General features: G+C 42.5%; 1 protein-coding gene across 1 annotated transcript; it reads left to right on the top strand.

The window, feature by feature from the left end:
• Positions 1 to 19134: 19134 nt before the first annotated feature.
• On the top strand, positions 19135 to 52498 carry LOC120066151 (protein Wnt-7b-like). Its single transcript, XM_039017311.1, has 4 exons — positions 19135 to 19789; positions 27333 to 27559; positions 44422 to 44693; positions 50360 to 52498. The coding sequence occupies exons 1-4, from the start codon at positions 19713 to 19715 to the stop codon at positions 50837 to 50839; spliced, it is 1056 nt and encodes a 351-aa protein (XP_038873239.1). The 5' UTR covers positions 19135 to 19712; the 3' UTR covers positions 50840 to 52498.
• The last annotated feature ends 19591 nt before the right edge of the window (positions 52499 to 72089 follow it).

Genomic DNA, 72089 nt, shown 5'->3' with positions numbered 1-72089 from the left:
CTTGTTAGGCATACAGCGTTCTCCCTGAATAAATGTTCAACCATTTTAGTCCATTTTAGATCTGCTCACCCTACTCTGTCTTCATCTATGGGAGGGTTAGGAACTTCTTCTTTACTTAGATTTCTTTGGCAACCTGATTTTCTCTTTCAAGCCATTACTCAACAAGCAGACTGACTGATCTCTCAATGCAACAGTGGAGGACATTCCATGGGTGATGAAGACAGCTTGATTGCAAAATATTTGACTATGGCAGTGGATGTGTGTGTTACTATGACATTACAGAAGCGTGCATTCACCAACATACAGTAATGGCCAGCTACTCAGTCATTTTAACAGAAATGGCAACAAAATACAGAGGTTAAATATCGAAACATATAGTGTACAACATATTGCTTTAAGACTTCACTGTATTGAACCACACAGACATGATGAGATATCTTATTTTAACATGCATAGAATGACAATGTGCATGAAAGGCAGGTCTGAATATCATGTAAGACTGCCAGGGTTAGACCGACCACCCGCTAGCTTCAATATATCCCTCAAATTATTAAATCACTTGGTTAGGAAATGATTCATCTGTCCAACAACACTCGGCGCCAGATCTGTGTACGTTCGGGAGCCATTACAGCCATGTTTTCAGTAAAACATTATGATCAAATAAATACTAGTTTGTTGCCCTGTTCAGTTCTGTTCTCTACTATATAAAAGAGAACCTCATTGTCCACAGACAGTCCTATTTGCCACTTCCTGTGAGCTTTGTGTCCATGTACATCACTGCCAACGACTCAGCGCTAGCTACAAATTCCACTGGATTCCAGTAAGTAACATTTGACAGCTTTCCTGGGCTTAACGGGAAATCACTCAATGGGACCCAAGATTATAACCTCTGTAAACCGCTGGTCAATGGAAAAGTCTTAATCCATTCATAGCCAACCACTCCCTGGTGCAACGTTGACTTCGCCAGATACGGAGGTGGCCGATTTGACCATAAAGCAAATAAATTCACTGAAGAAGAAATAAGTTCCCAGGGGAACAGTGTTTGGAGCCACTGCATGCTATTTCTAGCCTCTCTTCACAACAGTCACTTCAGCATTTACATGTGCGTCTGTATTTATTTATTTACAGCAACAGAGGCTAAATGAGGTATTATCTAAACGAACCGTTTCTTAGACAGTGTGTCACAAGGTAAGCTGTGTCTTGTATATCGCCATCTGGTTTAATAGGTCGCTGTGGGCCTCAGTATACTAACTATACTAACTATTGGGCTATAGGGCTTGTAAGTAAGCATTTTACTGTAACCTGTTGTATTCGGCGTATGTGACAAATCAAATTTGATTTGATTTGTTGCCTAGTTATGCTTACTATACTAATTATTGATCCCAGCTTGTTTTACGGTGTTAAAGAAAGGCCCCTGGATTCGGAATAAAGACTTGACTTATTACATTTAACTCCTAGTGGAGCAAAGGGCCTCAAGAGGGCCTCTGGAATAAAGTCATTGCAACTTATTCCACATAAACATATCACACTGTATAACAACATGGCTCCCCATTGAGTCTCTCTAGACGGGCCTCATGCATGCAGGACCTGACGGTGGCCTGTTTTACACTTGAGTGTGGCCTCTGAGTAATTGTTTAACTATAGACCAAACTGTCTTCTTAATTCTCAAAGAAAACGCATGTAGTGAACTCATGCACCAGAGCAAAATAAAACGAAATGGATGCCTTTCATGTCAAACAGCTCCAGTTTATAGCTGAGTTACGCGGTGACTAAAAATGTCATTGTCATCTCTGTGGCAGCTGAGGTAATGGCTTCAGCGTAGACTTGAAGATGGCTCCCTCTCTGAGTCCGCCTCCATCTGTTGTCACCTCGGCCACACACTGGAGAGAAACAAGATGGAGACAGCAGACTGAGCGACACAGATGAAAATAAGAAAAAAAATAGCCAAGGAGGAGGGGAGAGGAGAAAATAATCGTCACCGCAACCACAGACAAACTCCAACAACAGAACCCAAATGTGTCCTTTGACCTTCTTTCACCAAAACCCCCAGAATGCTTTCTGCTTGCAGTTCCACTAGACTTCAGCCTCTCGGTGGGGAATCTGGGTCGCCCATAGTGACTGTCACTCTTCTGTGCTGCAGAAACTGTCCGCTTTCCATCCTCAGTCTCACATGGCTGAGGAAAAGCCAGGGGGTGGACGGACGGACGGACGGACGGACAGACGGACAGACGGACGGACAGACGGACAGACGGACAGACGGAACTAAACGGTCTTGAGTTGAAATAACAGTCATTTCTGTGAGGACGTCAAGTTCAATGTGACGCTCCATTACTGAAACACAAGAAAGCAGCCTTTCATCAACTCACAAACACTGGGAAGAACTTGGGGTTCACCACGGGCCATCTACAAGACGGGGGTTGAAATAGGGTGTGTGTTGAGTACAAATGGTAGCTAGAAGACATTGAGAACTTTTTTAGTATTTTTTAAAGTCATGTCCTCAAACTTAACATCAAATCCTGTGAAAAAGGTTCAACATTCACTCTACTGTAGAGGTTGAAATCCTTCCCTGACTTGACTGGGATATCGTCAGGTTGCTGTTGCGAGGTCCCAGACAAACAAGCAGTCAGTGTGTAATATATCCCTCTAAACATTCCTTTGTGTGTGAAGCCCTGTGGAGGCAGAAGCACTCTCCTGGACTGCAGACAGACACAACAAAGGCACCTGTGTTTGACATACAGCACCATACCAAACCTGAGGCCAGAAAGAACACACACACTAGGTCACACTAGAACTAAAGAAGTCTAGGACATCCACCTCACTTATAATACTGTAGGTCAGAAGCACAATAGCACGACTCAGATACTGCAGTGTAAAATATTTAATATCAATATTATTACAGTCAATTACTAGCAGCACAGAAGGCTTTAATGAAACACAAATTTACAGCATATTACTGGAGCACCTGACAACAGCAACATGTTGTATTTAGAGAATTTACAGTGCATTACTGGAAACGCAGTAGATTGGATACCATTGCAGATTTACAGTGCAGGCAGCTAGAGGCAACGATGGGCAGTATTTCTGTGATATGCATTTGATAAAGGTATTTCAATAGTTTATATACTTATTTTGACATTTGTATTTCATTGGCCTTAACTGCAACTTAAGTATGTCATAACCATTTAATTTGAATACTATAATTCAAATATGTGTATTTTATAATATTGCAGCAAATTTATAAGTAGCCCAATTAACTACAACAACATTCTCAGTAACGGAAACATCATATTTTTGCTTGCTATGACTGTGATATGTTCTTGTTTATCTACCATAGTTGAATTCACTGAGTGTAAGTCCCTCTGGATAAGAGTGGCTGCTAAATTACCAAAATGTAAACGTAAACATGAACACTTGCCTAGCACACTGCTGGGTATTATTCTAATGACCACCCCCAAAGAAGCCAAATTTGATCAAAATACAAATAGTTTGAGGGCGGAGCTCATTAGAATTATACCCAGCAGTGTGCTTTGTAAGTGTTAATTTTTACATTTACATTTTGGTCATTTAGCAGACGCTCTTGTCCAGAGCGAGTTAAGCTAAGGTTGATTAAAGTAACACATATCACAGTCATAGCAAGTAAAACGTTCCCGTAACCGTTCTTCAAGGTGTTTTGTATTTGAGTCAGAGTCTTTACCCGACAAGGTCATGTTAGGATATATCAGTAATCCTGTTAGAGCGTTTGTGGCGAATCAGGTGCAACTTTTATGGTCGTAGGAGGGAGATTTCAAGATGTGTGAAGTGTGCAGGAGGGCATGGGATAGAGGATTGTGTCGTTTCAGTGAATAAAGTTGTGTGTGTCAACGGTAGGGGTGCACATTTTGCTGGGGATGGGAAGTGTCCGGTGCGAGAGAGGCAGGTTGAGGTGGCCAGAGTCAGAGTAGTGTAGAAGGTGTCGTATGCTGAGGCAGTGAAGAAAGTAGAGGACGAGTCAAGGGTGAAGGATTCTGAATAGTAGATATGTGCCAGCACAGAGGGACATGCCAATGAGTGGTATATGCTTCAGTAAGATTGGCTTCTTAGCAATCATAGGAATGGCTATCAACAGTACCGCAGAAATGGTTACGTAAATAACAGAAAATAGATGTTGTGGTGGCAGCTGCAGAGAAGTATTTGGGGGTACGAGATTTGACATCAGAAGAGTTACAGAGTGTGTTGAGTGGTAGTGTCCTGTCCTCTCAGGCCATTGGCGATGGGTTTTAATGAGTATTGGTAGGGTAATTAAAATGTATATATATTTTAACTTAATTATATTTTTGCATCCCAAAGTGTAACAGATCTATACCATAGTTCAGTTGGGGTCGATAATGCAACATATTGGAGGCTAACCGCAGTTAAAACTCACCGAAGAAGATGCCCATCCCTGGCAAGTGCCAAGTAAATGACTGTAATATTCACAGTAACTTGTCACCAGCTTCCTGTAATTTACTGTAATATCAGAACAACGATACAGTACAATACTGTAAAATTATCAAACTATACTGTTAGAAAGTAAATGTTCTTGATGTTACGTTTGCGGCATGTGTCAAAATCACTAAGAAGTTTACTTCGAAGCAGTGTGCCGATGCCTGTATCACTTTATCAGAAGCACGTGATGAATGACGTCTGAAGGTTACGCTGCACACGTGCTAGCGAGTGTGGGATGTCATCTATAATAATTTGGCTGCTCTAAATTATTTTGACCAGCAGGTGCCACTAGTGTACACTGTGTTGATCAAAGCCTTGCGTAATTAACCTATTTTCGACACAATTGGCTGTAAAGCGTCAATGCTTCAGGACGCTTCGTTTCCCCAGCACTAGGAAATGCTACTGTAATCATATTTTTATTTTACTGTAATTACATGGGATTGGTGCATGCAGGTTGGCTGTTGGTTATTTGTATATTAGAGCATATGTATGATTACTTTTGTTTTAACCACTTGCACTTCTAGAGGCCTGAACAAAGGCTTTCAAACTGGCTCTAATTACAGGGTAAAACACTCAACCAGTAACAGTTTAAGACTTGCTGCCACTAATCTGATCCCTATACACATTGAATTGTTAGGGCACTACTGCCACATACAGTTGAAGTCGGAAGTTTACATACACCTTAGCCAAATACATTTAAACTCCGTTTTTCACAATTCCCTGTCTAAGGTGAGTTAGGATCACCACTTTATTTTAAGAATGTGAAATGTCAGAATAACAGTAGAGAGAATGATTTATTTCAGCTTTTATTTCTTTCATCACATTCCCAGTGGGTCAGAAGTTTACATACACTCAATTAGAATTTGTTAGCAGTGCCTTTAAATTTTTTAACTTGGGTCAAATGTTTCTGGTAGCCTTCCACAAGCTTCCCACAATACGTTTGGTGAATTTTGGCCCATTCCCCCTGACAGAGCTGGTGTATCTGAGTCAAATTTGTGGGCCTCCTTGTTCGCACATGCTTTTTCAGTTCTGACCACACATTTTATTCAGGCTTGAGGTCAGGGCTTTGTGATGGCCACTCCAATACCTTGACTTTGTTGTCCTTAAGCCATTTTGCCACAACTTTGGAAGTATGCTTGGGGTCATTTTCCATTTGGAAGACCCATTTGCAACCAAGCTTTAACTTCCTGACTGATGTCTTGAGATGTTGCTTCAATATATCCACATAATTTTCCTGCCTCATGATGCCATATATTTTGTGAAGTGCACCAGTCCTTCCTACAGCAAAGCACCCCCACAACATGATGCTGCCACCCCCGTGCTTCACGGTTGGGATGGTGTTCTTCGGCTTGCAAGCCTCCCCCTTTCTCCTCCAAATGTAACGATGGTCATTATGGCCAAACAGTTCAATTTTTGTTTCATCAGACCAGAGGACATTTCTCCAAAAAGTACGGTCTTTGTCCCCATGTGCAGTTGCAAACCGTAGTCTGGCTTTTTTATGGCGGTTTTGGAGCAGTGGCTTCTTCCATGCTGAGCGGCCTTTGTGGTTATGTCGATGTAGGACTCATTTTACTGTGGACATAGATACTTTTGTACCTGTTTCCTCCAGCATCTTCACAATGTCCTTTGGTGTTGTTCAGGGATTGATTTGCACTTTTCGCACCAAAGTATGTTCATCTCTAGGAGACAGAACGCGTATCCTTCCCTGAGCGGTATGACGGCTGCATGGTCCCATGGTGTGTATACTTGCATGCTATTGTTTGTACAGATGAACGTGGTTCAGGCATTTGTAAATTTCTCCCAAGGATGAACCAGACTTGTGGAGGTCTACAATTTTTTTTATGAGGTCTTGGCTGATTTCTTTACATTTTCCCATTATGTCAAGCAAAGAGGCACTGAGTTTGAAGGTAGGCCTTGAAATACATCCACAGGTACACCTCCAATTGACTCAAATGATGTCAATTAGCCTATCAGAAGCTTCTAAAGCCATGACATCATTTTCTGGAATTTTCCAAGCTGTTTAAAAGCACAGTCAACTTAGTGTATGTACATTTCTGACCCACTGGAATTGTGATACAGTGAGTTATAAATTAAATAATCTGTCTGTAAACTAATGTTGGAAAAATTACTTGTGTCATGCACAAAGTAGATGTCCTAACCGACTTCCCAAAACTATAGTTCGTTAACAAGAAATGTGTGGAGTGGTTGAAAAATTAGTTTTAATGACTCCAACCTAAGTGTATGTAAACTGTTTCTGTTCAATTGGTACAGCATTCCCACGAACGGGTGCAACAAAAATATAGCCACTTAAAAGGCACTCCTCCAAACACACTATATGACCAAAGGTATGTGGACACCTGCTCGTCGAACATCTCATTCCAAATTCATGGGCATTAATATGGAGTTGTTCTCCCCTTTGCTGCTATAACAGCCTCCACTCTTCTGGGAAGGCTTTCCACTAGATGTTGGAACATTGCTGTGGTGACTCGCTTCCATTCAGCCACAAGAGCATTAGTGAGGTCGGGCACTGACATTGGGCTATTAGGCCTGGCTCATTCCAATTCATCCTAAAGATGTTCGATAGGGTTGAGGTCAGGGCTCTATGCAGGCCAGTCAAGTTCTTCCACACTGATCTCGACAAACCATTTCTGTATGGGCCTCGCTTTGTGCACCGGGGCATGCTGAAACAGTCAAGGGCCTCCCCCAAACTGTTGCCACAAAGTTGGAAGCACAGAATCATCTGGAATGTAATTGTATGCTGTAGCGTTAAGATTTCCCTTCACTGGATCTAAGGGACCTCGCCGAACCATGAAAAACAACCCCAGACCATTATTCCTCCTCCAAACTTTACATTCGAGCAGGTAGCGTTGTCCTGGCATGCGCCAAACCCAGATTCATCCATCAGACTGCCAGATGGTGAAGTGTGATTCATCACTCCAGAGAACATGTTTCCACTGCTCCAGAGTCCAATGGTGGTGAGCTTAACACCACTCCAGCCGACACTTGGCAGTGCACATGGTGATCTTAGGCTTGTGTGCAGCTGCTTGGCCATGGAAACCCATTTCATGAAGCTCCCGATGAACAGTTCTTGTGCTTCCAGAGGCAGTTAGGAACTCGGTAGTGTGTGTTACAACTGAGGACAGACCATTTTTACGCTGTTCTGTGAGCTTGTGTGGCCTACCACTTCACGGCTTAGCCTTTGTTACTCCTAGACGTTTCCACTTCACAATAACAGCACTTACAGTAGACCGGAGCTGCTCTAGCAGGGCAGAAATTTGATGAACTGACTTGTTGGAAAGGTGGCATCCTATGACGGTGCCACGTTGAAAGTAACTGAGCTCTTCAGTAAGGCCATTCTACTGCCAATGTTTGTCTATGGAGATTGCATGGCTGTGTGCTCGATTTTATACACCTGTCAGCAACAGGTGTGGCTGAAATAGCCAAATCAACTAATTTGAAGGGGTGTCCACATAGTTTTGTATATATAGTTTATGTTAATGAGCCAGTGATTTTTTCCACAATGCACCATCATTTACAGATTGGTGCAGTACATATACAGCAAAACAGCAATTAACTTGGTTAACTTGGTACAGCGCTCTCACTAACAGGTGCAACAAATATAACCTCTTGCGAGGCACGCCTCAAAATATGTTCATGAGATGGAATAACAAAACCATGCACCCACTAGCGTTCAAGAGGTTTTTGGCGCTGTCAAAATATGGTACGGCACTGTATTCTGTGGGGTGGTAGTGAATTACAGTCATTTACTGGCAAGACAGTAGCCAGTAAATTATTGTATAGTTACAAGAAAAGATTTTCAAATAAAAAAAATACAGTACTGTGTTCTGTGGGGTACAGCATTCTCACTAACGGGTGCAACAAATATAGCCTCTTACGAGGCACGTCTCCAAATATTTTAATGAGCCAGAGTTTTCCCCCCACCCACAGAAGTGTAGTGGAATGCCATTGAGCCCCCATAATACATTGCTCTTTACAGTACTGTACTGTAATATTGAATTACAGTAGATAACTGTAAATGTGTTGCTGTAAAATAACAGCAATTTGTCACAGTGTGTTGTGTAGACTGCTGTGACGTACAGCACAGTATATTCAAACTATGTGTTTAAGCATAGGAATAGCAGGTTTGTCTGCCCATGTGACCTGACCATGAACACTTTTGTTGGCTCTGTGTAGGCTATAACCTTTGCCCTTTAGCAATAGTATACTGTAGCATAAGAGCTGGCTTAATCATGACAAAAGGTTTTGAAGTAAACTTGTTAAACAAATTGTCGACTATGTATGTAATGTACTGCACATGACCTACCGTGCCCTTGAGCTTTGAGAATGGCATGGGCTTAGAAGTCAGTAAAAACTGTCTGTACTTTCTCAATCCTGCAGTAATACGTTAGTCCAATAGTAGGCTCCCTCTCTTGCTGCGATGCCAAGCCATCAATGGACGTGAGGAAATAACAGAGGACCTGCCGGCCGTGATATCAATACGCCGTGTTTGATGTTATGATTGTATAAATGAAAGTACCTTGTTGCAATGCCAAGAAAGAAAACCACAATCTTATAGCTAAACATATCAGCCCATACTATATTGGAATAAGATCCTTAAAAACACCCAAGTACAATGTTAAAGATAAACAGTGAGATTTAAATAAGGACAGGGTAGATGTTATAGTAAGAGAGTGAGACGGAGGGGAAAGAGAGCAAACCGAAACAAGCTGAAAAGTAATATCATTTATTTGACCTAGCACTGTACATATCTCTCTTCTGCAGAGCGCCCAAGTCATACTCAGCATGCTCATATGGTGTGAGAAAGTGCTTGGAATACCAACACATTGTCAATAGATGACACAGAACGTTGAGAGAACATATTCAGTACATTACTAGGATTCCGATTGATTTCTCAATGAACTGAGGCTCTTTATCAAGTAACTCTGCTCTTAGGCTATTTTTCTCTCGCTGCAATGTGTGTTAGCAACAAAAGCCAAGCTTTGAGTATGGTTGAATGAGCTGGGGATGGAAACATTGTCTGTTTGAACTGGACGCGGAGCAAACACAGACAGTACACGGGGCTATGGTGTGAGAGAGAGTGGAGAGGAGAATAGGTGACCTACTCACACAGCAAACACCCCCAGCTGTTCAGAGGGAGTGGAGCGGTGTGTGTGTGTGTGTGTGTGGGTGTGTGTGTGTGCGGGTGTGTGTGCGTGCTCTCGCTCGCGTGTGTGCGTGTGTGTGTCGAGAGGTCCATCCGTAACTGCGGTCAGGTACGATTGCAGGGCCGCACCCGAGTCAATGAAGTCTGTTAGTCTTTTTCAGGTATGTAAACTCATGCGGAATCCCATTCATTTGATGTACGCGTAACTATTGCCCAAGGAATGACAAAGAGTTCAAAGACAGTACTGTGACCTACCTGGCAATATCCGCTGAAATAAATCAATACCAACAAAGCAACACATTAATATTAGTTGGATGACATTAGGTTTGTTTCATTGACATTACTTTACTGGATAGCCTTAAGACTTGCAACGGTGACACAACTATGGAAATCAGCACAATCTATTAAATGTAGGTTATTATTGTCTATCTCTGTCATTCCGTCTACAGGTATTTGAAAATAAGACTAAAATGAATTATATAAGGCTGGGGGAGGGTAGGATTGGGGGGTTTAAGCAGGTTTTAAATGCTAATTTGTAGTGACTTCGAGAAAAGGATAGAGACAAATCTTAACTTACAAATGGGCAAATGTACAAGGATAAGCCTTGCAGAGGTGCACTTACTCTGGTAGTCCAATCAGTCTGAGGGCCATTCATACTGTACTGAATACCAGTGTGACTTAATGTGGATATTTTCAATTAAACAACCATTTTGAACTCTTTCTCTGCTACTGTATGATTCATTTCCTAGTATTTTTCTACTGCTGCTCTACATACTTTTTGGTTTGTAACGTAACGTGATATTTTCAACTTAGAATACAGTTATTATACTGTAATAATAACCCGCAACATACACAGTTAACTTAAAAAAAACCAAATGTTAAGTAGGTATTACAGCTCAAACTGAAAAGAATCAATCTCTGCTCTACACAATTATCAAAAATGTAACATCATCATGGCTGCCTCTCTCCTGCATGAAGCTTACACATGCAATACATACCTTCTCGACTTAAGATGCTATCATTTCACCAGAGATCATATATGATAACTCAGATGTTTTCACGCTATGACAGATCATCTATCTATGAACTCTATCAGCTTGGAGAACTGAGATGTATTCACGCTATGCCAGGACTAGCCAGCGTTAGCTAGTTAGATATATCCTGACACAGCTAAAAATTACTAAACTGTAAATGTAAAGCTAACAAGCTACTAGCCAGGAGAAAGCTTATGGTTGCTCATGTTCATTCTATATCAAAGTTTATTCACATCCATAAACTTTTTACTTAAACTGACTTTGTCGTTGCAAAAACAATTACTTTACCCGGTGCAGTGAGTAATGAAGGTGGTGCTGCACAGTGCTTTTTCTCTCATTCACACACTGCCACACTGCTTGTAGAGTGAGAACAGAGCAGTCAGTGGGGGTGGCGGAAGTGACACAAGTTCCAGCAACAGAGGCTTTTTCAAAATAAAAGTCCCTCGACAAATCTGGCGACTCATTTTTCTAAATTAAACTCTTGCCTATTATTATTATTATTATGTTTGTATAATTATACATTTTACCTGCTTCTAACATTGGGGGGTCATGTGTCTCCCCCCTGTCTCCCTAGGGCTCCTACGCCCTTGCCTCTGGACATAAATAAAATATGTATAATGCTCGTAAAATGTCATTGCATGACATTTTACTTCACTAAATTACATTTATTTGTCTGTTCTAAAACTTTCTCTCATATACAGTGAGTTATTAACATAGAACAGAGATGCATTGGTCGTATTTTCTCAACTGCACATAATACCTTGGCCCTTAAAGACATAAGCCATTTGTCTGTCAGATTTTATTGTGAATGTAAATTCTTCAGTTCCATTTGCAGACCAGCAAATTAATGCGGTTTCAGTTTTTTGGGTAAGTGCAATAATTTTTTGTTTTGTTTTTTGAATGATGAACTCACATATGACTACAGTTAGTGATTTCTGCCCGTGCCCGCTATTAGACGAACTGGACCCTGTCCATAGGCAGCATATGAAAACAGGAGTAACTAAAGCTGAATGCAGCCATTTGTCTACCGCACATCCCAAAACACAACACACATGCTCCTTTATGGACGTCCTCATTCCATCAGACAATCCCCGTACACAAATGTGGCGATGGCCTCTTGTCCATCTGATCTCAATTGAAACATCTGCATACAAATTGTTTCTCTAACTATTGCAGAGGCCCTGCGAGCAGGGATAGGAGACTTCTATCCCTCGAATGAATTGGAGTATTGATACATAATGACGGGATCTAAGGGGCTTTAATAAGAGAGGCACATTATGTCCGGATGCTGTGGGCACTCACATATTCAACATGGCTGGGAGACGATGATTAAGTGGAGGTCTGGTATGCTGCAGGGAGTGGGACTCATGCAGTACTACATATGGCCAAAGTGTTTGTTGAGTCTATTATCTCAGAGCTTTGGGGAGGACACGTCACACAATGGACTCCCAGATGGGATCATAAGTCATCAACTGACTGTTTTCCCCTGTAATCACTATGACTAGTAGGGGTAATGTGGGATGTGACTAGTCCATCACTAGAGAGTAGGTTGTCCAATCAAAGCACATCTTTTACCAAATTTCAGGGCTGCAGGTAGCCTAGTGGTTAGAGCGTTGGCCTAGTAACCAAAAAGTCGCAAGGTCAAATCCCTAAGGTGACAAGGTAAACAATCTTTGGTTCTACCCTTGAAGAAGACAGTTCCTAGGCCATCATTGAAACTAAGAATTTGTTCTCAACTAACTTGCCTAGTAAGATAATAAAAAATTGGCCAACGGGTAAAATAAAATGTTAATTGTGTAGATAAACCACTAAGAAAACCAATGGTCTGAACCTTATGTCTCTATCATAATTTGCTCAAAATGTATTGGAGTTTTACCCTGGTAGGACTGCCAGAATTAAGGTGACTAAATCAATGGAGGCCAAAGAAAAAAACTGGTCAAAAATTAAGAAAATTGCATAGCGCCAGCTGGGCTGAAACTTCTTAGGGATCGGCGTCCCGTCAACGGGACAGTTGTAAATCATGCAGTGCCGTGTGTCACGATCGCAGATTTTAGAGAAACAACAAATGTCGGTACATATAAGTGTCTTATATCAGCTGAAAGCTTACATTTTTGTTAATATAACTGCACTGTCCAATTTACAGTAGCTATTACTGCGAAAAAATGTCATGCTATTGTTTTAGGAGAGATCCTAACAACAAAACAATTTTTTCACCGCGATAGGTTTGATAAATTCTCCTCTGAAGGTGAAATGTGTACTTACATTCTGAAATATTGCTCTGATTTATCATCCAAAGGGTCCCAGAGATAACATGGAGTGTCATTTTGTTAGATAAAGTTATTTTTCATATCCTAAAAAGGTCCATATAGCATGCACGATCGATTTTGTATTTCCACTGGTTCAATTTGCAAAGAAAGGAATCTGTGAAAATCTAACCCTAAACATTGTTTCAACTACTCAAATCACGTTCGTATTTATTCCTCAGAGATCCTAGAATGTAACCAGACTTCACTATATCATTAGGAGTGTAGTATGTCCTATAGGACACCAAATTTGTTAAATCAAAGTCCAAGTATACAGATTTGACTATATTCTTGCAGAAAAAGACAATGTAAATGTAAATATCCCCTTCACGATTTGCTCAAATGTACCTGGGTGACTTCACACTAAATGTCATGTAGTTTGCTCATACTTCAAGTTATCCGTCGGAAACTTTTCACATACACTGCTGCCATCTTGTGGACACCATCGGAATTACAACACGAGTGATGGCTAGAACTGGGACCTTTCTCTTGCATTTCAAAGATGGTGGTAGAAAAAAACTGGTTGTTTTTTTCTTTGTATTTTCTTCTACCAGATCTATTGTGTTATAATCTCCTACATTCAACTCACATTTCCACAAACTTCAAAGTATTTCCGTTCAAATGGTACCAACAATATGCATATCCTTGCTTCAGGGCCTGAGCTACAGGCAGTTAGATTTGGGTATGTCATTTTTGGCAAAAATCGAAAAAAATCCATACTGGCTATAGGCTACAGGCTCACGTTCGCGTTGAACTCGCAATCTTTCTTATCGAAACCGCAGGACATAAAACAATAAAGAGGTAAGATGGATTTTGAGACATGACATAGTTTACTGTATGCTTTTCATATTATTTCTAAATTCCTGTTATTTTTCAAAGATTTCAAACAAAAAAGAAACGTATCTCTGTAAAAAATGTACGGAGCACTGATTGCATACCAAGCTTTTATTTTCAAAGTCTTTTACATTTAATTCAGCTCCTGTCATGCCAATTTAGCTTTTTGCGACCCACAGACTACAAAATGTTAAAAAATATATATACAGTACCAGTCAAAAGTTTGGACACACCTACTCATTCAAGGGTTTTTCTTCATTTTTACTATTTTCTACATTGTAGAATGATAGTGGAGACATCAAAACTATGAAATAACACATATGGAATAATTTAGGAACCAAAAAAGTGTTAAACAAATCAACATCTATTTTATATTTGAGATTCTTCAAAGTAGCCACCGATTGCCTTGATGACAGCTTTGCACACTCTTGGCATTCTCTCAACCAGCTTCAACTTTTGCTTTTCCAACAATCTTGAAGGAGTTCCCACATATGCTGAGCACTTTTTGGCTGCTTTTCCTTCACTCTGCGGTCCAACTCACCCCAAACCATCTCAATTGGGTTGAGGTCAGGTGATTGTGGAGGCCAGGTCATCTGATGCAGCACTCCATCACTCTTCTTCTTGATCAAATAGCCCTTACACAGCCTGCAGGTGTGTTGGGTCATTGTCCTGTTGAAAAACAAATGATAGTCCTACTAAGCTCAAACCAGTTGGGATGGCGTATCGCTGCAGAATGCTGTGAAAGCCATGCTGGTTAAGTGTGCATTGAATTGTAAATAAATCACAAACAGTGTCACCAGCAAATGACCCCCACACCATCACACCTCCTCCTCCATGCTTCACGGTGGGAACCACACATGGAGCAATCATCCGTTCAACTACTCTGCATCTCAGAAAGACATGGCGGTTGGAACCAAACATCTCAAATTTGGACTCATCAGACCAAAGGACAGATTTCCGCTGGTCTGAAGTCCATTGCTCGTGTTTCTTGGCCCAAGCAAGTCTCTTCTTATTATTGTTGTCCTTTAGTAGTGGTTTCTTTGCATCAATTCGACCATGAAGGCATGATTCACGTAGACTTCTCTGAGCAGTTGATGTTGAGATGTGTCTGTTACTTGAACTCTGTAAGGTGCAATCTGAGGTGCAGTTAATTGCCGATTTCTGAGGCTGGAAACTCTAATGAACTTATCCTCTGCAGCAGAGGTAATTCTGGGTCTTCCTTTGCAGGTGGTGGTCCTCTTGAGAGCCAGTTCCATCCTAGTACTTGATGGCTTTTGCGACTGCACAAACTATCAAAGTTCTTGAAATGTTCCGTATTGACTGACCTTCATATCTAAAATAATTATCTTTGCTTATTTGAGCTGTTTTTGCCATAAAGTGGACTTGGTCTTTACCAAATACTCTTGGCAGAGTGGGTGGACACCAGTGGAGGCTGCTGAGGGGAGGATGGCTCATAATAATGGCTGGAATGGAGTCAATGGAATGGTATCAACCACATGGAAACCACGTGTTTGATGTTTTTGAAATAATTCCTTTGACTCCATTCAAGCCATTACTATGAACCGTCCTCCCCTCAGCAGCCTCCACTGGTGGACATCCTATACAGAGTCACCACTCTACATACGAGGCCTTCAGTTAAATATTGGGACCATTTTGTTGTACTGAGATGAGAAATCTCTGGTCACTCACCTCAGAAGAGAAACTCTTGATGTGACCTGACCGGGAAGAACAAGCATTTTCTCCTAATCAGGTCATTTGTTCTCGAAAAACTTCTGAACCTACTCAACACACAGCGCACCATGACCAGGACAGAGTAGTAGCAGCCCATCCTAATATCATCTCAGACAGAGAGAGCTCCTCTCCAGCTTGAAACCGAACGCTTTTTTCCCCTCTAAGCCACCAGACCATTTTTGTGAATGTGCTATTGAAAAAAGGGCTTTGGCTTTGAGTCCCACACTGTCAGATCTGGGTAAATCGAACCGGGTCTCTCTGCACTGTCTCTGAGATCGTCTGATCAGAAAAACACACTTGAAAGGTTGGCAAGGGGCTCCGGTGAGAAGTGAGCCATATTTAAAATAGCAACATCTCCGATTAGCGTTTGAAGGTTTAACATGAGCAAAAACACCACTGACTTTAGATTTTTTTTATTAATCTTTATCCAAGCGCTCGATGTGGCATTCGGCTCTGGCAAGCAACGGTGAACCTCAGAAAACCTGCTTTCCATCGAGAGCGCATGATGGAGCATTTCAGCTTGCACTAATCAGCCAGTGGAGCTAGCCGGGCCGCATGTGGACACAGTCTGGCATATCTACACACGCCCAGTCAGGCCCCTTCCTCTCAGGACCCAAAATATAAGTGGGCATGTTGGGGAATTAATCAGGCCGCGCTCCACTCCACACCCCCATACGGGCATCCACAGCTGTGCCCGACCAGAAAAGGTGGAGTTCAATCACATCTGTCTGGTTTGGAGGAGTGGAGGACCTGTTGGGGCAGTTTTTGACATTTGACCTTAGAATTGTTAAAATACCTCACTGTGTGATGTACGAGGTGATGCTGTCTGCCAAGGTCATCCAGGTCACGCACTCTCTCGCCCATTCTGTCTCTGTCCCTTTCTAGCTCTGTCTCCCTCTCTTTCTCTCTCTTTCCCTCTCTCACCCATTCTGTCTCTGTCTCTTTCTAACCCTGTCTCCCTCTCTTTCTCTCTCTTTCCCTCTCTCTCCTCTCTCTGATGTGATCCATATCCTGGTCTCAGTCTCTTCTCTCTCAGGCAGACCATGGGCTGGGGCCCCCTTTCAGGGATAGGAAGCTCCCTTTCATCCAGACCTTCTCCGTGCCAAACGAAATCTTCCCTGGGCTAATTGAGGGAAGTGTTAAAATCTGGAGGCAGACAGAGTGTGGAGCTGATGGAGCCCGGGCCATCAGGGAGCAGCATAATAGCCAGTTGGTTCCCCCTCCTGCCTGTGTCTGCCTGGGGCCTTGTGTAGATGTGGCGGACCCAGCCCCAGACGCCGCTCCATGGTTTGGCATGCTGCTGCATTCATCCATTTCAGTGCATTGCTGCAGCCGCTTTCCAGCTGACAGGGCTCCCACACAAACATATGGATGCCTGGTGGGTTTTCTTATTTAGTTGTCGGTCAAGAGTACTTAATAATATTCAAGAAGACAGTACGACATATCATCTGACATCTGCCAAAATACAGACCAATATTTTTTTCACTTTCCTTCTACCCTCCTGCAGTTTAAAAGATCGTAAATTTAAAGAAGCAGATACAATTGTGCAATCTTCAAACTTGTTTTGCTTCACATTGGAAAGCAATGCTGGATAGAGGAGCAAACTGTAGAGATATCAGAACCTTTCACGGGACAGCCTTTGGAATTTAGAAACACAATATAAATGGGCCAAAACGGTCCATACAATTTAGTGTATTATATGTGCAACACAATGTTTGTGATTGGGTCAAATAGTGACTCTATCTACAGGTAAGAGGAAGTGGTCAAAAAGACTAAACAAAACCAAATAGGTCCAGGAGTTTTCCTGATTACGTAGTTGGGACCCAAGGTTTGGTGGTCAGGAAAAACTCCTGGCCCTACATATGACATGCACTGTAAATATGTAACTAATTTGAACATCATCAACATCTAAATGTTCTTGACTGTCTGCAACTGTCTTGACTGTCTTAATTAATTATCACATGAACTACAATCACATGAATATCACCACACTTTCCCTTTTAAACCACTCGGTGCATTGTGTTATGTGGCATATGACGTGGCTAGATTGATGAGTCCTCCCTGTCCCAAATGCTCTCTCTCTCTCTCTCTCTCTCTCTCTCTCTCTCTCTCTCTCTCTCTCTCTCTCTCTCTCTCTCTCTCTCTCTCTCTCTCTCTCTCTCTCTCTCTCTCTCTCTCTGTGTGTGTGTGTGTGTGTGTGTGTGTGTGTGTGTGTGTGTGTGTGTGTGTGTGTGTGTGTGTGTGTGTGTGTGTGTGTGTGTGTGTGTGTGTGTGTGTGTGTGTGTGTGTGTTTGTGTGTGTGTGTGTGTGTGTTTGTGTGTGTGTGTGTGTGTTTGAACGCACAAATGCACAATCGCTCCTTTGAACATTTTAATTAAACTAAACAGGACCATCCCTACCCAGCCTTTACCAAGAGTTACATTTGAAGAGAGAGAAATAAGTCCATATTTTACAGGAATACATCCAATACGTGTCTTTTTATGTCACCCTGGGTCTTTATGTTGACATTCATTATTTCAGAAATCCATCTGGAATTTGGATGGGCATGTTTTGAAGAAAAAGGCCTGGAAACCACAAAGCAGGGATGTCTTGAAACAAAGGTTTCTGTGGTTTGTCTGTTTCTTGTGGTCAACAACAACTCTCAGAACCAAAGAGATGGGTCTGATGTCTGTCATTTTAGTTTATGCTGTAATTATTATTCCAGTTTAGACGTTTTCATGCATATAGTTTTGTTCTAATATGGTATATGACTTACGGTTTATGTGTTGTTTTAATAAAGTGCGTTATAATCAAAAATCGTATAGAATCTTGAATAACGAATTACATTTCTTTGCAAGACCATTCAAATGCAGCAATAAAACCCATAAATTAACAGGACCATATTTAAACACATTTGCATATTGCATTTTTATGGTGATTTACACTTTCTAAAGATTTTACAAGTGCACATCATGTTAAAATATAAGTGCAGGAACTTAGCCAAACTGTCTGCATACAAAAGCACACTCACTCACATCATACAGGCCTCTATAGTAACACAGAAGACACCTCCCCCTACCAGTACGACATCAGTTGTCTCCTGTAGCCACCAGGGGGAGTATTATACACCAAAAGGGCACCACAGGGGACAGACACTCAAGAAGCATTAAGATTGTGCGCGTCCTGAAATGATGGTCCCTCTGTGCAAAGTCAACTGCCTATTTTTACATGTTGTTTTAAAACGCATTTGTCATAGTAAGAAATTCTGTCGCCTATTTGTTGAAAACGAGCCCTATGATTTGATGTAATAAATAATAAGAAATGTATTTCCTTAATGATCTTTAAATATTATCTATAGATTAATTCATAACAGGTGGCAAACAAGTAGAATTTATGATCGGTTAAGCTATACATATGAAATGCCACAGAATACTCTAGAATTCTACTCAAGGTTCATATTGTAAGCTGGTGCATGGACTAATCGCTAGCATTATTTGTCTACTTGATGAGAGTAGTCTAGTATCTCCTGTTGTGCAACACCCAAGGTTGCAACCTCAAATAGCCTATATAAGGAAGTTTCGGTGAGTTTCGCTGTATGTTACTGTAGCTGTACAACAACTGCACGTGTTCAGCTCAACCCAGAAGCCCGTCCCAATCCTTGCATATCCATACCAGCTCAAAGGAGGAGGCGTGGATAGGGCTTTTGTTACCTGCATTAGAATACCTGCAGCTACATGGAAAGAATTTAAGATGTCGTCAAAGGAGAGGAACTGCAACCGATGTGTTACGGCCTCAATACAGACGAGGGGAGGAAAAGGAGGACATTGCACCGGGTGTAAATGTACCTGGCGCACGCAAGAACAAGTGAGAATACATAACTTGTCCTACTTTGATACAAAGGACGAAATATAAGAATGGCTCACTCGAGAACTCATCTTACTCCTCGACCCATCGCTCTCTCATAAGTGTTTTGTTGTCGAACTCTTTAACAACCACGTTTTGGATCACCATCACTCTCTGACTCACCTGTTACCCGTTGACTATGGATTTTAAACGGATAAAGATTTCAAAGGAGTTTAGATTTGACATTTTGGAAAAGAGAAGTTATATCTGCATCTGGAAAGGTTAGATACTGTAGTGTTGCCAATGTGAACGCAAGAATGACCACTTCATTCTAGTGAATGGCCCGTCCCAGAAGCGGTTATGATCATGCACAGACCCCTCCGAAGGTGGAATTTGTACGTCTTCTTGTGCTTTGGCATCATCTACTTAAGGCTTGGGTAAGTGTAAATGTAAGACTTATATCAACTGCTTATATGTGTATGTTACTTTCTTGTCTGTATTATTATTGTGGTTTTAAATATAACCTGCAACATGCTGAGCCTCGTGGGTATTCTGAATGCCCATATACATGCAGTGTTCTTCTGCGGGCGGCAGACGCAACTGCCCTTTTGACTTCACTAACTTTTACAAACAATTTCTGACTTTTACAAACAATCTCAAAAACTCAGTGTGATGCTAGCCTAATCCATCCATGTCAGTGTTGAAATGAACCTCACACCCATAGCCATCAAGGACAACGGCTGGATGTGCGTAAAAGCTGTGCACATTTTTTGTTGTTGCGGTTGGCCAAATATTAGATTAATTCATATTCAGTCTCGGTTGTGGTTAATCTGATCAGAGTCTTGTTGGGTTGTCGCTCTATAGATCGTTTGACCCCTCAGCCGGGCTCTGGCTCACTGCTGTACACCTTCATTAACAGAGGCAGCCTGGCTGAGTTGTATTTCCACATTCCACAGCCCAGATGGAGTTTTTACTTGTTTTGCAATAGCTCATCTTGATGTATAAAAACAGAGGAATTATATATGCTGTGTGTGTGCAAAAAGAAAAACGGATAACATGAGTAATACACCTTTTTGGACTTTATTCTATTCCTACCCAGGGTATTGTTCATTTCTATTTGCATAAATACAAATGATATTACACAAACGGTTAGAGAATTTTGTTTACCTGTCTGTGTTGTAGGTCTGTATTGTCTGCAAGGTAGCCTGATGGTTTGGACTGAATTGATATGAGTAAAAAATATATACAACCAGTAAAAAAAAAATTATACACAACGTATATAACGTTAGGATATTTCAACAAGAGTCAAACCTTGGACAGCTCAAGGTCCTGTTTTCTTTACTCATACATTTTTCAGGCTAGTGTTCCTCATCATCCATAGCCAGTCATGGTTATCTAAACAAAAACAGCAGGTGTCATCTCCCAGCGCGTTCCATTGGTGGGAGCTCACCTTTCCTTCTCCTACACAAGCCTTAAGTGAAATAGGCCTAACGGGTAACCTCCACAGGTATTCATATCTTAACAGTTCAAATAGGGAGAAAAAAAATCACACCAAGTGAAGCGTGACGAGATATCTCAGGGTTTTATCAAGCCAAACCAGTTAGCTCATTCCCGCGCGTACTCCCCCCTTCTTTAGCCTGGGAAAATCTTTCATGATACCCTCTTCACACACAATGACTGGAGTCTACAGGTGACGAGTGACATGACTTTGTGCTGAAGCGATGGTGCAGACAGAGCTTTTCACTCACCGGGTTCAACACCAAGATCGCCCTGTAGATCCTGTGTTAAAACCGCAGGTTGATGTTTATTGTCATGAATCTTGTCCCAGAAGCGAAACTGAGCGATTTCTCCTTATATAGGCAAGCTGGAAAGTCAAAATTGTCGATATTGTAACTTAAATTAACTTTTTGGTCTTAATTTAAGGATAGGTTTAGACATTAGGTTTAGCAGTGTGGTTAAGGTTAAGGTTAGGTTGAACAACTGATTGTATGACTTTGTGGCTGTGCCAGCTAGTGACCACCCTGCAGTGCTGCCTCCAGAACAAGATGAAAAACGCTAACCTGCTTTAAAACCTGCAGTAGCCTGCTCTTTTATTGATAGGATAAAGTCATTAATAACACATCATACCAAGTGTTAATTTATATGTAGTTACGTATTAGGCTATTCACAACGTTTTTACTTTTTTAAAGCATTGGATAAAATGTGTGCAAGACCAAATGCTTTATGCACATTACGCACATACGTTTGTTTTGCCTGATAATGTGTTAGTGTGAAGCAGTAGGCCTGAAGATGAAACAGTCAGTGAGTGCGCCAGTGTTTGTTTACTTTTAGGCCTGATTTGATGAATGAAAGGCAGCCCTGTCCAGGGGAGCAGCGGATCACTGTCACCCTATTGTCCTGCTGTGGCGCAGAAGTGGGCGGATAGCAGTGTCTCTCTCTGCCCAATGGCAGCCACGACTCTCATGAGTGTGGAGAAAAGCACTTTTCTGCCATCCAAAATCCCTAAAACCATCATCATTCCGTCTCGGGAACCACACTCTGTAACAGCCTCTACCGCTGAGAGATGACAGAGCCAATCTCCGCGCCCGCTGCACACTCACGGCCCTGGGACTGGGAGCTAGGAGCTGCATAGCACCGCCACTCAAGCGAGCACCGCAGACGCATCGCACCAACCCGGGTCAGCTCTTTGATTTTTGAGCAAAGGGGAACTAAAACGCGCGACATCAAGGATTTAAAGAGGACTCTATCCCACTATTTTTCTCACTCCACCAGAAAGCGGCCATTTGTTCAATGTCATCATGATCATCTTCTCGTCGCGCAGTGTACTACTGTCAGTCTACTATCCACAGATCTTCCTCATACTTACGAGTGGGAGCTACCTGTAAGTTGACTCAATTAGTTGCTTACTGGTGTGATTTTGTGTTTGGAGACATACTAAGAATGCATTTCATTTTCGATTATATGTACTCTGCTTTAGAATTGTTATTGTTAAATCTTTCTCCGAAATATTACCGCAGGTTGTTGGTTACGGTAGCCCATGTTTATGATGGATGATGTTTGCTTCACAGTGCACATCCTAGTCTTATCCTAACGGTTTTAATATAAAATATAGCCTACAACATGCTTGATTAGAACTAGTCATTTAAGACAACTAGGCTATGCAACATGGAGATAGAAAACGATTTCGATATCTTATTTTTGTGCACTTGGGTGTGTATTTTACGCACCGACTTTGATGTATTATTTTGTATTTACCCACATTCGATGATGTTCTAGACGTTACCGTTTAAAATGACTAAAGGATACTCGAAATACATTCATTATTATTGCGTATGCTTCAGGTAGGTAGGGCATCCCTCCGGTCCACGTGGGAAACAACGGATGAAGTCGATGTTAATTACCTGACGTCTTATTTTATGGGCATGTAGTTCGATGAGGTGACATAATACAGTATTTCTTTTAAAGTTAGGACCCAAATCCTCTTTTACAACATTGTAATGACGGTTGGACACGGTTTCATTTGGCCACAGAGTGGCAGAGATGTTCAAGACAATTGAATGAAGAGTGAACATTATTTCATTATTTCCCCTTTATGAATAGCTTTTACGCATGCGGTGGATGATTACCTGTCACAATTTGTGGATAGGGATTATGCTTTATGCATTACATCACCATAGTATTATGCAGATTTACGAAGTTACAATTTAAAGCCACATCTGGAAAAGTAGCTGTAAAACATCGGTCTATGACACGCACATGATTGACACTGGTCATAATTGTATCATTGAATTAAAATAACGAGTTGCTCACGCAGGAGAACGTTTTATTTTTTCCTTAAAAATAATTACCGAACCATACGTTGTATCCATCCCCGTGCTGGAGACCCCAAACGTAATGTTAAAATAGATGTGGTTTATGGTTGCAGTTAAAAGTGGCTATGATCTATGTTTAGTAGCCTATTCGTTTGCACATTATAAACTACATATATCATTTTGTTTTCATAATTTAAACATGCTTTATTACAGTACAGTACCGCAAATGAAATAGGTTTTAGGGATGAGGATGGTTTTAAAGTGGAATAAGAAACACGGAGGAATGTGATCCCCATCCTCCATAGTGTTCCTTCCTCTCTCATTACATGTGCAGCTAAATGCGTGTTAATCTAACAGGGAAATTCGGTGAACTACATGGGTGGCAAATGACTCATCCTCAGACAGAGGTATTAGTCAGAACACGCCGTCATTCCATGAAGAAATATGCAAATGTTAGGTGAATCACACCTTTAAAGTTGTGATTATTGCATCACCTCACCAAATATGATCAGTATAAGGTTTTTAAAATGGGGGACTTTAGAAATACGTTTTCGATTTCCATATTAAACCCTAGTAACATCAAAGTGGAATAAGACATTTCGAATGAAAACAAGCTGCACTGTTAATTTGTTTAAATTGCCCACAAATTTGCTATAACCTACATATATAACACAAATACATACAAGGGTGTTAGACTGGACAGTCAAGATTTAAAAGCTTTTGACTACAGAAACATTTGTTTTGACTTAAAGTAAATATTATGAATTGATATCATATCTTTAGTTTAGACAAATCTTGTAGATTTGTTTCATTTTCACAGTTGCTATTTCAGCAAATTTGCCCAAGAAGCAATTCTGACAAATCTCACCAAATAAATCCACTTGAATCACCTGCATTGTGAGACAATTGTGGCTGAGATATTGCTCAGTGAGACATACCTGTGAGCTTAATTCTGTGTCACATCAAAGGCATTCGACTGATGGAATAGGTGTGTGTGTTTGTGTGTGTCGGTGTGTAGAACCATGCGTCCCTCCCCCTTTACAACACCCTGTCATCGAACCTGACGTCCTTATAATGTAAAGTTTGGGGGAAGGTTATTTCGCTTTGGTGGCCAGCGTGCACTATAATATACTGTGGGAATCCCTGGATTTGCTATTGTTAACATCGTTACATACTGTAGCCTATAGCATATGGAGAAGAATTGTTTGTAGCTATCATAGATGATATAGCTGTATTATATAAATGTGTGTATATAATGTGCATTATACTTGTATTAATATACAGCATGATTACCAATTTACATATTTTGCTTGTGATTTGTGTTTTCTCCCTTTGTATCTGTCTATTGGAGTGCTAGCTGTTCCCGGACTGACACTGTGCACACAGAGTCGCCACTAAGCAAACATAATCGCATTTGTGCACTTTGATGCTGCAGGGATTTAACAGCTTAACTGAGGAATGCTCTGTTTTTGCATTGTCTGATGCTTTTGCAAGCCCATGTTAGACAGTGATGCTGGGAATTGGCAGGTGAAAATGGCCAGGATATGATGATACAGGAGAGTAGTAGCAACATCATCATCAAGTCCTCATGACCATTTTAACAGACAGTGAGCTGCACAGTGACTTGTTGCTGCCCGAGAAGATACCGAGAGGTATTACGGTTATTGCTGTTGTTATGGGATATTTAGGATCTATGCACATGATGTAATCCAGAGCATCTGTGTACATTCCTAGAGCATCAGTTACAGTGCACCTGACCTCATGAATAGTAGCATCATACAGTATATGAACCACACATTTAAACCACAAGCTCCATGGGGGTTGTTTTACAATAGAGAAGGTTGGTGGAGCATTTTGATTGTTTTGTTCAGTAGACATCAAGGAACCAGAGGGTTTGAGAGGTATAAAGAGTTACTTTAGAGCTTTGTGCTTCACTAATTCTTTGCTTTATATCTCAATTTCAGTTTTGAACTGATATAAATGAAAAATATACTGTATTTTCAATTACACCTGAGAGCGTTCTAACGGCATTGACCAGACTTTAATTGATTATACACCTATTTCTCAATGCCTGGTAATGGTGATTATGTTATCTTTGCAAAGGTCAAAGCATTGGTGAGCCTAATTTATCATATCATTTTGGATATGGAAAGGGGAGAGGTCTATGCTGCTCATGGTGCAGCAGTTTTGAAGCAAGAAGGGATGTCTGAATCGTCTCCCGTGAACCATTGAAATCCTTTGCAGTTTCTTTTGAATTCCATGGACTCAAATATTAGCATTTCTAAGCATTTTAACAACTTTTGCAAGGATGGAAAGAACTGACACTTACTCACATTACATCCATAATACATTCTCCTCTAGTGCAGATGAAGTACCAAATAGTGTGAATAAGAAAAAGCTCTGTTTTGCCAAAGATACATGTCATGTTGCAGTTATAGTTTAATTTGAACATGTCATGTGGTTTTGCATTCAAGGTTTATTTTTTGTCTGGAGACAGCTAATCTAGTAAAAGGCATGAGCTTTAACCAGCACGAAAAACACATAGAAAATGTATGCACTCACTACTGTAAGTCGCTCTGAATAAGAGTGTCTGCTAAATGACTCAAATGTAAATGTAAGCTGACGCACAACCCAAATTGTTTTATAGAGGTGTTGACTAACGGAGAGTAAACTATTAAAAGAAAGAAAGATAGAAAGAAAGAAAGACAGCTAATCAACAGAAGAGGAACATGTTAGGTCAACATTCACTCTTTTTGTTCTTTGAGTCATAAGGGCAGTATGGTTTTGTTCCATAATCCTTTTGAAGGGTAATCCACAAATGCAGTCGACCTCTTTCTCTCCCTCTCTTCTCTCCCTCTCTTCTCTCTCTCCCCCTCTCTCTCCCTCTCCCCTCTCTCCTTCTCTTCCCTCTCTCTCTCCCTCTCTTCTCTCCCCCTCTCTCTGACCCCCCCCTTTCTCCGCCCTCTCTCTCCCTCTCTGTCATTTTTTTGCTGACACACAACTTGCCTGCATCAGCCTGCCCTGCTTGTGGTAAAGCCCTCGGAGGCCCTACGTCATACATCAAAGCTGGTGTTCGCCTTTATGCTCTTTTACTGCTCCTTGTCTACTGACATGTTTGAAAGGCATGTATCTGCAGGGTTTGGATGGCTATAAACACACTGATGGAGAAATAACCCCATTTGTTAAGCCGTCTGTTTTCTGGTACGTGACTGTTCCAAACCCATCCAACATGTGGCAGGAATCGGGATTATATTAACTCCCAAAGCGACGATCAGTAGTAGAAGCTCCTAGGTGTCTTGTCATGGGTTAAATGACTGCTTCATCTTTACGCTTGGAGGAACAACACTTCATAGGGCGTGCAGGAGGGCTGGTGTCGGAAACCTTGCGTACTTGCCAGGCATACCGTGGCATTGCTCTACAAATGTGGATAAATTAAAGAAGTCTCGCACAGGAAATATATTTATAGGCGGTGTGTTATGCCGCATGTGAGCTTTAAACTCATACATATCAAATGAAATAAGGATAGCATAGTTGTGTGACTTCTTGGTTGAGAAGTGAACCCTGCCTAAATTTGAGAAGCCCAGTTACAAATGGAAGGCACGGTTGTGCCGGCGTGCGGCTTGCCCACGCCTGGAAACAATTCTAACCACGTTACCTAACAATTAACGCAAAACCCCAACTCATTTCTCTACGATCACGAGCCAAACCAACGCGGAGAGGCATGGTCAGCAAGCAAATAAACACAATGTCATTTTCTGCTTTGGATCTGTTTTCCCATGCTGTGTAGTGTTATTATTCAGCTTCGCATCGGATAATGGTTTCAGATGCTCTCTTTGATTCACCTCTGATCCATGAAATTGTAATATTTTTAGCAAGACAGCACTGCGTGCCTACGGAATGCTCATCAAGGCTTTGGTTGAATTTAATCCTGGTCTGGAGAGGCATAAAGTCTATGTAATGTGACTCAAGTCTATCTGTCCTCCAGTACTGCTAACTGACTATGTTTGTGTGTGTGTGTGTGCGTGTGTGTGTGTGTGTGTGTGTGTGTGTGTGTGTGTGTGTGTGTGTGTGTGTGTGTGTGTGTGTGTGTGTGTGTGTGTGTGTGTGTGTGTGTGTGTGTGTGTGTGTGTGTGTGTGTGTGTGTGTATGTTTACCTCTCCATCCATAGGGCCCTGTCTTCCGTGGTGGCGTTGGGTGCCAACATCATCTGCAACAAGATCCCTGGGCTGGCCCCTCGCCAACGGGCCATCTGCCAGAGCCGCCCGGACGCCATCATCGTGGTGGGGGAGGGCGCTCAGCTGGGCATCAATGAGTGTCAGTACCAGTTTCGCTACGGCCGGTGGAATTGCTCCGCCCTGGGGGAGAGGACTGTCTTCGGACAGGAGCTGCGAGTAGGTTAGTCTGGGCACCTTGGGAGAGCTCGTTGTTTTCTGTACCGTGGACTGACGCTGTAATGTCCACAACTCTAAAAGGCATGTTTGCGGACATAGACCTACTGTGAATGTGTGGCGCAATACGTTTGCTACATTTGTGGGGAGGCATAAGGCTGACGTTTGAAGAGTTACTTCAAATCTTATTTGCAGGGAAGACTGGATGGCAATGGTAGTCATTGATCATTGCTTTCGGGCAAAGGATTGAAGCTGTGATGTAAAACAGGTTACATTTTGGATTGAGGATGTCACCATCTCCTCCAAATGGTAGCCTGAGAGTAGAACTCAATTCACTACCAAGCCCCGACCACCCAAGCCTCTTCACAAGCCAAACCCAAGCTGCGCACATCACAGAGTCAAACTTTAACCAACTGCACACAACGTCTTTGACTCTCTATTGTATAACAATACACGTTGGAAAACTCAAACTCAAGATGACTTCATATGTTACCGTTACAACAGATTCCAGTCCGATGTGTCCTCATTTCAATCACACCGTTACATTTCTGCAGCGTGGCTTGATTTCCTTTGACTTATGATTTGCGTTGAACTTCTGGTTAAAAGCATGCCATACATTGCTAGCTGCAGCAAAGTTATGGAAAGGTTACCAGAAGCACCAAAGTCTAATGGGGAAAAAGTATGGTTGAAAAATGATATAGCAAATGAGGAGACAACTAATGGTATTATTGTAGAGAACGTTGTTGAACAGAAATAGATGGACACATCTGTTGTTAATCTTAGGAAATTGGTTGTGTCCATTGCTTAGTTCATGTGTGTGTGTGTGTGTGTATGTGCATGTACAGACAGTCAGAACAAGCTACAAGCAGACAAACATTTACATTTACGGTGCTTTTGTTTGAAACGGAATTCCGTAGACCTCTTTTGTATGTTTTTTTTTACAGGGACTTTTATACATTTGTTTCATTTAGAAATGTTTGTCGCTGTTAAAGTGCGGTTCGACTATGCATTTAATCCAATAGCTCTGTTAACAATCACTGCTATTTAGGAGCGGCTGACTTAGCGCCAACCCCTCTAAAAGCGTTTCTCTTTGTTGTAAATCTGGCGCTTTTGTAATGGATCTCGTCTCATTTTCTTCTGCGTTCAGCATCTCTTTTGCACTCCTTTTTTTCATATTTTCTTTTTTGCCAAGTTTCAGGGAGACTTGAACTGAACAGTACCACATGTCACGCCTTGCTTTATCACTGAGAAATCGATCAGGTTACTGATACTGCATGTGAACTACGCTGCTTATGTTTTTAGAACATTTGTATGAATAATTCGAACTACTTGACTCATGAACCAGCCACATCTCTGGTCAAAGCCTTTAGTTAGTCGTGCGATTTAACTTTAGGCTGATGTCCTCCATCCTACACCCCCGGAGAGAGAGAGAGAGAGAGAGAGAGAACCTCTTCTCTAGAGGAGGCAGATGGCTGCTGCGATGGCCAATTACCCGTGAGATCAACCGCTCCAGTACTGTAGGCAGAAAGGTCAGTGGATGGATGTGACCATTTATTGAGTATTTATCTCAGGGTTTTATTGTCAATACGCCATAGATTGTTTTTGATACTAATTTGATTTGTGCAATTAGTGAATGATGAGAGTAGCCGTGTTCTTTAATTATGTTGTATGTATGACAGTAGTGTTGTTCAGCGTGGCATATGAAGTCATGGAATACACCTCCTCAATAGACAAATGTTACAGTCCGTCTCCTCCCGAATCTGCAAATTCCCACATAATCATAATCAACTGCAAGGAGAAAAATGCATATTCCACTCCCACTGAAGTTTTTCATTCAAATCCCCCAAATTATGAACACTAAACCTTTCCTATTCTCAATGATCCAGTCTTAGTTTTGGATCGGGGGAGATGCCGTTGTTTTCTGAAGAGTTAAAGATCAGGGAACCACAAGCCTAATGCTTTCTCTCTGCGCTGCTTGCACTTGGATGGAGTCGGTCAGTTTGGCCGGGTTCCGTGGTATTGCATTCGGTTTCCAAGAAAGTACACATTAATAGCTGGGTTATTGAGTAGGACAGAACCCCAAATATCTTGATTCAAGGAAAGATTCTGTTTAAAAAAAGGCCATTCATTTGATACTTATTTCTGTGTTATTATACTGTAAATATAGATATATACTGTATATATATACATCCTTTATCTGCTGATGCTAACACAGCCTTCCTTGACACTGGCAGCTCTGTTAGTTCGATGGGACTTTAAAGGATGGATGGAAACATGGATGGAACAATACTCATTACGGTCACGTCCTTCAACAGTTCCTCTGTTGTGCAAAGAGTCGTTGGCTCTCCTGTTATGTTCTAACTGACACACTGGAGAACAAGGCCATAAACACTGAATGCTGGGTAGTAAAATATGTTTGTGTTTCCTCCTCTGGACACAGAAGCTATAGCAATCTCACTCACTCACGTTGTAATGTGCCTTAGCAGAATGATATTGGCACTGCTCTGTACCTTGAGCCCATAAAATATGGAGTGAATTATCCCGTGCTAACAGAAGTGGGTGTTATTGAATGGTATATTACCCTCTATTAACAGTAAATAATACAACTGAAGTCAGATCCATCATCAAGGCAGGGAGGGGCTATGGATAGTCAAAGCAGATTGTTGCAGTAGGGCTGGTCGGAGACGTGGAAAAGGCCAGGATAAATGGCAAGAGAGTGATACTCAGAAGTAAGGTTTTAATACAGTGCTGAATAAAAGTGATGTATGGTGGGTTGATTACAACCATAATTTTAACCCTAGTTTTTCATTGTGGGAAGTCAACACCTTATCAGTTTTAACACTGCTGTCTACTTTGGCCTGTTGCTCACTGGTCAGTTAGGATGAAAAATGCCGTCTTCAATTGGAAATAGTTGATGTTATCTCATGTGATATATGGTAGATTGTGGAGAGCATCTACACCAGAGATATCCTGAGCCCCCGAGCCTGAGCACCTTCAGCTTTAACAGCTTTCACAGCCTGAACAGAAGAGCAGAGCACTTGACGTTAGCGATTATAGTATGAAAACAGACACCTTTCAACGGCTACACTCAGCATCAAAGGCAGACGTAGGGCCAGTCGTATAACTGTCCTGCTCTGGTTACTTTCTGTTTAACTTTCCAACCAGTTTGTCACCATAGTGATTCATGCTTTTCATCTCAAAGAGGTTCTTGTTGTGCTCAGCGGTGAAATATTGCAAAAGTTCAATTACTCTGGCCCCTGGCTCATTGCACAAGAATGGAGAATGGATGCAGGACAGGGGCAGGTGAACCTCTCAGTGCACGACATAGGAATGCTGCTTTTATTTCATACCAACACTAAAAGCCCGGGCTGGGCTGGGGAATCCACTTGTTAGAATCTATTAGAGACTGGAGAACTCAATCTACATCCTACATTTAATGACAAAGCAATGCAGTAGTAGTCCCTTCGTTTTTTTGACCAAGTTGCTTTTCACACACAAACATCTATTCAATCATCAGAGAGGAGAAGCTGTCAGACTAGCAGGCTGTTCTGCTCTATGGGCTACATTGCATTGCCTCCTGCTCTCGCTGCACCTTTTCTTAGAAGCAGCAGCCTGAAGGCAGCCGACAGACAGACAGGCAGGCAGTGAGTTGAGTTATAGCGCTGAGCCTGACTCCATGAGTACAACTCTGGAGAGAGGCACTCCAAGGCACGACCAGCTAGGAGTCAAACGGACGGCATGAAAAATGCCTAGCAGTTCCAACCGGTTGGTTAGCAAGCGAACGAGAGGTCTGGGGGCTTTTAAAAGAGGAAAAAACTTAACTGGGGTGGAATGTGGGAGATGGTGGGGGGTATCAGGGAGGGGATGGGGGTGGTTCCGTCTCTATTTCCCCTCGCCTGGGCGCATACAATACAGTATCGTCTCCCCAATGAAGCGCTCTCTCACTCCCACACATCCCCCGGGGGGGTGGGGTGAGGGTTGTAGAGGGGGAGTGCTACTGCTGCCCAGCGGCCGGGCGGCTGGGGTAGGCCCGAGCCAAACAGACGTCTATACAGATAAAAGATGTGGAAGTCAGCAGGTTCATTGGAAGCCACTTGAGAGGAAAGGGTTAGGACAGGCACATACTTGATCAGGAGCTGAAGATGCAAACTACTACTCCCTTAAACAGACCAGCTCCCCCGGATCAGACATCAGACAGGGAGGGGGAAGGGTCACAGTCAACAGATCACCTCGCTCCATAAGTCAGACTGATTAGAGTGGGTTTTTATCTCTGTTTAGAAGTGGGCTGAACAGAGGAAAGGTGAATAATGTTCAAGTTTTGACTTAAACAGGTGACTCACAAGCAAAATGGTATATATTTTTGCCACTGGTCAGATGCAGAAGATTCTTCTCAATTTTCTACGTGTTTATTTAAAGGAATACTGTGCCTGTGCACAGAACATGCATTTTCTGCAAATGTTATGCTAATATCAGCCCGCAGCATAAATTGATCAAATCAGTGATGAGTTGGTTGGGTTTGTCTCTCGTTCCACAATGGAGGTTGTTTTCATGAAAATCAGGATTTTCTACAAGTTGCTCATGCATCTGTACATTGACAACTCTTGGAAGGAGTGCTATCAGCTATCATCAGTTTAAAGGAATCCACTGTTATACTGTGATGTACTATATGAGATTGAGCTGTCATAGGCTAGCTAAGCTCACAGAGGCTGAAATAAATGTCTTTATTGGCAATTCAGTCCAAATGAATTCCTTGCCATGTAATGTCTCCCAATTATGTCACATTTTTTCCTGTGGTCCTTTTAATGAGATAAGATGCTATCATTGAAGTAGCAATACATTTCAGGTGTAGATTTGTTATTCTTGGTCATTTGCGATTTTAGTGTCAACAAGGAAAGTATAGCTTTGTCTAATGAACTGTAATAGAGCTGAAGGTCACAATTGCGGGGCAACTAAATACTCCACGCCAATTATAAATGAATTGGTAAGATTTCCTTCCTTTTCTCAGAATCACTTCGTAATTTGTGGTGAAACTGTATCGTAAAAGAATGCAAACACAGACAGTATCTCCATAGAATCTGATCCTAATTATGAGTGACTATCCTCCCAAACCTAACAATGTATTTAAATGCACTGCTATGATCAAAACATACACATATGGTTTAATTTATGCATGTGTTGCATGATTTCATCCAATTTGACTAAATTAAAGGAAAGGCAATTTGGAATATTCATTATGACCAGCTGAAGTTTTCTACAACCACAAATGTTTTCATTTAAATGGAAAAGTCAAATACAAATCTGAAAAGAAACATATTCCCTTCAAATATGAACTTTTGGGAACCCCCCTCAAGGCATTCTAAATGTAAAAGATCATAGAGAGCCGGTCAGAAAATGTCAGCCTTTGCAAAGTAAACACTATAAATGAGTCATTGAATCCCAGGAAGGAGTGACTGTACATTATCATATGATAGTGGTCATCTATTTTTTACGTTTATTGGCTTGTCTTCTCTCCCCATATTTTACATCCAACAGACTGGTGGGGAGTGAAATGTAGTAATTAAATTCTTGCTAGAATAATGATTTGATGCCCCATCTGATTGCAAAAGTCTCTGCTGACACACAGCTCGTAACCTAACACATTCCATTCCACAGCCAAGTGTTTAACCAACCCATCCTTGTTTAATGTAGAGAGGAAAAACACATTTTTTAAGACTGTAAGAGCAACGTAAGTGGATGCTTTGACACCGATGAACTCTCCCAAAATATCATTCATCACTTTAGTAGTATACAACTACAGAGGCCATTCCTTTTAACTTCACTATTTATAATAATATATGCCATTTTGCAGACACTTTCATCCAAAGCAACTTACAGTAATGTGTGCATGCATTTTACCTATTTGTGGCCCCGGGAATCGAACCCACAACCCTGGCAGCGAAAGCGCTATGCTGCACTAACTGAGCAATACTGGACCACTCTCCTCTTCCTGTTGGGTATATTACTCTCAAGCAAATTATTGCAATCAAAGCTGATATGCTATCAGACTTTCTACAGCGTTATCATGGAAAGATGAGAACGCTGTAGAACTTGATTTAATGTGCAACATAACGCCCGTACAGCGCTCAGTAAATGGAATCAACCATAGCCAAGTAACTCATATCATGTGGATAACCCTATGCAGATGATGCGTGCATTGTGCTATGCGAGACTGGTAGCGAATAAAATACCTATGTTTGGAGCCATCATCATGTGGGTCGGCCTAATCCGCTGGCCGCTCCTCCTCGTCAAGCCACTGAGGCCAGGGGAAACAGAATGGGACGAGGAACTTGACATGATGGAAACATGTAGAATGTGTATCACCATCTGTAGGCTTTATCAGGGTCATTGGAGTTGATCATTGGAGTTGATCATTAGAGTTTATCACATTGGAGTTGATCATTGGAGTTGGTCATTGGAGTTGATCATTGGAGTTGATCATTAGAGTTGATCACATTAGAGTTGATCATTGGAGCTGATCATTAGACTTGATCATTGGAGTTGATCATTGGAGCTGATCATTGGAGTTGATCAATGGAGTTGATCATTGGAGTTGATCATTAGAGTTGATCACATTGGAGTTGATCATTGGAGTTGATCATTAGAATTGATCATTAGAGTTGATCACATTAGAGTTGATCATTAGAGTTGATCATTGGAGTTGATCATTGGAGTTGATCATTGGAGTTGATCACATTAGAGTTTATCACATTAGAGTTGATCATTGGAGTTGATCATTAGAGTTTATCACATTAGAGTTGGTCATTGGAGTTGATCATTAGAGTTTTTCACATTAGAGTTGATCATTGGAGTTGATCATTGTAGTTGATCATTAGAGTTGATCATTAGAGTTGATCATTAGAGTTGATCATTGGAGTTGATCATTAATAGTTGATCATTGGATTTGATCATTAGAGTTGATCATTAGAGTTAATCATTAGAGTTGATCAGGTACTGTGCTGTTATGTGGTGAGTCTGGTTGTGTTCCACTACAGTGTGGGCTGTATCTGTAGCCTTTATCAGGTACAGTAGTCTGGCTGTGGTTTGACCTACAGAGAGTGGGTTGTTAGTCCCCAAGGCATGGCAAAGGTTGGTATGTGTAGCATCATCTGTAGGCTTTATCAGGGTCATCAGGATCTCTTCCTTAGACACTGGGCAGTGTTTTCCATAATGTGTTTGTTGCCTAGGCAGGCCTCACCTCCTACGTCGGGGAACCAGTTGTGTCTGGTCCCCACGGCTGCTCTCTCTCTCCACCTACCCCTCTCCCCCTCTCTCTCAGACAGCATGGGGGTCCCCTCTCACCTACAGAGTATACTGTCTGCTGACAGGAGCTGGGTGTCCTGGCCTGCCCTACCCCTCGGCCCCCCGGGGGCCTGATGCCATGGGCCGGGGTGGGTGGATAACCCGGGTGGTGTTATCGTCCGCTGGGATCTGTGTCCGTCTGTGTCCGCCTGGCCGCCAGACGCGGGGGAACAGGATGTGAGAGGATCAACTGTAATCTCAAAGCGCGCTTTGTTCCACACAATCCCAGCACTAACAGTATCCACTACACGCAAGTCGGCAGAGCACATTTACATGTGCCAACAATCACAGCACTATTGAACATTAAAGAAAGTTGATTGAGAGACAGATACAGAGAGGTTTTGGAGGTGGAAATGTTCAAGAGGCTTTAACCCCTTATCGAGGTGACACTATGAAAGTGGGAGACTTTGCATGTTGTTAATGTCGGGACGATCAGATATCCTCTGAGACTCAAGTGAGTGGTTGAGTTACAGTTTAACCAGTACGTTGGATATCTAGGCAGCGTACTACTTGACAGTTGACACACAAACAAGATGCCAATCATTCAAATTGACTAGAACTTCTAACAATGACATCAAATGAACTACTTTCTGAGTTGCTCAATTAGATGAGGTCTTGACCTGTCCCGACTCATTACAGGATTTTCCGTTCAAGTTAGTTTGATGGATTTTGGCAAGTTTTTTTTTGGCAGAGTCATCATTGTGTCAGAATCTTTATCTTCACCTCGGGGAAGATAGATGGGAGAAGTTCGGGCACATGAACAGTGATCCAACTGTGGGTCTTAGAGAGGCAGATTGGTTGGCTTCCCAGTATTTAAAACCATTACGCCCCGAATGCCCTCATATTGTTTTTCAGTTCTAACTAACACTTAACTCGTTCTCTCTTCGTCATCGTCCTATGGACCAGAACTTAAGACTTATTCCGCCTGCCTGAGTGTGTGACTCCCACAGCATTACAGTATATATACGCGCTTTGCAATGTGAGTGTATTCAGTATGTACTTCTGGTAAAACAATATTATTTTATTGTACAGGAACATGGCTGCACTAATTCCTCTAGCTGCAAACCTCAAGGACCACAACTTTGTCTATAATTTGCTCAGAGCATATGTTCATAGCAACGGTACATAAAGCGGAACGAAAAACAGTAGTGCAGAGTGCATTAGTCAGCTCGGGGAGAGAGAGATAGAGAAAGAGAGAGAGAGAGCAAAAGTGAGAGAGAGAAGGAAAGAAAGAAAGAGAGAAATTGGTTGGTATACAAAGCAAGGGTTTTCCTCTACTGGGGCCCTGGAGAGAGAGGGTAAGTAACAGCACTAGGGCACTGCAAACTCACTGGGTGCGGACTGTGTGTTGTTGTTTTGGGATGTGTGGAGTACATACATGTATGGCATAAACTTCTTGGGTTATCATTAGAAACACTGATTTAGTATTAGTATTTAGTCGCCTTTCCTTTTTTCGGGATAAGGCTCAACCCTTTTCCTAGTGGCACTCTGACTCTCTGAAACCGCAATGCCTTTTCATGCCTGTGTGGTTGCAGTTGAATTGCAAACACAAGCAAACACATACCACACTGCCTAACTGCAACACCTTGTGGCTACCAGCAGGTGCCACCTTTTTTCTTTGTTCCAAGTCAATGATTACATGTGTGCTGTACATTATGGGCTCTCAGTCTGTGCTTTAACAGATTACTTCAAACTAGAACTATAGAACTATAGAACTGTCCTCCTCAACTGTAATGCTTCCATGCTGTAAGCAAGACACTCTTCCTCTCTCCTCCTCCACCTCCTCCTCCTCTCTGAGTGCATTTAGAGACAGGGGCCTTCCTCTCCGGCAGCCAAGGCCTCCCCCCTCTCTTTTACAGGCGCTTGGCTTGTGTGTAGAGGCCACTGGTCTGCACTGCTGAGCTTAGCTTAGTGTGTATGTGAGTGTGTGTGTGTGTGTGTGTGTGTGTGTGTGTGTGTGTGTGCGTGCGTGCGTGCGTGCGTGCGTGCGTGCGTGCGTGCGTGCGTGCGTGCGTGCAAGGGTATATCGATGTATCCGTATCTGTATGTGTGTGCGTGAGTGTGTGTGTTCTGCCTCTGCTTTGCTTGGGTTCCCACCCTGATTCCATCCGGGGCCCACTCCCCTCTCCCCAGCTCCTCCTCCTCTCTCTTTATCCCTGTGCCCCGCCCCAGAGCAGTGATTAAGTCATTCGTGTGCTCTGTGACTCACTGGGACAGCTCTCTGTCTGACCCACTGAGGTATAAAGAACTGGAGACCGCGTCCAAGGTGTCCGACCGTTGTTGTCAACGTAATCTACTCACGTTCACATATGCCGATTCATGGACCGTCTATGTCCAGGTTGCATCCGGTTTACGCAGTCCAACTTTACATGTGCATACAGGGGCTGCGGTCAAAACGTGAATTAGACAGCCCTCGGACCTCAACCCTCAGCCCTTGAATGACGTTTGCCATCGTCACAACCGAGTGTACCTTAAATGTCCCTTGCCCAAGCGAGGGAGAGTGATGATCGGTGGAAATCTTGTTGAGCCTAAAAACAACCAATCTGAAGCTATTGATGTACCTAGCAAGCTAACATAGCTAGCTAGCACTCCTGTCAGGTAGCTGGCTAGCTAGTTTTATGGTCTTTTATTCCAGTAAATTTCAGAATTCCAAAAATATGTTTACGAAGTCACTTTGAGCATCATATTACCATTTGCCACCGCTAAAATCAATGTCATCTATATATTTTTGTCTCACGTGCCGAAAATGCAGCGTGTTGATTCAATTTGACACTTTGCGGCCAATGGAGTTTGACATGTGACTACAGTTTGCTTTGAATTGTTGGTCTTATCAACCCCAGAAGTGATTAAAGTTGTTCACTCTCGCCCTCGAGCTAATTTGAGGGTCGAGGGAGAAACTTTTGTGAATTGGACCGCCACATAAGATGTCAATCAGTCTGCATCCAGTTTCGACCGGGATTCTCCTGAGGGAAAGTGGCTAGCGCGAGGGCTGAGGTGGTAAAAATAACACGATTGGACCGCAACCAGGGAGGGGCGCGACGACGTCATCACGTCATCCAAAAACATGGCAGACATTGGATGAATATAAAATGTTAATGATGGGGGAAAAAATCAGCCTCAGCGACAATTATTTGAATAATTCAATGGATGTTTTGTGCACAAAGGTAATGACTAAAGTGTCTTATTAGGAATTTTCCAGTCTGACTTCTCTATGTGGCCACATATAGAAATTCTTTCTGAACCAGGGACTCAGTTAAACTGCAGTACAAGACTGAAGGAGCAGTCGAAACCATGCTTCTATACCGGAACCCTGGCCCCTTGGTCTGATCCTCTGTCCCCCATCACGTACACAGCTCCAAACAAACACAGGCTCTAAAGAGGAAGCACATTGCCAGTCCATAGCACAGTGATGGTTAGTTGTAGTGTTTCCAGGCAGCACAGTGTCCAGGCCAGGAGCTCGCCAGAGGGCCAGGGGCTGGCAGTAACCTCAGTACTTGTGAACCAACCGTGGTTTCTACGGCGACTGTCCCCAATGTGTCCTTTCTGTGTCCCTTTGTGTCCTATTTTCCTCCCTTGTCAACAACATCAACAAAGGCCAAATGCTTACTTACGAGCCCTTAACCAACAATGCAGTTTAAAAAAATACTGATAAGAATTAGAAATACAAGTAAGAAGTAATTAAAGAGCAGCAGTAAAATAACAATAGCGAGACAATATACAGGGGGGTACTTGTACAGAGTCAATGTGCGGGGGCACCGGTTAGTTGAGGTAATATGTACATGTAGGTAGAGTTATTAAAGTGACTATGCATAGATGATAACAACAGAGAGTAGCAGCGGTGTAAAAGGGTGAGGAGGGGGGGGGGGGGGGGGGGGGGGGGGGGGGGGGGGCAATGCGATTTAGGTGTTCAGGAGTCTTATGGCTTGGGGGTAGAAGCTGTTTAGAAGCCTCTTGGACCTAGACTTGGTGCTTCGGGTACCGCTTGCCGTGCGGTAGCAGAGAGAACAGTCTATGACCAGGGTGGCTGGAGTCTTTGACAATTTTCAGGACCTTCCTCTGACACCGCCTGGTATAGAGGTCCTGGATGGCAGGAAGTTTGGCCCCAGTGATGTACTGGGCCGTTCGCACTACCTCTGTAGTGCCTTGCGGTCGGAGGCCGAGCAGTTGCCATACCAGGCAGTGATGCAACCAGTCAGAATGCTCTCGATGGCGCAGCTGTAGAACCTTTTGAGGATCTGAGGACCCATGGCAAATCTTTTCAGTCTCCTCAGGAGGAATAGGTTTTGTCGTGCCCGCTTCACTACTGTCAAGGAACTTGAAGCTCTCAACCTGCTCCACTACAGCCCCGTCGATGAGAATGGAGGCGTGCTCAGTCCTCTTTTTCCTGTAGTCCACAATCATCTCCTTTGTCACGAGGAGAGCTTTGCTAGTGTGGCCTAGCACTGTCTGTACTGTCTGTACTCTCTCAGGCTTATAACTCCATTGCTGTGTCATGTGAAATTTGTTTTGTGGTGCACTCGCCTCCGTTTTAAACACAGATTGATGTAAAAGTGTCCGGCTACCACATCCAGAAATGTTTGGGTCCATTTGGTACGGCAAGACATGACAAACACGCAGAGGCCAGGCAGTGGTCAGCTTATGTGAAGGCCACACTCTCACACCCACTCCATACAAGGTTTATTCCTCCATACAGGGTGTAGCGAGCCATCCTGTATGGCCCCGGGATGTTGACTGGTACCTGCTCTCAGGGAAAAGCTTGTGCCTTCCTTCCCTTCCTTAGTTTCCATCTTGGACACTGTCACAGACACTTGCCACTAAACTCCATTAAACATCTGGTTTAATATTCCCCTATTCTTCTCCCCAGACTGTTCCAAGTTCATTGAGGTTTTTCTGGTCAGTCCAATTTTCCACTGGCAGCAGAGAAGGCTATCCCAGGGTGGTTCTTCCTGGAATCCTGTCAGGACTCTGGGGCCTGCTGCCTCTTTAGCCTTTTTCTCTTTCATAAACCACATTCCTGTTCATCAAGCGGTGTCTCCGTGTACACAACTCCCATTCATACTGTACATCTCTTTGAGCATCACGTCCAGCACACCAACACAGCCTTGAACATCTGGCTTATCAATACAAAATAAATCACCTCACGGATCAATGATGAAACTTCATCACCAACACTACTCCATCAAACCTTACACTCACTGATACTCAGAGACTCAAACACAGAAATGGGGCATCTCAAGGTTGCAGCATCAAACATCAAACATCTCCTCCATGGAAGCAGTATCAACACATGTTATTCTGCTAGCTAGTCCAAGCATCAAGCAACTCCCTAGGGTCTTGGGTCTGCAAACATTCCTTGCACAGTTGTAAACAGTCTGATTCAAGAATACCAGTTGTGTGAATTAAAATGTGAATAAAGACATGCAAGCATGATGTTGACGTCATTGTGTGATGGATAATGCTGATTCCCACAAACGGAACTCCCGAATATGTGCATAGGATCACTGCAGCAGAATAAAGTGGGTGCTGCTTTCTTACCATTTTCTCTCGTTACTAGACTAAGCACTCTTAGCGTTGGCTGGCAGTTCCGTGCAGGGCCATAACTACATATGAGGACACCGAGGTCTGGGACCTCAGTAATTTAAAAAAATATATATAGAAAAAACAATATTTTGTACACATCTAAATATTGCTCCCGGCGTCGATCAAAGCTCAGAACATTTATACTCATGATCAACTGACTTCTGATTGTGCCTGCCTCTTTGCGAATGAGTGAGACACGAAACAAACTACCCCAACTACCCCAAATGTCTCCGGGCTCAAGTAGGCAACTAGAGACGCAGCTGACAATGTGTTTACGAGATGCTGGACAAAAGGCCATTTTAAAACCGACCCACGACTCCTGTGTACAGACATCCCCCAAACAAACAAAAACTGACTCTCGGAGAATGAGTGGCCAACTGGTAAATAGTCGCTTATATGTCAGTCAGTCAGGTGGCTAGCTGCCTTAGAGACTTCTATTGTAGTAACATTTATTAAGGGCTCTGGCTAGTATTACTTAGCCAGCTAGAAGGAAGAACTAAGAAGCTAACATTAACCAGGAGCACAAAAAAATGGCTACTAAGTTCTCATAATAACTTTGCTTTACAGAGAGTAGATTACTGAGACAGACAGTGATGTGGCACTCATTGGTGAGGCTGAGGCAGACTGCAATGCATGCAGGAGGAAGCAGAGGAAACAGAGAGAGAGAGAGGAAGCAAGCAGAGAGAGAGGTTTGTATAGTGGTTCCTAAACTGGGGGTCAGTCCCCATGTGGGGTCCCCTGAGAAAATCTGTCAAACAGGTTAGTAACTTTAAAAAATATATATATGTTTCAATATGAACATCTCGACATGGCCTAGGCCTACATTAAAATGCAATCAAAATGCAAAAAATACAGTTCAAAAGTTGTCATTACCTTTTCGTTTATATCGGTGGTTGTTCATCTTATCTCGATCACCCACTGCAGTTTATAGTTCATCCGTTACCCACTTTTTTTTTACCACTACATCACTGATATTAATACAGAATCGTAAGTAATATTGTAATAATTCATGTTAAAGTGATAAAACGATCATCTGTGTGCTCCGTTGATGTCTGTTTGTGCGGAGCTTGATTAGTGTGGCCTAGGAATACACATGTGAACACTATGCAATCTATGTAAAGATTTGATGATTTTATGCAATTCATCATTACAACCGACTGAACTGTTACTGATGCTACGTGTCAGTGTGAATCATTTCTCATATTTCCCCTCTTTCAGGGTTATAACATTACAATTGTATAGGTAATAGGCTATGTGTTTGTAGATCGACTGAGGTGAATGAACCTACAGCAGCCAAGGTGATAATGGCTGGGTAGATTTTGCTTGTTTTTCCTGTTTTCCAAATAGCATTTTAAAGTTGTTTTATTGTATAGAAATACAGTAAATGAGCTTCAACATTCAAAAAAAATTATCCTGGGACCTCACTAAAACTCAAACCCTGGTTCCGGCCCTGGTTCCAGAGCCAACAGGGGGTGTCAACCAATACCAGCCCACCCAATCATCATCATTTTCCCCCATGAGCAGTTTTAGTGCAGGCAGAATGGGCCCAGAAACAGGCCTGCATCTATGGCACAGGGAACCACCCTTCCTACCCTGGAAACTCCAGTATCCATTCTGTTTTTACCATTACACTGCCCCGCCGTGTGTGTGTTCGGTGTGTGTGTATATTTTGAGTATGTGTGTCTTTGTGTGTGTCTGTGTACATGTGATGTTATGTGTGCGATTCTGTGTGTGTTTCCGTGTGTGTGACTGTGTGCGTGAGGTGGGGATAGCTCAGCAACAAGATCTCACGGTTTTACCAGTTTTAATTCAGATTCTGATGTTTAACCATGTTTCTCCAAACGTCAAATTTTGAAGTTCCGCCAAACGTCAAATTTCGAAGTGTTTTTTACACCCCAGATTGCTCCTCCTACTCCACATCATTCCAAATTCCAAAGGTTAAGGGTTAAAGTTTTTGGATAGGGTTAAAACATAAAGTTTAGGCATTCATTTCGAATGGTTAAGGGTTAAGGTTTGCGATATGGTTAATACCCCAAAATGCAAAACGAGTGTCTACCACTCTGATTGAACACACATATTCACAAATTGGGGTTGGGAACATTGTGGTGATTTTCAGGTGGACATGTAACAACACCCTGAGTGCATCGGACACAAACCAAAACATCTATACAAATGTAACAGCACATCGAAATAGACAAACACGTTTGTGGAATTTATTTCCCCACAAGTTCATCTGACTCTGGGGAAATAGATAAAAGGTCCTCATTGCCATAATCCCGAAGTATCCCTTTAAACCCAAACCCACTTGATGGTAATAGTGCTCACTGTTGCCCCTAGTGGCCAGTTTTGAAGGCGATCCCCGACGTCCACAGGACATGCACAGACATCCAATTTCGAAGTCAATCTGAGCTTTAAGTAACCACAAGCTGGCAGGTCACATCTCTGTTGGTAACCAGGAAGGCTGGTGGTTGTGAGTCATTCCTCATACAGTACATACGGCAGGCAGTGGGCAGGCAGTGGGCAGGCAGTGGGCAGGCAGTGGGCAGGCAGGCCAGGGCATTAGCAATAGCAGCAGTCATGGCCGGGGCTAGCTCCAGCACGGACTAGCAGCCTCCACTGGCTGTGACCACAGTGTTTGGGGCTGTAAAATAAGGACAATTAAGCAGTGATTTTACGTCTATTTTTTTTCTGTAATTTGGCTAAATACATTGCAATATGGAGTGGCCACACATTGCTGAACGTCAAGATATTTTCCCCTTCCCTCATGCTGGTAGCTTGGTACAGTAGGCCATGTGGACCAGACAGCAGAAAGTATACCGGTCCGATCATAAAATCTCCTTGATATCTGAAATACTTGATTAATAGTATTCACATGAGACGGAACAAACATCAGAGTAAGAAGAAAACACAACCATGAGTTCTACAGCGTGCTTGCTGTGACGTTACAGGCAAAGTATGTTACGTAAAAGAAACAGGAACATCCATGTAAAAAAAGAAAAGATCCCCCACTCCCCCTCATAAATGCTTAGAGGCCCACTAAAACCCACTGGTTAGTCACCAGTAGCGTTTGTTCTCCCTCCACCCTCTCTCTTTGAAGCGCAGAGCCTCTCTACTCTCTCTCACATTAAGGACGGCTCAGGGGACACCTGGGTCACTCACAGTGACAGCACAGCGCCCACGGACCCTTTTAGAGCACAGCAGTCTTTTAAAGGCTGAGCACTGCCTACTGACCATAGGACAGCACTAGTGGATGCATACTTGAAAAGGGATGGTAGAACAAAACATCTGTGTTGACGGCCCTGAACAATAAATCTCATTTGAGACTACATATGTCACACGGCATCACTTTTGCCTGTTGATTGTCCTCTGACCTTACGCGTACATGGCCTTAGCCTTTACCAGCAATACTGAAGTCCTAACCACTGCAGACTGTACTGTAGACAGAGAGAACACCAGAGAGGGAAACCTTTGCTGCCAGGCTACTACAGACAGAGAGAGAGAGAGAGAGAGATAGCCAAGAAAAGAAAAGGAAAGTAAGTGCACTAAGCAGCCAGGCAGACCTGCAGACCACAGCTGTAGTAATGTGGGCAGCAATACAAGGTGCTCGAGGAGAGGAATTCAGCACTTTGGACAGCACCTAGCTACAGTACTCTCCTCTCTCCACTCTGCCTGGAATCACAGCACCGCATACTTGGAGGCTGTGCTTAAGGACTTTGTGGTCTGCGCTGTGACCATGTTACTAAGGTGCAGGAGGGGAAGGAGGGAGGGACGCAGGGGAGGTCTTGCCTGGAGGGTTATGCCGGATTTCCGTGTCTAGATCAAGTGTGAATAGAATAAAAACGGGAGCAACGAGGTCACAGTACACACCAGCTTCTATAGTGTTCAGTTGTCATCGTTGTAGTTCTACAACTATTTAACGACCTTACTCTCTCTCCCGTCTCCTCTTCTCAGGTAGCCGGGAGGCTGCGTTCACGTACGCTATCACGGCCGCTGGCGTAGCCCACGCCATCACGGCGGCGTGTAGCCAGGGCAACCTGAGCCAGTGTGGCTGCGACCGGGAGAAGCAGGGTTACTATAATCAGGAGGAGGGCTGGAAGTGGGGAGGCTGCTCGGCAGACATCAAGTATGGCGTGGAGTTCTCCAGGAGGTTCGTAGACGCCCGCGAGATCAAGAAGACCACGCGCCGGCTGATGAACCTCCACAACAATGAGGCAGGGAGAAAGGTAAACACCCACATAGAAGAAATGCATCTTTGTCTTTTTAGTTTGGTGTCTGTGCGCATGCATCCATGTGTAAACACCCTAGGCCTGAGAAAGAGTGGAAACCTACAGACTGGTGGCGGGAACCCCTGATTGGGTGACGTGCTGATTGACAAGTCCCAGTTAGCCTCTCAGCAGCTTGTTTTGCTTTAGCTCAATTACTGTTTTTTTCCCCCTACTATAATGGGGTGTATTTTTCTCTAGGAGTGATCTGGCACACTTGGGCCATGTTTGTTTGCTATTAGTCATCCCAGAACACAGAACAACATGAACCATAACAGAGAGAGGGCGGGAGGGAGGGTAGAGAGAGAGACAGAGAGGCATAGTGAACAACAGAGAAAAATGAAGAGAGAGATGTAGAAAGAAGGAGTGAGAGAGCGCAAAAATGACAGAAAGATGACAGAGGGAGAGAGAGAGAGAGCGAAAGAAAGAGTGAGAGAGCCTGACTGTCTGCCTGTGCTTCTCTGGCATTCTGGTGACAAATGGATCTAATTAATAAGTTCAGGGTTTTATCGTGTGCTCGCTGCTCGCTGGGGAAGCAGAGCGCGGCCGGCCGCCAGCTGCCAGATGGAGTTCTGCCATGGCCCTCCATCCAGCCCTTTCATGGAATTATGAAGTGTAAAGTCAGGAACAGGATATTATTGCAGTTCTCTCAGCCGTACCAAAAACACAGCACTGCTATTTCACTGCACCCATTCTGTTTCTGAAAGCACAGCGACAATGGTGGAGTTAACGCAGGCAGACTGATATGAGGGGATCGCGGTCAGGTGACCTGTCTGCGTCTGAGTTAGGCCTGGCAGAGGTTTGGTATGGATGATGCGATTCAATCAAACACACGCTGTGGAAACTGGAGTTGTGGGGGGAAAATGACTTTTTCTAGTGCTGTCTGTTGATTAACGAGACAAGAGGGAAACTCAACTAAACATATTTCCAGTTTGAATGGCTGCATTTTCACAGCACAGGAATAATGTCCTTTTCTTTACAGTGTTTGGGGTTTGATTGAAGCTGGCCCTAGACCATTTAACGAAATACTCTGGTGTCTAACAAGTTTGAGAGTCTACTACTCTACCACTACAAAGATCTCTCTGCATCTAGAACATTCCGACACAAACACTGTAGGCTCCAGTTCTGTAAATCCCAAATAAATACAGACAAACCCATGGAATTATTTAGTCTCTCTGTAAGTTTGACCAGAGATTTCTTTTGCGGAAATCTGGTCATATCTGACTAATTGGTAGCAGACAAGAGGTTTGATGGACACAGTGTAAAGTAAATGTTTCCAACCATTCAGTCAGTCTGTTTCACACAGACAATCATTGTGGGTTGTGCCGCTGTACTTTTTTGGAAATCCTCATTCTGAATCACCATGTGTGATGAGATTGTTGGTTGACCCTCAAATCTTTAACCTTCTCCCCACTCTTTCAATCAAATATCTGCTAATGAGGGATTTCAAATCACATACAGTGTCAATGTAAGAGTCTAACGGCGTGTATTAATCGATAACTCAGCGTACAAAGTGTCTGATAGAAGTGTCTGTAAGTGTCTGATAGAAATGATGACTACTGCTGGCAAGGCATCGTGCCAGGAAAAAAAACTGCTCTGGAAAAATGCCCTGCCAACAAAACGGAACATCTTATACAACAAATACATGCTTGGTTCTTACAAGTAGAAGCGCCCAATTAGGTTGAAAGAGTCATGTTAAGACTACTACAGAAGTGTTAATGTATTCCATGTCTCGTACAAGAGCCACAGTCTCTTATTTCTCAATTACTTTATCCTCTCTATTCTCTACAAAATACAGTTTGTACTGTAGTGGTAGAACGCAGTACTACAGTAAGTTACTAGAAGCCTGTTGTAGAACAAGGATTGTCTCATTCCTGACACTAAACTGCTGTGGACACCACACAATATTTCCCAGATGCCCTAGGATTAGGCATTTAGTAGGAGTTCTCTACTACACTGTGTGCCACATGTTGGAGCTGAAGATGAGCTTGGTGAGGGCGTGGGGTAGGGGAAATGAACCAGTGCTAGTGCATTTCAAAAACGATTCAGTTTCTAAGAGATATGTCTGCTATCTGAACATGTAAGAGTGTTTTGATTCAAGATAAGAGACTTTGAAGTGTTGGTTTTGGAGGATCTGTTTTATTGCGACATCGAGTACTTCATGCATCGAGCTTGTTCATTTAAACACCATGTTTCTTTACTTAATAAACCAAACCATGATCCCAGTGTACACCGTGATCCAGATGCAAACAGTTAATGGTCATCTGTCGAGGATGTCTGCCCAACGTATCTGCAACAAATAAAATAGCCGAATGATCTACATTTAACTCAAGTGTAATGGTGTATGGTTATTTGAGATTTAGATGTATTTTCCTCTGCTTTTGATGTGGTCTTCAGGAAGGTAGGGATAATTACATGGTAGAATATTACCAGAAATGGCATTTTTCCTCGCTCTACGGCCCGCGAGGGGGTCTTATCCCCAGGGGGTGGTTTGAGTTAATAAAATATATTGAAAAAATATATATTGTTTTGAAAAAAAAATTGGTGGTGGAAAACAAACTCAATATATTTTAAAATAACTAAAACCAACTCAAAATTGTGTAGTAATGATAATGGACCTACATTCATACAGTTTCTGGACTGTGTCCAGTTCAGCAATAATCACCTAAATGAAAGCTAGACAGTCAGGGACCATAGAACATTTAAAAAACGATAGATATAGAACAATTTCTTCAGATTTTGATGGCGAGGGAATATAACACATTTTCAGTGCGGCCCTCCAGACCTTGTTGAAGACTGAATACGGCCCCCGGGGCCAAATTGTTTTGACAATCCTGCTCTACGCTTAGCCAGGATGCGAATGTTTGACCCTTAGACGTAAGTGGATGTGGCACAATGCACAGAACAAACAACAAGTGTGAATTCAGATAAAACAAAACTCCCCATTCTATAACACAATATTAAGTAAAATACTTCAAAACAAATGTGTTTGGAATTCCACAGATCTGTCATTGAGAACGGACATCCGTTTCCACTTCCAAACAAAGAGTGCATTTACCAACCATCTGCTGCCAACTCTTGGTTATTCATTAATAGACCCAATATTGAACTCAAATAAATATGTCCTCTTCACTCAGATTGTCTCTTGGTCTTTCTCTAAAGGATGTATATGTAACACTGACGAGAAAACAAACTAGGAAAGCACTGGTGTGAACTGTGAAGCTGACGTTATATCAGAGAAATACCAGCTTCCATAGAAACATGCCGTCCAAACAGTGCTGCAAATACAACATAGACAACAGTTGTCTTTTTCGCCCATGCAACAGTGTGGTATGTTCCCAGACTTTTATTTAAAGAATATTAAGTAAACTCTTATAAGGAGAGATGTTTAAACTTGATGGTTTCAAGTATTCAAGTATGATTATTATCTGAGTATGTCCTTTTAAAAATGTCAAGGACGTTTTTAAAGCATTTTGATTCATAAGTATCATGACATTTCTCATACTTTTACCAAGCCCAATGGAGGATTGTTGGACAGAATCCTGTCACATTTTCACCTTGCATTAGACGACTGTGTTTGGGAGGTCAGTACAGTGGCTTGCGAAAGTATTCACCCTATTTTTTTCCTATTTTGTTGCCTTACAACCTGGAATTAAAATAGATTTTGGGGGGATTTGTATAATTTGATTTACATAACATGCCTACCACTTTGAAGATGCAAAATATTTTTTCTTGTGAAACAAACAAGAAATAAGACAAAAAAAACTGAAAACTTCACCTATTCACCCCCCCCAAAATCAATACTTTGTAGAGCCACCTTTCTCAGTAATTACAGCTGCAAGTCTCTTGGTGTATGTCTCTATAAGCTTGGCACATCTAGCCACTGGGATTTTTTCAGATTAAAGGCAAAATTGCTCCAGCTCCTTCAAGTTGGATGGGTTCCGCTGATGTACAGCAATCTTTAAGTCATACCACAGATTCTCAATTGGATTGAGGTCTGGGCTTTGACTAGACCATTGCAAGACATTTAAATGTTTCCCCACTCGAGTGTTACTTTAGCAGTATGCTTAGGGTCATTGTCCTGCTGGAAGGTGAACCTCCATCCCAGTCTCAAATCTTTGGAAGACTGAAAAAGGTTTCCCTCAAGGATTTCCCTGTATTTAGCGCCATCCATAATTTCTTTAATTCTGACCAGTTTCCCAGTCCCTGCCGATGGAAAAACATCCCCACAGCATTATGCTGCCACCACCATGCTTCACTGTGGGGATGGTGTTCTCGGGGTGATGAGAGGTGTTGGGTTTGCGCCAGACATAGCGTTTTCCTTGATGGCCAAAAAGCTCAATTTTAGTCTCATCTGACCAGAGTACCACCTTCCATATGTTTGGGGAGTCTCCCACATGCCTTTTGGCGAACACCAAACGTGTTTGCTTATTTTTTATCTTTAAGCAATGGCTTTTTTTCTGGACACTCTTCTATGAAACCCAGCTCTGTGGAATGTACAGCTTAAAGTGGTCCTATGGACAGATATTAAAATCTCCACTGTGGAGCTTTGCAGCTCCTTCAGGGTTATCTTTGGTCTCTTTGTTGCCTCTCTGATTAATGCCCTCCTTTCCTGGTCCATGAGTTTTGGTGGGCAGCCCTCTCTTGGCAGGTTTGTTGTGGTGACATGTTCTTTCAATGATTAATAATGGATTTAATGGTGTTCTGTGGGATGTTCAAAGTTCCTGATCTTTTTTTATAACCCAACCCTGATCTGTACTTCTCCACAACTTTGTCCCTGACCTGTTTGGAGAGCTGCTTGGTCTTCATGGTGCCGCTTGCTTGGTGGTGCCCTTTGCTTAATGGTGTTGCAGACTCTGGGGCCTTTCAGAATAGGTATATATATATATATATATATATATATATATATATATATATATATATATATATATATATATATATATACTGAGATCATGTGACACTTAGATTGCAGACAGGTAGACTTTATTTAACTAATTATGTGACTTCCGAATGTAATTGGTTGCACCAGATCTTATTTAGGGGCTTCATAGCAAAGGGGTGAATACATTTGCACGCACCATTGTTCATTTTTTTATTTTTGGGGAATTATTTTAAACAAGTTTCTTTTTTTCTCACCAATTTGGACTATTTTGTGTATGTTCATTACAGGAAATCCAAATAGAAATCCATTTAAATGACAGGTTGTAATGCAACAAAATAAGAAAAATCCCAAGGGGGTGAATACTTTTGCAAGGCACTGTAGTTATTGCCAAACACACTAAAATAGTATCTATTTGTTGTCTCAAGAGGTAATTAATTAGAAGTTTTGATAAAGGTGCGGTGGTTCAACAACATTTGAGAACAGCTTGGTCTTTTATTACAGACTCCGATCTTAATATGATATTATACCAAGGGCCATCTTTTCTCACTGACCTTCTGTTGACTGTTTTTCCATCATTCATTTAGCAGAAGAGCTAGGAACCTCTTCACCCTGGCCTTGGTTTCTGTTTCCACCCTAGTCAGATCATTCCAGTATTTTAAAGCTGGGCCTGCCACAGGAATGCAATGTAATGTCATGTAACGCCATGTAACCTCTTACGACACTCTCTTCCTGTGTGTCCATGCAGGTCCTGGAAGAGCGGATGAAGTTGGAGTGTAAGTGTCACGGCGTGTCGGGCTCCTGCACTACCAAGACCTGCTGGACGACCCTGCCCAAGTTCCGAGAGATCGGCTATATCCTGAAGGACAAGTACAACGAGGCGGTTCATGTGGAAGTGGTCCGGGCCAGCCGACTACGCCAGCCCACCTTCCTCAAGGTGAAGAAGACCCAGGGCTTCCGCAAGCCCATGGAGACCGACCTCGTCTACATCGAGAGGTCGCCCAACTACTGCGAGGAGGATGCGGCCACGGGGAGCGTGGGTACCCAGGGGAGGCTGTGTAACCGCACCTCGCCACACACGGACGGCTGCGACCTCATGTGCTGCGGCCGGGGCTACAACACGCACCAGTACACCAAAGTGTGGCAGTGCAACTGTAAGTTCCAGTGGTGCTGCTTTGTCAAGTGCAACACGTGCAGCGAGAGGACGGAGGTGTTTACCTGCAAATAAAGGGGTTTGGCATAACGGACCTACAGTACGGTACTATGACGGGGAGGGGCGTAGCAGGACTAGTTGGATGAGGAGGAACACCCCCAGAGGAAAGATAAATGGACATGTCTTGGAACAGGAACAATGAAAGATTTTACAATAAAAAAGGAATGGAATTTTTCATGTCAGCTCTTCATGGCATTGTTTTGCACAGCAGAATCAAAATTTGCTTTTTAAGAAAGTAAAGGCTAAATATCAATAGGTAATAATACTACCCCAAATCTTTGACTGACTGAGACAAAATAATGTGTGCTCATGTAGTGATGTATTCAAAGTGACTCTAAAAGTTGGGACTACAGGAAACAAATTGTGCCTGGACGGGAACTGTGCATTGCACTCTGGGATTTGTAGTTCTGTTTTTCCCAGAATGGCTTCTAAATGGAACAGAAAGAGACTGGAGATGTGGTAGAAAATGACAGTAACTGTTGAGGGATGAGACTCTGGGAAAGAGTCATCTAAAAGTCTTCTAGTAAGAACTCTTTGGAGTTTTCTTTTGTTTTTCCACAGAGGGAGAGAGCAGAGGTGAATATTTTATCCCCCAAACAGAAGGTGTTTTCTTTTTGGAGCTGTGTAGACATGAAGAACGCTGTGTTAGCGTGGTGCCTTGGGGCGCACCGAAAGCTGAGTCTCTATAGTAAGCCCTCTGCTGCCAACTGGAACAGAGTATGTCCGTTTTCCAGTCACACTGGAACTGTCTGTTTGAACACTGAAAATAAATGGTTTATTTATGTTATAGTATCTTAAAACAAAGCACTAACGGGTAGAAATGTCTTTTTTGTACTAAGTGTAAAAAATACTTTTTAGAAAACTCTGACTGAAGATTATGCGTGTCTTTTAGAAAATGGTACCCATCCCACTATCAATCCCCCTTTTTTCTAAAATGGTTTCATTGCTATTGGTGTGTTGACTACAACAACAACAAAATCAACATTAAAGTGTGTTTTACAATTAGAATCAATCACATTGGTTCTATTTTGCTGTAGCATAGCTTTTGTTTGCAGTCATTTATGAACCAGATGGTAGGCCTACATCATGTCTGGGTTATTTCGCATTTTCAGGCAAAGACAGTAGAAAGAGCACCCCTTTCTTAACCGCAAAGATCCTTCCTCAATTCATTTAACGTGATATTGACATGTTTCTGCATGTGTTGTCGAGAGACGCCTCAAATGAAAATCATATTAACTCCAATTTGACTGAGTTTTGAAATGTATTGCAAAGAAAAACAAGACTGAGAATCAAAGTGAGTGAAGTCTGCTGGTCTCGAGAGGAAATGCAAGGCGTCAGCCAATGGCTTCATTCATTCACTGCATACAAAGCTGTGATCTCATTCTCATCTGTATTCATTGGTTGCGGTTATGCTATACAAAAGTGTCCGGTTACGTAGAGTTTCAGTGACGTAAAACATCAGAACACATCATTTTGGCACTTTATCATAATCGATCATGATGCTCATCATCTATTTTTTCGTGCTTAAGCTTCATATGTTGATATGAGACGATTTGTTTTTCTGCTGATTTGAGATCATGATGACGCAAGGTTTACTTCTCAGACAGGCCAGTTTCTTTCTTGTTTAATTTTCTTGGATTTTCATGAGATAGACAGATCTGTCGTTGTGTGCACAGTGAATAATAAACGTTACAATTTAGGTAAAAGGTGCTGTTTTATTGTAGTATCGATGTAAATCTAGTGCTTTCATCGTTTTCAATGATGGTATCAATGTAGGTGCTACACAAATACAATAGTAGTTTAATTAACCGGATAGTCTGCTGACTAAAGCAAACTATTTAATGCCGTCTAGACCTGAAAGTTTATCAAATGAGTATGTGTTCTAATATTGATTAAAACCACTCCAGCCTGTTACTATTTCAAGATACAGTATAAACTCACAAACAAGGGGATAAACGTGTGAAAATTATCCGATTTATTTCTCAGATAGTTTCTCATCGCTACACCCACATATTAGAAAGACTAATCCTGAAGTTACTGATTAACATAATTGGGGTCAATTGTTTACTTTGCCATGTTTGAGTTCTCTACAATATCCAGAGAGTTATCTCAATTTTTTTATGGCAGAAGACCATATATTGTTTGGCCCAAATGCATGTTGATTCACATAATATTGCCTGTCAGTGCTCATCTCAGTTGCCCATGACAACTGTTCCACCAAATATCCAAAGGGCTTATTATTTGGGCTCTGACTCTCTGCAATGGAACACATTCTTAATATGTCTGGCCATTGTATGTAGAGATTTTAAGCCGCCATTGTCTATATAAAAAAATGTCCCTTATTCAGAAGTTCCAACCACCGCGAATATGGCTATTGGCGTTGCGAAGGAAGCATAAATCATTAAATATCATAAATAAATAAATCAACCAGCTTGCTGACTTTGACAGTATTTTGTACACAGCACATGTTCATAATAATCTGTGGTTCGTCTGTCTTGATTATGGTACGCACAAAACAAAAGTAAATGATCTCTCGCGGCCCATCGCTGAGTCAGTCATGCGTGCAGCGAGTGGGAGAGCAAGTGGAAGAGAGAGTCTTTGGGTTTCCTAAAGCTTCATAGGGAGTTCTTGTGTTGCCTTTTCTGGGTAATTGGGGTTGTCTGGCTTGGATTGTCAGAGCAGCCTGTAAAGCCACATCTTCTCACTCTATCATTGAATAATCGGTCTAACTCAGTCACCATTTGTTGCACATGTTCTTGACTGTATGCCTGCTGTAGTCAATATATCACAATTTGATATGAGATACTATTAAATCAAAATCAAATAAAATGTTATTGGTCACATACACATATTTAGCAGATGTTATTGCGGGTGTAGTGAAATGCCTATTATTGATAGTGTTGGGGAAGCTACTCTGAAAATATAGTTTACCAATCTACCAATTACTTCACACTGGAAGAAGTTAAGCTACCCTAAAATAAACATATCGTTTACTTCACTAAAGTTACTTTGAAAAAGTAGTTCACTACATCCAAACGACTTTGTGAGAAATTATCATAACTAAATCTTGAAGTGTCATAGAATACAAATTGCAAGAACGGATCTCTCTGTCGTCAGATGTTAACAGTGTAATTTAAACTATTAAACACTAAATATATGTTTCACGGGAGAATTAGGTAGATCTGATGCCGAAAAAGAAAGGAAATTGTTGCCTACTTCACACATATTTTATTTAATTTTTGCAAAAAAAAGTAGTGTGTAGGAGTTCCAGTAGGTAGCGTGGCAAAAAAAGTAATTAACTGCTGAAAACACTACCTAGATTTAGATGAACTACCACAAAGCCACTGCAAAATGTAGGTTATTACTAGTTGAATATATGTTACTCACTATTACCCAACACTGATTATTGATATCAATAAGTACATTTCAAGTGTTATGGATGCCTTTACATATTGATGGAGTACCTGTACAGTGATTACCTCAACCCTCTGAACCCTCACCATACTCTCTGTGTTGGCAGCATTGGCCCCTAGAGTCACTAAATACTATAGGCCATTTAAGCAGACACTTTTATCGAAAGCTACTTACAGTCATGCGTGCAAACATATGGGTGCCCTGGAAATCAAACCCACAACCCTGGCGGTGCAAGCGCAACTCTCTACCAACTGAGCCACACAGGACCACAAATAGGGAAGTGGAGCTCCATGCAAATTACCTGTGCTGAATAAGAAGTGCCTCATTTGGCTTCTTGCTTTGGGACACAAACGAGTGTCATTCTTTTGTGAGTGTGTTTTTCTAGATGGATGGGAAGGCTGGATGGAACAAGGATGTACATGTGCAGTCGGAAACAGCAAGTGAGAGAGAGTGTGGGGATACTGTTAAGGAAGTACAACATTGGGTCAAGCTAGCAGTTCTGTGGAGGAGAGAAATTGGTGTGAATCACATTTATGTTGTCTTTTCATAAATGGAAATTCTTGTGTTCTCTAATAGTTAATAGTCAAATCCACTTAAGATCAGATCAAAAAGTAAGATAAAAACTAATAGCCTACTCGTCTTTGAACCAATTCATTTGTTGGTAATTGTTAGTTCCCTTGTTGGTTGTTGATAGTTCATTTGAATGTTGAATGGATTCTAATATGGACTCTGAAAGTCAGTCACCAAGACTTGGGTTTGTTTACTTAGCCCAGCTTGAAATTAGCATTTGAGGAACTGAAAAGGGTTATGTCATTTTCTAAATATCCATGACAGATTGATGGAGTAATTTGGATGAATGTTGCATTTAAAATTGAGAACTTGTTATTTTAGCATTAGTTATCAAATCAAATTGTTTTTGTCACATGCTTTGTAAACAACAGGTGTAGACTAACAGTGCAATGCTTACTTAGGGGCTCTTGCCAACAATGCAGAGAGAAAAATAATAGAAAAATATCACAAGGAATGAATAATCAATGAGTAACGATAACTTGGCTCTATACACAGGATACCAGTACCGAGTCAATGTGCAGAGGTACGAGGTAAATGAGGTAGATATGTACATATAGGTAGGGATAAAGTGACTAGGCAACAGGATAGATAATAAACAGTAGCAGCAGCATATGTGATGAGTACAATGAGTTAGTGCAAAAAGGGTTCAATGCAGATAGTCCGGGAAGCTTTTTGGTTAACTATTTAACCAACTATTTAGCAGTCTTATGGCTTGCGGGTAGAAGCTGTTTAGGGTCCTGTTGGTTCCAGATGGTACCGCTTGTTGTGCGGTAGCAGAGGGAACAGTCTATGATTTGGGTAGCTGGAATCTTTGACCATTTTTTAGGGCCTTCCTCTGACACTTCCTGGTATAGAGGTCCTGGATGGCAGGGAGCTGAGCCTCTGTGGTGTACTGGACCGTAAGCCCTACCCTCTGTAGCGCCTTGTGATTGGATGCCAAGCAGATGCCATACCAAGCGGTGATGCAACCAGTCAAGATGCTCTCGATGGTGCAGGTGTAGAACTTTTTGAGGAATATTTTCAGCCTCCTGAGAGGGAAGAGGCGTGTCGTGCTTTCTTCACGACTGTGTTGATGTGTGTGTACCATGTTCATTCCTTACTGATGTGGACACCGAGGAACTTGAAGCTCTCGACCCGCTCCACTACAGCCACGTCGATGTGGATGGAGGCATGTTCGACCCTTTGCTTCCTGTAGTCCACCATCAGCTCCTTCATCTTGCGTTGAGGGAGAGGTTGTTGTCGTGGCACCACACTGACAGGTCACTGACCTCCTCCCTATAGGCTCTCATCGTCTTCGGTTATCAGGCTTACCACCGCTGTGTAGTCAGCAAACCTACTGATGGTGTTGGAGTCGTGCACGGCCACGCAGTCGTGGGTGAACAGAGAGTACAGGAGGGGACTAAGCACGCACCCCTGAGGTGCCATGTGTTGACGGTCAGTGTGGTGGATGTGTTGCTGCCTACCCTCACCATCTGGGAGCAGCCCGTCAGTTATCCCAGACATAACAAAAATAAACATGACATTTACTTGGGCCAAATTGAGATAAAAAACGAAATTACCAGAAAATTCCAATACAAAATACTGTTTAAATCCAATACATAAAAATGGTGTCAACATGACTATTTTTATACATGATTGTGAGTCATAATCAATATGTCCATGGTTGTTGTTGAGTTTTATGGTATATTTACATGTGCTATATTTATATCTACTGCTTTGGAACAGACAAGGGTCCACCTTTATTTGTACATATTATGGATAAATTGATATAAAGACAATATTTATGAATAGGTCTATTTACAGAACAGTGGAATATTTTGACCTTTGTACAAAATATACTCCAGAACGACCAGTTGTTTTTCAAAAGTACATTTTATTAAAAACAAATCTCATAATATTTTTTTTTTTCATGATGTGAAAAGTATAAATGGTTGCTGTGTGTTAAACGTAATTTTGATTCAGATCTTTTTATAAAGGGGCGCTACTGTGAAAAGAGCCATGCTACTTTATTCATTTGGTGGGCGCTCCCACTCGTTCTCCTGTATGTGAAAAGCATAACAGCCGGGCAGCAGAGCAGAAGTAAGATGTGTTTTGTTAGTTGTCTGAAACCCTGGGGACCGGAACCACATACGCTCCCCATACTATACCCTTGATGGAGAAAAATACATCCATTTGTTTCTGAAAAACATTAAAAAAATATGAGATAGAAAAACAGACTGCTGTGTGCGTGCCTTCTTGTAAAGCAGCTATTGTTTAGTTGACAGAATCATTAGTTCATTGGGTTATATTCTGCAAGCTAATGCATCTGGTCTAATTCACACTGGGAGAGCGCGACGTGTCTGCTTTTCCAAATCAGGGACCGGCTGGGGGAGAAAGAGTTGCAAAGTAACACAGCCATTGAAACTAGTGAGAATGGACACTGGTTGTATCTGCTCCCATGACCAGCCCACATCTATGGTCATGATTAAGCGTTTAGAGAGGGGACAAACAAGAGGGGGAGGTCCGATCCGATGTACACCATTTTGGCAAGAGAAGCGGATCCTTTAACTTAAAGATGGCTGAGAATGTGTCCCAAATGGCACCCTATTCCCCATGGGGCCTGGTCGAAAGTAGTGCACTTTGTAGGGAATAGGGTGTCATTTGGGATGAACTCGGAGTCTAAAGAGCATAAGAGGGGCCCAAAAGGCTGCCAAGTCTCATTTGAACCCAGTCAGATGCCCACAGAGCATAGAGAGGATGAAGAGAGGACAGGAAGCTGGACGCCCACCCTCGTGAGGTCCTGATCAAAACGAGGGAATGTTTTCGCTCCTTTTCTCTGAAAGTCTTTGCTGCTCAATGCCAAATGAAGTGCCTCCGCAGATTGACACTGCAGTGTTATCCTCCTTCAGCTGACAAACATCCTGATTCACTGCTGCTGGAAATGGGGCACCGTTACCACCTATGGTCTAATGGGCCTGAGCCAGAGGCACATGAACCAACTGTCAGCTTCAAGTATCAGAACAGCTCAGGCCTCAGGGAGGCCCTATGTAGAATAGATATGGGGTGGCCACTAAAGAGGTAACAAAGACACACTAGGCGGTCCTGCCTCACACAGAACTCCCGGAAAAACACCAGTCTAGATGCCAGGGTGTCCTGTCTTTTCCTTTAACATTTCTGAATTCACAAAAGCACTATAGATTCCTAGCTTGGCTCAGGGGATATGACTCCACCCAGTCATTTGTAACTTCAGTGAAACAGAAGAGAACCTTTGGATCAGAGACCCAACCCTTATAGATAAGACACAGCTGCAGCGAGGGAGAGAGGAGAGGGTGGCGAAAAATAAATTACCTCAAAACCAGAAGGGGGGGGGGGTTAAAATCAAGGAGTCGTTGGAGTTGACATTTGAGATTATCCAGGGATCCAGGGAGAAGAAAGGAAGGACTGTTGTCTTCCAGACACTGAACATCAATTACAGTGTGCCTGGGAGACACATAGAGGACGTATGTAAAATTCCCTAGAGTGATGTATCATTCTAAGGCATTCTTCCCTGTCTTGTTTGTTATTCGAGGAACATGTTGGTTTTGGATGAGCTCATAAGTGAGTCTGAAGGCACTACCGTGCTGCTGAACCGCTCCGTCCTGGTATGATAGCACACTGTAACAATGATTTGGGAAGTTTTACAGCATACCATGCAATTGATTGTGATCTTAGTTTGACTTAAACTTACAGTGTTTCTGTAAGAAAGGTAAATCAGCTGAAGTCCAAGGATCACCATTAGCTCAAAAATGTTTTTCAGTTCTAAAATGCATGTTGTCCTATTATGTGATCTAAGAACACACCAAAACTCATGAAGTCTACTTGCGATAAATGAAATCAACAGAAAAAAGGTACCTATTTGAGTGCAACAAAGATTGCAACAGTTCTAAAATCAATGTGGTCTTTTATCTGCTGTTAGGTTAGAATGGTGTTTCTCATCAGTTCTTTTACATTGTTTTGACTGCTCGTCTTACTGAAAGACCGTCATTTTGAGGTTTCGCATCATCTGTTTGATATTAGTGGCGAGGAACACATGGCTATTCAAAGGCAGAGGCCTGAGTGACATCATAGACCGCATGGCGAAGCCGGGATCATATCGTCAGACCCCAGTCAGAGACTTCTCAAACATACCTGACAACATACGCTACCCTGCGTCTTACTACATTGATCTATTGGTGTAGTCTTCATCTATGGGATTTACCTTGGATTCTCCCTCAAAGAGATTTCAATGACCTGCATTTATTCAACAGTACCACGTACTACAGTATATGTAGTCTTCTTGAGTACAAACTTTACCACACAATACTTGTGTTCAGAAGGCTACATCCCTACATGCATAATTGCATCAAACGGTCAACCAATATCAATGAATTGCATATTCATCCTAAATAATCATTGCCTTGTTGAGACTAACAAAAACACAAGGTGGGGGTTTTGTGATTGAATAACAGTCTGAACAAAACTCTTGAATGTTACTGTAACATGAATGTGTAATTCATTGATATATTACATACAAATACAACATGATTTACTCATATGTTTCAGGGGGAATATGTTAAATAATGGATATTTAATAACTATATGTAACTGAAACTGTAAATAATTTCAGATTCGTAGATATTGTGAAAGTGAAAGTTATATGTACTGTATGTGTGGAGACGAGACATTAGCCTAGGGAGTAATGACGCCCAATTTGGCCAGCACACCTGTTTATGTTGGACAGGGGCGGTAAGCGGTGCTTGTAAAATACGAGCGAGGTTAATACTTATGCTGTGACGCCCTCAGTCAGGCCCCACAGCTACAGTAAGGACAACATCAGCGCTCTTACATGACAGGATGGGTCTAACCCCAGGCTGAGCAGAGGGTGTGTGTGTGTGTGTGTGTGTGTGTGTGTGTGTGTGTGTGTGTGTGTGTGTGTGTGTGTGTGTGTGTGTGTGTGTGTGTGTGTGTGTGTGTGTGTGTGTGTGTGTGTGTGTGTGTGTGTGATAGAGAGAGAGAGAAAGCAAGAGAAAGAAAAAAAGAAAGAGAGAGAAGAGGAGAGGAGAAATAAAATAGGAGAGCAGTACATTCTAAACTTCAGAAGAGGGAATAAGAGAGCGAGAGGAGGAATGAAAGAGAGAGGGGAATGTGTGACTGTATCTACAGTTAGTCTGTATCTCTTAGTGTCTATATGCATGAGTGTCGGTATATGTGTGTTAGTGTGTGTGTCTGTGCGGAACAGACAGACAGATCCCTTAGGGAAGTGGGTTTCTACATGGAGACATTGGTGGGGAGAGTTCGAGGACAGCCCACACGCGCTTTGTGCAGCGCGGCTCGGTGTCCAGTGGTTGGCTAGGCCACGGCTTCTCCTTGAGGATATTTCCTTCCTCGCGTTTTGTTTTCATGAAGTGAGGTTGGGGTTCTAAAAGCAGACAACCCTTTTCATAGCACATCCATTTAAACTGCCCCCCTCCTCTAAACCCCAGGCCCACCCTCCTCAAAAGAAACAGAGGACAAAATGCTTTGGAACTCACCAGTGACTGTTGGACCAGTAACAGACATGTAAAACACCAGAAAACAAAACACCATTTTGTCAAAGGTAATAATGCTGGAATAAAACGGGAACAAGAAAGAGAGACAGAAAGGAAGGAAGGAAGGAAGGAAGGAAGGAAGGAAGGAAGGAAGGAAGGAAGGAAGGAAGGAAGGAAGGAAGGAAGGAAGGAAGGAAGGAAGGAAGGAAGGAAGGAAGGAAGGAAGGAAGGAAGGAAGGAAGGAAGGAAGGAAAGAAAGAAAGAAAGAAAGAAGCAATGCTGTGTTTTCTAGCATTTACAAACCAAGTCCAAACCATAAAATGGCCCAGAACGCCATGCTCTGAGTGATCTGTTCTGAATTGATAAAACAACATCAATGTGCTACACAGCTGAGACCACAGAACTCGATACCCCACAGCCCAAATCCCTGGACATTTGGAAAATATTTAAATTTTCAACATTTTGGTTAGCTCTCACAGCACGCGAGATGTTGTCAACAAGCAAAAAAATTATCTGCCGACATTGAAAAGACATCTGACTTTACATTCATTTCAATGAGGCACTTTTGGCAATGGTTAAACTAGAACTCAGATACAGTTGAAATGTTTGGTATAAAACACTGATTAAGGAATGGATTTACAAAACATTGTATATGACAGCGGCTACATGCCGTTGCCTCGTGCTGGTGCTGGGTTGGAGTAAATGGTAGCTTGTGTACGGAGATGGGTAAACTCCAGTACTGAGCATCTCCTTTATGGGTCTGACTGGCCTGTCTGTGGAAAGAATACCGGCGGAGGTGGTGATTACAGCCGAAGCTACTGATCTGGGTCACTAACTTGGAAATAACTGTTTAACCCCCCTGCTTTTCCATGGGGATGGAAGGTCTAAAGACACAAACACGACAACACCACAGTTCAGCATGAGGTTACCACGACATATAGGCCTACAGTATGCAATGGAGGTTGCGTCATCTCACCATTCAACTCTCATCCTGGGTGACGGGACAACTGACTCACTATACTACATGATTCCCTTGCCGTCATTACTTTCTTGGATAACAGAGACATCGTTCTGATTCAAACCGTTGTCTGCTTTCAGCCAGTAGGCGGTGTTCCGTATGAAAGTAAAATACGAGTGGACTTGTCTATCTCTATCTTCAGAAGATTGATGGCTAACTCTTTCTGTCAGCAGAGCACACCACACCGATGGAAACATCAGAGAGACCGGTCGCCGCCCGGCGCTTGTATATTTCGGTCTCCATCTGTGTCACAGGGTTGGAGCGGGCTGGAGTACATGCCTTTGAATATGTAGGGCATTGGACATGAGCGTCATGTGGTTTTGGAGAAGTAAAAGGATGGTTGGGTTGTAATCCAGTCCCCCCCCCACTCCTCCTCCACCCAGTTTTCCCCTCTTGTCTATGCTGGTCCTATTCACCCCCCCAATCCCTCCGTCCCCCCCAGCCCAACCTCACCAACCCGTCCGCTTCTAGCCGCAATCCAGAACCCTAATGCCTGACGGATGCACAGAGGTCGCACTGATGATCTAACAGAGCCCTTTGGTCCATCGCTGGGCCTTTGATCACAGCGTTGAACCCCATCTCCCTCCCCCAGCCACCTCCCCCTCTCTGCCCTCCGTGGATGAGTGTGTGTGGGGGATCGAGTTACACACTGCTGAGGAACAGGCTGCTGACATCTTCTGGCAACACGTGTCTTTGTTTAAGGCTCTCCTCTCCGCAGGCGGACAGCTCTCGTTCGCTCTGGCACAGTAGACTGCTTTGCCAAGCTCTGCTGTGCCCTGCCCTGCCTGGTTGCTACAGAGGGGGGATTCTGTACTTGCCTGTACAGCCTGGGGAGGACAAACCTTAACACTCAAGAAAGGCCCAATACCTCTGTATCAACTTGTTTATATTGTGTGTTAAGATGTAACTTCACTGATCAGTGAAACCTAACCAAACAGACTACTTGAATGAAACTCTGGTGCACAGATAACATGAACTGGACACAAATCAGACCCTGCGATACAGTATGTGATTTGATGCCCCCCTGCACACATCCCTCTCCCACTCAAGATTCACACAAGACGGGAATAAGCCGCTACTTGTTTCTGGATTGCTCTGGCAGGTCACCCGGTGATGGGTGAACTCACAATGAATGAATATTTCACATCCTCCATAATACTTTTTTCCTTAAATCTTGTGCCACAAAACATCCAGTAAACATGGCTTTCTGCCACTGTTTGAAGTCAAATGAAGACGCACACTCTCCAGCGGTCTCTACTTGTGGTGTCCGACAGCTTAACAATAGATGCTGTTTGGTCAAAGAGATACACAAGGTTGAGTCAGGGGCAAATTCATTTGACAGTCTAATTTGACTGTTTGTTTGGACTTGAAAAAAATTATTTGTATTTATTGGTTGTAGAATCACAACAAATAATAAAATAAAATAAAGTTAGCCTAAACAGGCCAACTATCAGCTTTTCATAAGACACTCTTAATTGATACTATGTTACAAGTCATTGTTGACCCTAAGAAATAATAATAAAATATTACAACCATTTATATCCATTGTTTGGCGTTGGCTTGGACATTGCCCATGCATCTGAAGTGTTCTTTTTTTCATTTATGTATTTCTTTTTTGGTTAAATCTCCTGGTGTTGTGTTGGCGTCCTTGCATCCCCTATCTACATTACGTTTTCACCATCCTGTGGCACATCATCACATACAGTACATGCACACACACACGCAGATGTTTAGACTTTTTAGTTCTGTGGGTGAGAGATTGTAACACATCACGAATATGCCACCGTGTGTGTTGGAAATGTAAACCAAGGTAATGCATTATTATTGGGTGTTAATCAACTCCTTTGTTATGAGTCCTCACGACACAACACGGCAAATACAATGTGGAGCTTTAAGCCGTTTGTGAAAATAAATATCATAAACTCTTTGAGTTGACAGACTAAATGACTTTCAAAGTCGTGCCATGCTTTTGACTGCAGATGTGTCATCTTTCAATGCATGGTTATGTGTTCATTTTAAAATCACCTTACCAGTTGTCGGATATGTTCGTTCAATTAGCGGCTTGAGGCTGAAAAGGAAAAATCAATGTGTTTCTAATTTTAATATCTTCTGGTTTTTACATGTATGTATCATCTTTCCAAAGAAAACTTCTGCCCTTACATTTCTCTGTTTTATTGAGCAGAATTGCAATAAAACAGAATCCACGAATACATAAACGCATTAGACCTCATTGGGAAGTGCCATTAGGTCTCTGCAGCAGCAGTAAAATCCATTTTTAACTCCCAGCCAGTTAGTTCACTGCCCTGCGACCCACAGCTACACCTCTCATCACCCCAGCCATAAAAGCCTGCTCCCTGGGCCATGTGGACGACTATGTGGACAGGATGATGGGGCTCAGAGGCAGGCCCAGTCAGACACAACCAGCCAGGCAGCCCAGGCCCTGTCTGTCCCGTCCCCTGCCCAGCATCTGTCTGGTTGGCTCTAGCCAGGCTTTTCCGATGAGTCCAGGTTGGTTTGAGAGGGGAGCTGTCAGACAGTGGTTGTAGGCAGGGCGTGGTGCCTGACCAGAGGGCCGACTGGTCGACCATACAACGCGTGCTAGCTGAGACGTGACCTGGGAAGCCTGTCTACCGGGCGGTGGGTGAGGCGGCAGTGTGGTTCTCATCTCCAGATGGATGACAGCATGGATAGAACTCCTCAGCCTGGACGGACAGAGGTCTGTCTGTCTGTGGCCAGGTTTCCTAGTGTGCTGTCTTCATCAGAGAAGGCTAGGAAAGAGGTGAGGAGTCTTCTGAACATAGTTCAAACTATTTCAGAAAATACTGGTAGTTTCAAAGACATTTACAGTGTTGATCAAATGGTTCTGTAGAATATTCTGTCTTGACTCTTCAAACACATATTTGTGCTGTGATTGACTCAAACATCAATAGACTGAATAAAACCTAAGCCTCCTACTTTTTAATCATATTCCTACTACTCACTTTTATGAATGATAAACATTAGACTTCCCTTTTGACTTCCTCCAAGAAACGTGCCCTGATTTGGCCAGAATACAAAAACACTGCCGCGAAATGGAGGTGGTTAGAGTAGTGTGTGAGTGATGACTGTCACTATGGCAACCTCCTTGTGTTTTCAGTTTGAAGCTGACATCTCAATAGCTCCTGTTGTGCTGACATGTGGGACAGTTAAACGTTCTGTATGTCGGTCATTCCACGAAAAGAGTGCCTTTTTCACCCCTTTGATATTTTAAATATAAATTGTGCACCAATATTGAATTTTAAAACCCTCTTATATTAAATTAAGTGCCCTTTAATATAGACCACAAGGAGAATTCAATAAATATTTTTTTTTTGTATGAATAAAGACGGGCAAACAATTAGCATTTTGACATTACCCTCCGTGCACCCTCTGTGATTTTAACCCACTTAACACCAACATTTCACCAAGTTCTCACCATCATTGTAAAGCCCTAGTTATTTTGTTGCTTTCCAAAGTCCTTCCTGAAGATAATTCCGTGATTAGTGGTTAATTTACGTCAGTCCCTCATTTTAAGGTCAACACTGTTACGTGAACTGAACTCTCGTTTAAGGTGAAACTTATTTATTTAAGTGCAAAGTAGGTGCGCTGGTTTTACTTTTTTTGCACATTTTCTGTTGTTTTGTGGTGGAAAACTGAGCGAGTCGAGCATAACACGTCATCCCTATTACCCATAGATAGACAGGCTAGAAATTATTGAACAGTTTAAATATTTTGGTGAAGCTTACATTCAATTATCGCTCCCTGTTGCACACAACCAGCTTCCATTCCTCCTGTCACAACGGGATTTATGGCCGATTTAAGATGACGTTGTCAACCCTGTTACTATATTTGCACTTAATATGCACATACACATTTTTTTTATGTAACCTCTTGAGATGGGAAAACATGATTTTTATTAAGTTGAACATGTGCTATTTATGACAGAATGTTAAAATTAGGTGAAATCAAAAGTTTTGTATGACCAAGTTACACTTCTCAAAAGACACCCCATTTGTGGAATGATCCACGTACAGTATAGTATGAGGTGAAGTATTAGGAAGCCTGTTAATTACAGGGGTAGAAAAGGGTATAAATTACTCCGATTACAGGCTGGATGCAGAAGCAAAACAAACCGTGAGCCCAGACACTTCTTACATTCAGACCAAGCTTTGGCAGATGGATCTAGCCTCAATATCAAGGTTTGAATGGAGAACTTAACCCCTCATTTCACAACTGAATACAGAATTAGCTAGACTGCAAACCCCAATCTACAGGGTAGTGATGGCCATACACTCTTAGAAAAAAAGGACGCTAAGTAGAACCATATAGGGTTCTTTGGTTTGTTGTCATAGGGGACCCCTTTTTGGTGCTAGGTAGAACTCTTTGTAGAACCCTTTGAATATAAAATAGTTTGTGCTATAGCTTGGAAAATAAATAAATGTGACTCCGGATGACAGCATAATGATGTTTTGATTCCTTAACATGATACTAACGTGTGTCGCAATACTGGTATCGTCCCGAACCCTACTAAGAACCTTAATATCTTTGAAAGGTTCTTTCTAGAACCCTCTATGAATGGTTCCACCAGCCTTGTTAGCCTTTAAAATGTAACTAATTACAGAAGACATTACATATATCATATCATAAGGCCTTTCTTTGAGGGCCTAGTTATACCCTAACACAGTGGTTTTAGTAAACTCCTGGTTTACAGGCCACATCAGGCCATCAAGTCACATGATACTGGCTTGCAAAGTGCTGTGTAATTCTATTGGAATCCAGTCAGAGTGAGGATATCCAACAATTTTAATATTTTATTTGGTTATTCCAAAATTCATTACAGTTTAAAATGTTCAACAAGTTAAAATTCAATCCATCATTAAGTTTAAATTCCGAATAATAAACAATTCAATCAATAAGTAATCAATTCAAATTAGGCAAAAACAAATGGTTATCCAATCAAACAAAAGCAAAGCAAAGGCAATCAACTAATCAAAAAATAATCTGAACAATCTGTCAGTCCATTCAGACTATTCCATCAGTCAATCAGTCAGTTAGTTAGTCCACAATATGCCTTTGTGTTGGGGGTGGGGTCTGGGCTGGGCTGGCAGTGTCTGAAAGGAAAAGGAATTCGGGGCTGTGTTCAGGGTTGGTGCTGGTGTTGTGGCTTGGACCGGAAAAACCTGGGTTGGTACTTCTGTTGGGACCTGGACTGTAAATCGTGCTGGGACTGGGACTGGAGGCCAAGGGTTGGTGCTGGGGATCCAGCACCAGTCCACCAACCTGAAAAACATTATAAAAATGTTATTCAAAACAAATAACAGGAACCGGGAACTGGGGCTGCTGCAGGTGCTAAGTTGGGATATGAGTCTGTAGAGGGTAGGAAAGACAACCTGAGGAGCAAGCAGACATACAAGGGAGTCTTACACCCACAGGTCAATTGTGGTACTTCCCTGTGACCTGCTCACTCCAGGTGAAGGTGTGATTTTTGGTCCCTCTTTCACACCTCGTCTGGTGGTCTGGTGGTGGACTGGTGCTGGATCTACAGAGGGGAGGAAGACGCGGAGGTCAAATGTTGCACTCCCCTGTGGTCCGCTTGCTCCGGGTAAAGGTCTGGTGTTGGACCCTCCTCCGCGCCTCTTCCGGTGTTCTGGTGCTGTGACTGGGTCTGATACTGGAACTGGGTCTGATGCTGGATCCGGGACTAGAGTTGGATCTGCAGATGGAAGGAAGGACAACCTGAGGATCGAGCAGACACCTGGAAGCACAAGACCCGGAGGTCAGTTAAGGTACTCCCCAGTGGCCTGCTCGCTCCGAGCGTAGGTCTAGAGATTTGGTCCTTCCTCATTGCCTCATCTGATGTGGTGATGAATGGTTCCTGGTTCCGTGAGAAGGATAAGTGTAGAGGGAGGAAGGGGGAAAGGGATGGAGAGGGAGCAGGGGTGGTGGAAGGTTTTCCCATAGGCCTGTGTTGGAACAGGAGCAATTTGACATTAAGGCTGGAAGACAGAGGAAGCAAACAGGGCACAGACCAACCTGGACACAGAGCACTCACAAACAGTTGGTAGGTGTGTTCAGTGCAAGTGCCTCCATGGGGGGCTTTTAATCACCCACAACCTGGTTTCAGAAAGACTGCCAAGGCAGAGAAGATTGATAAATGAGACTATGTGAACCATCTGGAACAACCGTCTCAGTAACGGGTTAAATAAGTCCAACTACTAACAGATTTGATTAGTTGAGAAAAATTTACGTTATTTATCTTTGTGTAGCATAAGATCAATCAATCAATATATCAATAAATCAATCAATCAATCAATGTACAGTATATCACAAAAGTGAGTACACCCCTCACATATTTGTAAATATTTGAGTATCACTTTTCATGTGACAACACTGAAGAAATGACACTTTGCTACAATGTAAAGTAGTGAGTGTACAGCTTGTATAACAGTGTAAATTTGCTGTCCCCTTAAAATAACTCAACACACAGCCATTAATGTCTAAACCGCTGGCAACAAAAGTGAGTACACCCCTAAGTGAAAATGTCCAAATTGGGCCCACAGGGTACAAATATTCCCATGTAGGTACAGTTTAAATCAATCTCACAACTATCCTTTTAAACTCTAGAGGGTTAAAGTTTAAACCCTGGGGTAAACAGTAATACTCAGGCACTATTTAAAATAAAGTAAAACAATACAATACAATGCTTATTCAGGTTCTGAAGTGTTCTATGTAGAACCCTTCTCACCTTCCAAATAATCTTTCTTGCCTTCCAAAGAATCATCAAAGAACCTTTTCTGCCAAAAACATTTCTTAGGATGAGAAAGGTTCTAGGTTGAATCCTTTGCCTTAGAAAGTACCCATGTCTTCCAAAAAGGGTTCTTCAGATGAAAATGGATCTTGGTAGAAGCCTTTCCTTCTGCAAAGAACCCTTTTGGAACCCTTTTTTCTAGGAGTGTAGTTATGAAGGATGAGGGGGAAAAAATCTACACGTCTTGAATTTAAGCTCAGAAAGTAAACTTAAAGTTTAGAGATGTGTGTAGACAAATAAGGTCAATGGACAGCAAAAGGGGTTCAATCTGACACAATGACAAACGAGTCCAGATTACATTATTCATTGGTTGAGGCACAACTGCATACCGTTTATAGCCCTTATGAACAATATCACATAAAAGACAGCAGTGGCATATTGAGCAACACAGGCCATTGTGGCATGCATACTTATTCCTTCAAACTGAAGAGTTTGTGCAGGGGGGAGAGGAGACAGAGAGACAGACAGGTCTGAGAGATGCAGCATTCACACACGATGTGCACTGAGAGGCTCCTTTCTCCCAGTGGCAGGCCCTTTCACAGGTCCCTCCTTGCCCCTGACTGGCCCCTGAAAGGGAGTCGAAGGCCACACCGCCCAGGCGGGAAGGGAAAGAAGAAGCAGTGACAAGTTAGTCTACGTATTTTCCTTTCCCATCATTCTCTCCCTAGTGCACCAGCTGTTAGATGGCTGTGGCGTCTTGTCTTTATTTGGCTGCTTTTACAGTATAGGCCTAAAAGGGCTAGTTGAGAGACAAACATTATACAGTTGTTTAAATGTAAGGAATACATTCACATCTGTAACAAAATTATTGTTAAAAAAAACACCCCAAGTGCAAGGCATGAGCTCAGCAACCAATTATGTTAAATCTAGGACAGCAATGTGATACATGAACCCACTGCACCCTCAATCTCTCTGAAGAAGACATGCCATCATCAGCCACAGTGTTTTGGCCATTTCTGGGTTTGGTCTAAACAGGTGCACCACCACCACCACCGCCGCCACCACCCTGATGGATTGGAACGAGTATTATGTCTCTTACTAACCCCATATCACTCAGAATCCACATAAAGACCTTGTGGATTTTTCAGAAGGGTAGTGATGACATTCCATGAAAAAGTGAAAAATTCTTATAGCATACTGTTAGTGTTAGTGGGCCTGTGCCAGAAGATAAATGCCAAAGAATCCCCATGTGTGGAGGTGGTGAGCTAGGAAACCTTCAGAATGTTGGCAGAGAGGTTCCGCATCCTGACTGCACATGTGCAGTAATCCAGCGGATTATGTTTCCACTCGCTTGATTTTACACCACACACACTTTACTGTCTATCTCGTATACAACTCCAAAGAATTGACATTTGTGCACATTTCATTTTCACCCGGTTTACACAAAGTTCTACATCGTCATAAAACAGTAAATAGATTTCACTTTGTCAAAGTTATTATTCACACATAGAAACTGTACAGATGTAGAATCTTAATTTGAGACAGTTTGCTACAGCAGGAAAATAATCCTGCAGCAACAGGACATTTGAATTATTATGTGGATTATAAATAATGGACATTTTTGTAGGGGTTGATACATTTTTTGTTAGGGCAAATCAAGTCAGATTCTTAAAAGTGGAAATTACAAACTTTAGAAGCATTTTTAAACCTCAGATAAACTACATAATTACATAAACTACTGCTGTGCAGGAAAATTCTCAGCGACAAAAGAGTGATCAAATGAAGGTGCCACTGGGAGAAAAGAGCCTCTCAGGGCCCGTTGTCTGTCTCTCTCTCTCTCTCTCTCTCTCTCTCTCTCTCTCTCTCTCTCTCTCTCTCTCTCTCTCTCTCTCTCTCTCTCTCTCTCTCTCTCTCTCTCTCTCTCTCTCTCTCTCTCTCTCTCTCTCTCTCTCTACATTTGATCAAATGAAGATCATACATCTGTACGTCTCGTTCTTGCTTCCCAGGCTCCTTTAGATTATCATCTGTGGCCTAAAGTATTTTAGAGTTGGTCTAAGGCACTGTGAGTAAATCGGATTAAGTGACATAGTCATTGTTCCCTGCCAAGGTATTCAGCTGAAGGCTATCCACTCCTACCTGTGACACTTGGACACTCAGCTTGTTGCCTGCAGAATGCATTCCGTCTGTCAGTGCTCAAGGCAATTAGACAGTTGATTAGCACTTGTACTTGTGTACAGGGGGTGACTTGCATGATCAAAGCAGCATACCAAGAATGTCGTCACATTTGGCCTAAATTGGTTGTTCTGTTGTTGTTGATTTTGTTGCTAGCTCTGTTTTGCATTGTGAGACTTGAGAGACTCTACATCATGTGATTACAAACTCCTGTATGTCCTGATGTAATGTTCTGTGTGCATGTTTCTGTCTGACACTGAGATGAAGCTGGGATGTGCTTCCTTGCCACAGGAAATGAGACGTGACATTGCGTACAAAAAATTATTTATTTGATTGTGACATAAAAGGTGGCGAAATGTAGACATCTGACATCACACTTGCTAGTTTGGCACCGAACTCATGTTTATATGACTGAAGGGTGATAATGCAGTCACTGGTGGTGAGTGGTTGTGAGTCAAAAGAGGACAAAAATAACAGAAGAGGGTAGACAGGGTAAGTGTAAAGTAGATGCTATTGGAGGATTTTGGGCACCGGTTTATGCAACCATATAATCTGCTCAAATATATAAGGGTTCTAACCTGAATTGACTTCCCAAGCTAGCAGTATGGGTGAGGTTATTCCATGCCTGATGCTTACTCAACAGTTGACACCCGTTTTGTGACGGTTGACAACAGAAAGAACGCATCCCCACTCCAAACTAGAGCATTTTTTTTTCTCCAAAACTACAACTCCCATACCACAGATATTTTATATCCCTTTCTATTCTCGTCATTTTAGTAACTTTTCAATACTCAAGCGGACAAAAGTTGTCTAGGTAAACCCTCACATTGCTATTCTTTCTCACAACTTGGTCCCACCCTGGCTAATGCATGGGATTTCCTGACCACTTGCCCGTTCCCATAAGTAGCTGTGCCGGTCCTAAGGCCCAGGCAGGTCAAGACATCCATTCTGCAGCGCTGCGGTTACCATGGTCCAATTGATAATCATTGAGTATGTGCCTTGTGCCGACACTAAGTGGTGAGTCAGGTCAGCGGCCATTCCCTGGAATTCCATCCTGAGCATTCCGATGGGCATTCCAATGGTAATATTCCCCCAGGTTCAGGCCAGGAGGGAGGGGAGGGGAGGGGAAGGGGACAGGTTATAGGTGGTTCACGGCTCTCTCCTAGCTGCCTGAGATATGAGTTAAACATGTGGAATGTTAAGCTGTCAATGTGTGGTCATGGTCCTATTTTAACTGGTTGTGATTTGAATCACGAGGCCCTGCCTGTTGTGTTTCTCTCCCTCCCTCAGCCATCCGTCCTTCGGTCCGCACCCATCAGCTGTGATTAAAGGTAACACAGTCTGACACACTGATGGCCGTGAGAGGCATCCTTGGCTGGGCCAACAAAGGCACATGTCACACACTGACAGGAGGCCATCTTGTTTTCTATCCACCAGGCCTGTGGAATGTAGTTCATCCCCTCGCCCTCCTCAATAAGCCATTCTAGAACATTCAGGTTGAGAGGCCATTGTTTATCCAACTCTTAAGGGGATGCAAAATACCCCTCGCCATGAGAAACTATGTAGAATGAATGCATTTCAGTGCCTGCATTATCCACCGTTGAATAGACTGTCTTCTCACTTAAACCAGAGTGATCCGAGACCACATCTTAGCAAACGTCTTGTCCGAAACAAAACAGTGAACCAGTGTTGAAGTCAAATGCATGGACCGATAAACTTCCCAAAGGAGAAGTGTTCATCCCCCCCCCCCCCTTTCCTTGAAAATCAATATCAGAGTTTTGACAATTTACAAACATTGCC

The sequence above is a fragment of the Salvelinus namaycush genome, chromosome 21 (genome assembly GCF_016432855.1).
Source record: "Salvelinus namaycush isolate Seneca chromosome 21, SaNama_1.0, whole genome shotgun sequence".
NCBI classification, from domain to species: Eukaryota; Metazoa; Chordata; class Actinopteri; order Salmoniformes; family Salmonidae; genus Salvelinus; species Salvelinus namaycush.
Note: the sequence above shows the minus strand (reverse complement) of the source record. Positions and strands in the feature narration are given on the sequence as shown.

Excerpts from the sequence above, each read along its gene's own strand:
- LOC120066151 (XM_039017311.1), top strand. The coding sequence starts at position 19,713 with ATGATCATGCACAGACCCCTCCGAAGGTGGAATTTGTACGTCTTCTTG. Across the intron at positions 19,790-27,332 it reads ATCATCTACTTAAGGCTTGG|GGCCCTGTCTTCCGTGGTGG; the intron begins GTAAGTGTAAAT and ends CTCCATCCATAG. Across the intron at positions 44,694-50,359 it reads ACAATGAGGCAGGGAGAAAG|GTCCTGGAAGAGCGGATGAA; the intron begins GTAAACACCCAC and ends GTGTCCATGCAG.